We start from the raw sequence: 72089 nt of genomic DNA on the forward strand, positions 1-72089 counted from the left end.
GTCATCGGTGCTTCTGCGTGAGGCAAACTCTACAATGGCCCCCGTGCCTGACTGCCTGATATTCATACCCTTGTGTAACTGGCCCCTGGAACGTGGTTGGACTTATTGACTTGCTTCTGACAGATAAAACGTGGCAGAAGTGATGGAATGCCACCTCTGAGATTAGATTAGCTGGGATGGCACTTCTGCCTAGGTATGTATCTGCATACTTTTAATGTTGGAGTGAGAGGAGGGTATTTTTATATGGTTATGGCCTAAAATGTCAAACTGATATTATTTTTTGTGGTTATGGCCTAAAATGTCAAACTGATATTATTTTTTAATTGCTGCCTTTTTAGGCAAAACATATTAGGCAAACTGAGTTTGTTTGGGGGTGATGGAATTGTCAGATAGTCCAGTCATGGTGGTAGTTATAGGACGGTATGCATTTGTCGAAACTCAGCACTGCACACTAAAAGGAGTTGAATTTTACTGTACATAAATTATACCTTTATAATCCTTACATTAAAAAAAAAAAGATTGGATACTGATGCAGCAAGATGATGCAAGAGAAGGAGACAGATTCCCAGTGCCACAGGCAAGAATACAAGCGGACACAGAAGAAAACACATAGCAAATGGACACAGAAAGCAGACAACTGGGGGCGGGGGAAGCAGGGAAGAGGAGAGAAATGAATAAAAAATAAATCTTAAAAAAAAAAGAGGGAATTTGGCTAATAAAAAAACTGTATGTAGGGAGCTGATATGGCTCAAGGGTTGAGTACTTGCTTCCCACATGGGAGGCCCCAGGTTCAATCCCTCATACTTAAAAAAAAACTATTTATTGACCTGGAAGATTCTGCATAAAAAATTGTGAAATGGAAAAAGAAAAGCAAGCTGCAGAATAATATGGTGCTAAAAGCAATAGTAACAGCAGCTGAAGTCATGGCATATCTCATTTAACAAACAAATAGAAAAACAATCTCGGTAAGGTTAACAGTAACTACTACTGAGCACGTCAATGCGCCAACACCATTCTAAGCACTTTGCAAATATTATCTCATTTAGTTATCAGAAAAACCCTGTGAAAGAGGTGCCACATAGCCACAATCACTCATTCCAGTTTTGACTTAATACCTTGGGGCCAGATGTGTTTTGGAAGTCACAATCCTTTGATTCTTAGAAAGTAAAATGGTGTTATATTAGTTCTCTACTGTTGTGTAGCAAAGTACCTAAAACTCACTTAGGGGCTTAAAACAGCAAACAATTGGTATCTCACAATTTCTATGAGTCAGGATTGAGACTCGGTTTATCTGGGTGCCTTGGTGACAATCAGCCAGGGCTGTGGTCTGACCTGAAGGCTTGGCCCCCATTGGGGGATGAGCTCTCAAGCCTCCTCCCCTGGCTGTGCGCAGACCTCAGTTCCTTACCCTTTGGACCTTTCCACAGAGTTACCTTAGATATGGCAGTAAGCTCCCCCAAGGTAAGTGATCCCAGAGAGAGAGAGGGAGGGAGGAAGGCACCAGGAATCTGTGTCTCCTTCTGTTGCACCATCTTGCTGCGTCAGTATCCAATCTTTTTTTTTTTTTTAATGTCAGGATTATACAGGTATCATTTACATATAGTAAAATTCAACTCCTTTTTGTGTGCAGTGCTGAGTTTCGACAAATGCATACTGTCCTATAACTACCACCATGACTGGGCTATCTGACAATTCCATCACCCCCAAACAAACCCAGTTTGCCTAATATGTTTTGCCTAAAAAGGCAGCAATTAAAAAATAATATCAGTTTGACATTTTAGGCCATAACCATATAAAGATACCCTCCTCTCACTCCGACATTAAAAGAAAAATCCAGCCAAATTGGAACGACTCTTCAATTACTCTCAAGTTTTTAAACCTTTGCCAAAAGTGTTTGAGCTCAATTAAGTTAAAATATTTCAAAGGGAGCCTAGTTGTAATAATTTGTTTATAATACCAGCTTCTCTTTGATCATGAATGTTCTCTTTTGTAGAAACCCTGTAATCATTCTTTGGATAAGGAATACAAATTAACATTAAGTTGGGGAAAAAAACACAGGAAGTTAAAGAAGTACCTGAGGTGAAATGCCTTATTAATAACAGAAAGCTATGACTTTATTGAGCCAGTGGGCCAGTGGGGCAGAAACACAGAAACTCCGTGGGGGAATAGTGTGAATTGCTTAGATATTATGGATACAGTTTATTAAAAAGATAGCTTAAAAACGCGCTTAATGTCGCTCTTTCTGGTCTCAGCATGAACCCTCTCACTTCCTGCAAAAGATAAACATTGCCTTGAGAAAGTGAATTTAGCAAACGGTGGTGCAGTGTTCTTTCTTAATTTGGCTAGAAGTAATTGGGGGTGAATTTTACATCTGTGCTGGTGGGTATCCCTAGCCGGAAGAAATTCAGTGCCCTTTTCCCAATTCTTCCTTGAAAAGGCTCTTATTTGCTTTGAAGTGTAGGTATATATTTGATATAATTGTATTTAAAATTCTGGGTTTCAGGCTCCCCCTGTCCCTCTTCCTGCCTCCTCATTTTCCCGGGCTTAATTTTGTTTTCTTTTGATAAATCATTAGCATAAAAAAAGATAGCTATATTAATCAAATGCTCTTCATTTTAGTCAAAGAATATCTGGACTGCTTGAGTATTCTGCACGGAACTGAGATATTGCGTTAAGATATTGACAACGAAGTGTTGTAGAGAGAGCAGGAGATTTTGTCCTAGAACCTATGCTCTGAGGCCAACTCTAGCTCCTCAAGGCCATGGGCACTTTCGAACTTCCCTTATCTTTTCTGTAACTCAGTTTTCTTATCTTTAAAGTGGGGCTTATATTTTCTTCACAGAATTATTAGAAATGTCACAGGGTTAAAGTGCTCTGTAAACTCTGAAGTGGAGGATGGCAACCTTTTTCTGCAAAGGGCAAGACAGCAAATGTTTGAGGCTTTCTGAAGGCCGTGTAGTGTCTGTTGCAACCACTGAGCTGGGCTGTTGTAGTGCAAGAGCAGCCACGGGGAGTACGGAAATGAGTGAGAGTGCTCAGGGATGGCTCTGCTCCACAATGTTATTTACATACCAAGTGGTGGGCCAGATCTGGTCCATGGGGCTGTAGTTTACTGACCCCTATTCTAATGATTGCATTAGATTCTTTTTTTTTTTGGTTGTTGTTTTGCATTTTATTGAATATTTTTCATTCTGCGATTTCAATTGTCAGTAATTATAAGCAATATAGTTTTATTGTGATATAAGTATATTAACAGTTGTATCTTTAAACTTTGCACATATATTTAGATTTAAAAGGTTATTCTGTAAGTACATATTTATCTAGATATTTAAAAACTTTTATGAAACATGAAATGCATGTATTGAAAGTAGATTTTCTGGGCAGTACTAGGAAACTGCATGGTTAAAGAATATTTGCAGAGGGAAGAAGCTACAAACTAACTACAGGTATGCTAGATAGGATCAGCTAAGCTGTCTTCAAATATGATTTGTATGAGAAAGCCGATGCTATATTTTCCATATGCTAGAACACTTTTTTTTTTAAGATTTATTTTACTGTCTCCACTCTGTGTCCATTTGCGGTGTGCTCTTTGTGTCTGCTCACCTTCTCTTTAGGAGGCTCCAGGAACTGAATCTACCATATGAGAGAGAGGGACCCAATTGCTTGAGCCCCTCTGCTCCCTGCTTTGTTATGTCTCTCATTGTGTTTCTTCTTTGTGTCGTCTTGTTGCATCAGCTTGCCATGCCAGAGATAGATGAATGTCTTCAGTCTTCCCTTCAATTAGTATAATAATGTCTTCAAGTTTATTTGGTCTTATGATATCCACTGCCTAGTGAAGTATTTCAGATTGATCAACTCCAAGAACTTTCTTTGCATCAGCACTAGCAGCAAACCTAGACAGAATTCCAGTTCTACAACCAAGACTCAAAACAGTCTTTGAAAATGTGTGGATTTTGGTATATAAAATCTTGGTAACTTTCTGGTGGTACTTGGTCACTTAGCACTTCTTCATGTATCCCATAATGCCCATATGAAATAAACACCATCCTATCCTCTTGGAGGCCTGCAATGGCAGCAGAAGATGATGAGCAGTTTCTGACATCTGCGTTCCTCACAAAATCCTGAGCCAATTGTTTCAGTCTTTGTGGTCTTCTCGTTTTCCAGCTAATGAAGCTTCAGCAGAGAGTGCCCTGGCTTCCATGTGTTTCAATTTTTCAACAACAGACATATTTTCACTGAGTCCATTAGGGTATGGAAATGGGACTGACACCGGTTCATAAAGATCTTCTACATCAAATTGAAGTAAAAGATCATCTTCTAATGCTGGCTTCAAATATTTGTCTTTCTCCCAAGGCACTGGGATGTGTACGGAATTCATATCCTCAACTGGAGGATTCTTAAGTCTAATAAAATTTATTAGCTTAATGTATCCATAAAATTCAAGTCCATGTTTATGGACCATGCTATCAATATTAAATTGATGCTCAGACGTAGGATGTGAAAATGTTTCTTCAGCAGACGTGAATAACCCATCGCAGGGTCTGCTGCTTGTCCCGGGGGAGATCAGCAGCTCCTCATCCTCCCAGGGGGCCTCCTCATCGTGTCCGAAAGCCCTGGCAGATCCGCCTCATCCTCCACAGCACCCCTGCCGCCGGCGGCACCCGCTACTGGGGAGCACAAGGTTGTGGTGCCCGGGGAGCCTGGTGTGCCAGGCGTGGGAACTGGGTTGGGCCGCCCGTGCACACCACCGTGCTCTCTTTGGCCAGGGAACCCGGGGGAGGAGTGCGAAGGCACAGTGAGGCCAGGACTGGGGGAGGCCTGCAATGCAAGTCTTTAAATTTTTAAATTATTTTTTCACAGTACAGTTTTGTGGCATACTAATAATGGTTTAAAAGTGGTCTGTAATTACCGTTCATTTGTCTAGCTCCTCAGGTTGTTAGAGGGAAACAGGATGGTGATTATCGGTTAACAGTGTGTCATCTCAAACGGGGCTGTGGCGGGAAATACAAACCATTCAATAAATGGTATGGGGCTTTGGGCAGATAATAAGTTGAATCCATAACTCGAATTTGTACACCAAGATAAAATTCTTAATGAATTAAACATTTAAACGTAAAACAAACGAAAACCCACATAAGCACTGGAAGAAATCACAAGGTAATTGCTTTGTAATCTTGGTCTGGGGAGTAGATGTTTTTAAATTAATGTGACTAAAAATCCAGAAATCATAAAAGAAAGATTGATAAATTTAAACAAATTAATAAAAATTTGCATGATATAAATTTCCATTAGCAAAGGAAAAAGTCAAATGATAAACTGAGGAAAAATTACAATTCATACTATCAAACAAAAGGTTAACTTTCTAATATACAAAGAGCTAAAAACAGATAAGAAATTCACCAACAACCTACGATAAAAACAATTAGACGATAGGAACAGACCATTCACAGAAAAAGGAATGCTATGAGGGAAACCCAAGAGAAGAGAAACTAACAAAAGCCCTGAGCTTGTTGAGCCACGGGATTATCTGACTCAGAAACCACATACCTTCCATCGTATTGTTTTGTGAGATAAAAATGCATATTACTTGAGCCATTTCAGTCCTGTCGTTCTTTTATTTATAGCCAAAAAATTCTAATGCTACACAAGTGAATGGCCAGGATTCCCATTCTCCAGTCTCTGTAAAGTCCTCTGGAATTTAGATTCCATTTCCCCTCCAGAGAGAAGGAAGAAGTAGAGAATCTGAAGTAACTGATTTAACCCTGAGAAGACAGATTAAGCACTAATTTGAAGGACTTTTCTTAGAAAGAATTTTTGGTTATCTATCGCTGCTCAAATTACCCTGAAACTTAGCTACTTAAACAAAACAAAACAAAACAAACAAACAAAAAAAATGGGCACACATATTTATTTATCTCTCATAGTTTATTATTTATTATCTCTCATAGTTTCTGAGGGTCAGGAATTCAGGAGGGGTTTAGCTTAAAGGTCCTGGCTCAGGGATTCTCAATAGGTTGTAGTCAAGATGTCAGCCTGGGCTGCAGTCATCTGGCAACGTGACTGGGCTGTTGGCAGGAAGGCTCAGGTCCTCAAGGATGGACCCTGTCCACCTCACAACATGGCAGCTGTTTCCCTCAGAGCACGTACTTCAGGAGAAAGCAAAGCAGAAACTGCCTGCATTTTAGGACCTAGTCTCAGAAGGCACACACTGTCATTTCAGTATCCTCTAAGTTACATAGGTCAGTCCTTTTCACTGGGAGAGCAGACGACACAAGTCAGTGGGGACAAGGAAGCAAGGATGACTGGAGGCCATCTTGGAGGCTGGTTACCAAAAAATGAGTAGATTCCTTTTTCGATTTGCTCTGGGTTAAGTTCAGCTTTAGGAAATTTTAAAAAAGAAATTATATCTAGATCTGTGATTGCAAAATTTGTACAATACATTTTTCTCCATTGGCTTGTGCTAAGATCTGGGTCACAGATGGTAAGAAAGAGAATATATCTTCTAATGAAAGCCTACTATGAAAGTTCCATAAGTTTTTGTTGTGACTGGATCCATGTGCTTTGCTGGGTAAGCAAGGGATGCATTTTGGATAAATTACATATCTTTTACAAGCCTACTGCCAGGCTATCCCCTGTCTTATAAAGGTGGGCCTTAGAATCTGCAAACAAAGCCAGACCCCTTCCCCTCTCTTAACTTACCCCATCCCCATAATTTCTGACTCCATATCTGCAAATAAGTGATTGCTCAATTAGCTCCTGAAATTCCCACTTTATAGAGGCCAAGGTAATTTTGTCTTGAAAAATTTTCACCACAGGTGTTACTGTCACCCACTGCAGCTGTAGAAACATCTCAATGATGCTCTCGTGAATCCTCTAGATTTAAGCAACAAGCCGCATGGTGAACTCACAGGAAAGAATTAATTGCAAATGTGCCCCTAAGTAGCTGAGTAAATTAACTTACTATATGGGATTGTAGGTGTTAAACCAATTAAATTTTAGAGAGTGTCTGTCAAAAATAATGGTTTTAATTTTTAGAGTAGTTGATATTAGGACATTATTTCTAAAAGTAGTCAAACTGCAGGACCAATAGCCTCTTCAGATCGATTCTGTATTATGTCAAGAAAATTGTCATCAGAGCGTTAGAAGACCCTTCCTTCCTCTTGGCTGTAGCAGTTGTTCATTAATCCAACAAATATTTATTGGGGACCTACTATGTGCTAGGCAGTGTGTAGACAGAAGCATGTATACATATTATCCAAAATTGGTTTAACATAATTAGAAGATTAAGGACAAAATTTACTTTATTTTTTTAAAGATTTATTTATTTATTTAATTCCCCCCCCTCCCCTGGTTGTCTGTTCTTGGTGTCTATTTGCTGCGTCTTGTTTCTTTGTCCGCTTCTGTTGTCATCAGCGGCACGGGAAGTGTGGGCGGCGCCATTCCTGGGCAGGCTGCACTTTCTTTCGCGCTGGGTGGCTCTCCTTACAGGTTGCACTCCTTGCGCGTGGGGCTCTCCTACGCGGGGGACACCCCTGCGTGGCAGGGCACTCCTTGTGCGCATCAGCACTGCGCATGGGCCAGCTCCACACGGGTCAAGGAGGCCCGGGGTTTGAACCGCGGACCTCCCATGTGGTAGACGGACACCCTAACCACTGGGCCAAGTTCGTTTCCCAAAATTTACTTTAAAATAAGGGTATGGCAAGAGCATAAAAGAGAGTTTTAACAAAGCTATTTTGTTTTGTTTTGAACTGGCTGATGTTTGATTATCCATGGGCCATTCCTGGTAATCCTAACTTTTTAGTTAGTTTTTAGGGGAATACGTGCTTGCATACAGACAGGTAGCCATGTGCACATGTGTATAGAGTTTTCCCCAAATTACCATGAACATACATTATTCTTATATAAAGTTAGAAAAAAATACAATAATATTTACCTGTCATATCACCATATAGCCATTGCAATATTTTATTTCTATTTGTTTTTTCTATCCTGATAGAAATGCATAAAATTTAATGAAATTGGAATCAGTGAATTTTTTATTTTGTAAGCTGTTTTTAAAAATCTAGCAATATATCCACGATAATTTTCCAAGTTTCATTAAATATACTTACATTTTAAATGTTCTCATTAACCAGTTTTGTTGATTGTTGTTAGGTTTTCCACTTTTATGAGTAATACAGCAATAAACACTGTTGTAAATAAATCCTTGTATATGTTGGACACACATAAGTTCATGTCCTTAGACCATTTCCCAAAGGAAGGTATTTGTTTTCTTGGTGATGCTTTTAAATGAGGGTCACAACCTTTATCATGTCTATGAAATGCTACTAAATACTTGGAAGTTTGCTTTTTATTAACTTACGGTATTTTTGACATGTATACATTTAAATAAATGCAATGAATTAAATTAAAAGTACAAATTCAAAAAATAAAGAGAAATTAATTAAAGTTAGAAAAAGTCTCAAATTTGTTTTGTTGAATAGATTTAACTTAAAATTGTCCCCCTCTCCCAGTTGGCATACTGAATTCTTATATATGGTATAGTTGTTCCTGGGATGCTTATTAGATCCACTAATAAACTTGTCGGCTGGAATTAATCTGCATGTTCACTTATTACTCTTCTATCTAAAAGATATGTGCTTGACAGTTATTGACTTATTCTTCTAGAATGTTTTCATTGGACTCATCAGGTCTACAGGGGTAGAGATCTTCTCAAATTAGGTCAAGAAAGAGGGAATTTATTAAGAGGATAAATGTGACTTGGAGTTGGAGCTGAATGAGTCCTGGCCACTCTCATTTCTCTTGCGGGTCTCAGCAGAAATGACTGACCTTCTTCTCCTTACGGTCTGCTTGCTCACTCACAGTATTTACTTCTTCTCATCTTAATGAAGCATCCTGTGTGAGGTCGCTTTTGACCTCTCTTGGGCTGAAGAATTGGTTGTAGTAGGAGAGAAAAATGGGGAGCTCAGTCAGAAGTTTCTTATAGTTATCTAGGAATGAAATGGCAGTGGCTTTGATTGGGGCACACCGGTTAGTTGACAGGGCACAGGAGTTAGTTGAGGTTTTAATGCTGGAGCGTGGGGAAGTAAACACAGAGAAGCAGGTATGTGAGGAAGGAGAGAAGGCCCCATTACACGTGGCAGAGGCCAGGGAAGAAAGATGGGCTGTTAGCCTGATAGTTTACAGTGGCCTTGTGGAGAGAGCAGTGCAGGGGAGCCCAGAGAGAAATGAGCCCCAGGGGAGAGATGAGACTTATCCCAGCCTGTGACTGAGATTGGAAGCAGCTGGGACCATGGCACCTTAAGAGGAAGAGGAGACCTGAACCCTCACAGACGTTGGCAGCCATCTTGTTCCAACATGTGGCAACAGACTTTGGTGAGGGAAATAACTTACGCTTTATAGCCTGGTGACTGTAAGCTTCTACCCCAAATAAATACCCTTTATAAATGCCAATAGGTTTCTGGTATTTTCCATCAGCACCCCTTTGGCTGACTAATATACCCCACTTATTATTTTTTATTTTTAATTTTTGTATTTTTAAGTTGGGATTGAGGGTCATCTATTGTATTGTATTGTGTTGTATTGTCTTGTGTTGCATTACATTGTATTTCATTGGCTGACTTATCATTGTGCATCTGTTTACTGTTAACTGCTTTTGCATCTGGCCTCTTGTACACAGAAACTCATTCCCACCTTACAGCCTTTATGCTGCTATTTCTTCTTTCTGCAGGGCTGGTTCCTTCTCATCCTTCAGTTTTCTTCAGAGAGGTTGTCCTTGTCTTACTAGACATTCCCCTCCTCTCAGTTAACCTTCCTACTTAACCTGCTTTATTTTCTTTGCAGCACTTATCACTACCTGACATTATATCATGTGTTTATTTTATGTTACGTGTTTATTACCCTTTTCTTCCACCAACATTTAAATTCCATGGGAATAAGGACCATTTTTGCTTTGTTCCCTGCTGTATCCACAGCACCTAGAATAGTACCAGGCATAACAAGACTAGCTCAACAGATAATTGTTGAATGAATGAATACGTGCACTTTTCTTTAATCTGTAATTATCTTTTAATAGTACTTTAAGTAACATTTATACTTATTGCAATAATGAATGTATCAACCTGTTTTTGTTGTTTATGTTTTCTCTTTGTGGTTTTTCATTCTATATACTATTGAAATGTAAATATAAATATTTCTTTTCCTTTCTCTATTTTGTTTTCTCCTTCTTTTATTCCTTCTTTCCTTTTCTCATCTTAATTTTCTTTCTTACATTTATGTTTTAATTTCATGAATGATACTGTATAAGTCTGGTGGTTAAAAACTTGGACTAAAGTTTCAACTCTCATAGCTACCCCAAAATTGCTCAGTGATGTTGCACAATTGCTAGCTTCTCAGGGCCCTGGTTTCCTTATCTGTAAAAAAGAATAATACTATCTCCCTTGCTGTGGATTTCAAATGAAATAATGTTCATGGAATGCTTAGCACCATCACTGTTAGTAAACATTCAAATGATGGCGGCTGTTCAATTTGCTAATCGATTTGTCAGGGAATCTTCTATTTTAATTACTTTATTATTAGAGTAGTGGTTCTCAAATTGTGGTTCTGTGGAGAGCAGCCCCAGCATCACTTGGGAACTTGTTGGAAATGTAAATTCTCAGTCCCCACCCAAGATCTACCGAATCAGAAACTCTGAGAGTGGGGTCAAGAAGTCTGCGTGTTAGCAAGCCCTCTCATGCACACTAAAGTTTGGGAACCACTGGTTTAGAAAATACCTTACGTATGAGAAGATGTACTTGCCCGAATGCTCACTATCCCTGAGAGGTATGTTTCAGAGAATGTGCTTTTCTGTTATTTCACCACTTACTAGAGTGTTTGTTCTAGGAAGATTGGGTTCATTTGGATCACTGCTTCACCGTTTATGGTGTCTTCTCTCTGTTCAAGCTCAGAACAGTATTTTCTTTCTGAAGCTATCATCTGTTAGAAGTATTAAGAGATGGATTTGACCAGCCAGATAAGATTGGATGTCCCACGGCTACAGAGATTTGGGGAGGGATGACCTTCTGTTTTGTTGAGCCCTTGGAGGATAACTCTGATTTCATTTTTCAAAAAGATAGCTGAACTAATAGCATAAACAGGAAACAACAACCACAAATACCAAAACATGCTGCTTTGTATAATAATTTTTTAAAAATTTAAAAAGTAATGTCTATTCATTGTAAAAAAATATTGGAAAATATAAAAAGCCATCAAATGAAAAAAAGATCCCTAATCCTATTATAAATATTTTGCTGTATTTCTTCTAGAGCTTTGATATATTTTGAAATTTTGTAATTTTTCAAGAAGGTTTAGATTACATAAATGTTACATTAAAAATATAGGGGATTCCCATATACCTCAACCTCCCCCTCTGACACTTACCCCCTCTAACAACATCTCTCATTTGTGTGGCACTGTTGTTACAAGTTACAATATGAACAATATCAACACATACTGAAGCATTGCTACTAACCATGACCTATAGTTTATATTATAGTTTCTATTTTGCATTGCACAACTTTTTTGTTTTTTTTTTTTACTCTTTGTACCGCACATTTTTATAGGTTTTGACAAAATGTATAACGGCCTGTATCCATTATTGCGATGTCATTCAGAATAATTCCAATGTCCCAAAAATGCCTCATGTTACACTTATTCTTCCCTGTCCCTCCCCTCAGAACCCCTGGTGACCACTGCCTTTATATCAATGTTACAAGATCTTCCGTTGCTAGAATAATAAGTCTACTGTTGTTGCTTTCTCCCCTTACATTTGTTCATTCTTCAGTCCTGTGGATTTTAGAATGGTGATGCCCTCTCTATTTCTGATTGTGAGGGGGGAGCTTTGATATATTTATGAAAATAAAAATAACTTTCTGGCTCTTGGTCTGGATGGATTTAAACCAAATTTGGAGAAGGGTACATTTAGGATTACCTCCTATAAAACAAAGTCTATGTGCCATGTACAGAATTCATTTCTGAAGGATAGCTCAAAAAGTAGACAATCATCCTTTAAAACAATTGAAATGAAGGTAAAATGTGTGATTGCTGATTATGAGAGATAAAAATACTAATTTATTACGATACCGCGTCAGAGGAAACAAGTGGTTTCAAAAATGGATCCCTGATTGGCGATCTCAGTTGTATATGGTCCTGTGGCCCATGATGATTGTTTTGAAGAAATTCTTCTTCCAGAACCTGCGCTGTACAATGCTTTCAAGTGTATAGCAGCAAGAATTTCTTAATTTCATGCTGTTTACCTAACACTAGTGAGGTTTAAGAATTTACTTATATTTCTCTACCTCTGGAAATCTCCTTTCACTCTTAATTCTATATTTAGCAAGCATCTGTGTGTGTGTGTGTGTATGTGTGTGTAAAAGCCTGCATTTTTCACCTAATATTATATCATGAGCATTCTCAACATTTATTCTGTCCTGGTCAATTTGCTGAACTTTTATAGCTAATTGCTTTTCAATTGATTCTCTTGGTTTGTCTAAAAAAATACTCATATGATCTGCCAATACTTTTGTCTTATCCTTTCAAATAATTATACTTGTAATTATTTTTCTACTCTAACTTTATTAGCCAGGTTTTCTGGAAAAATATTTAATAATATTGGCAAGAAGAGGGCTTTTATTGCTGTTCTGCTTCTGGTTTTAATGGGGCTGCTTTTAGCATTTTTAAAGTAGGCTCTTGTCCCTTGATTCAAGATGGATATTTTTCATTATGTTTTGGAAGTTCACTTTTCTTTCAAGTTTATTAAGTGCTTGTTTTTAATCAGAAATTAATCTCAAATTTTATTTAATGCCTCTTCAGATTTTGATTATGAAGTTTTTTGGTTCACATTCATATTTAAAATTTATTTTGATCACCAATAATAATGCTTTGGGGAAAATAAGAACTTTTATTTTAAATATGTAAATTCATTATAAAATATTCATTGGATATTTTCTGTACTTTAGACCCTGTGGTGAGTGCCTGGGATACAATGGTGAACAAAGTAAAAGTGGTTCTTTCCTTAATGGATTTAACAATATATGGGGGAAACATAAAATAAAAACAGTGAATTTTGAAATTTGCTGCTCTGTTGCATGTGCTTTTAGGTGGTCAAAATTCTTTTTAGAAGAAGAGAGCTCTAAATTTAAAATGGAAGACAGAGGGATGATAAGATTTAACATGGAGGATCTTGCTTTTAAAGCAGTATTTTTAGGAATAAACTCAACTTATGATGGAAAAGACCTTTTTAAATCCAAATATTTTCAGAGATATATTTACGACTCTAGGACAGGCAACCCAAAATTCATGACTTCACTGATGTTTGAGGCTCACTGATTTCAATCAAGTTTTCATTCTTGTTTTGATGCTCTGGCAAACTCTGCTTATGTCCGTTGAAAGTAGACATGTCTCAGGGAAAAGGTTTTAGTTATCTTTAATGCAAATAATTTTCCATTTAGGGATGACCCTCATCTCTAGATCCTGATGAGATAGATACTGCCTGGACATTACCCATATTTCCCTCTTGTGCACTAATAAAGTCCTGATTTTGTTTGGGAAGAAAATCTGCCCAGCTAAAATACTCACATCTAAGACTTCATTACAGCTATGGATGGTCAGCTGGCCCAGTTTTGGCTAACGAGATATAAGCGGAGGTGTAGGAAGGGTTTCTGGGAAAGGTTTTATAAAAAGATGTAGACTTGGCTGGCACATTTTCTTTGGTCCTTTTACCTTTCCCCTTGCTCTCTTTCCCTTCCTGGAACACAGGCATGAGACCTGGAGGTGCAGCAGCCATTTTCTGACAAGGAGGATAAGAGCTACAATGTTAGAATGGAGAAGTGGGGAGAGGAATAAGTTATGATCCTTACTGATATCTTTATGTACCTGGAGAAGCTCAGACCTGGATTTCTTGTTACTTGAAAAATAGACCTATATGTTGCTTGGATTTTCTGTTACTTGCAATCACACACTTTTCTAATCAATACACATATACTGTGTAAAAATAAAGGAAGAAAATCCTGCTACAGGCCAGAACTGACTCCATCAGGAAACTATCCATTCACAAATGAATATTTTCACAAAATTGGCAATAAATGAGTACATATTTTCAAAGTACATATCCCTGAAACCTCCTTGTAAGATTTTGAGAGAACATTGAGAGAGAATATTGGGAAAGTGTCTGGAATAGAAAGGTCCCCAGCGATCCACACCATTATTCTAAAACAAAACCTCACCTCTAGCACTTAGTTCTTAGCCTCTTTTTAATTACTGGTCCAGGATGAAGTGGCAGTGTTAACATAATGCTTTATGAATGGAGTTCTATTGCTGATCACATAAGCAGTTCACCTATAAGTCCTAATAACCCCAGCTTCAAAGACTCATCCCACTGAAAAGGATTTTTTTTTTGCAATTCAAATGATATAAATACTCAGTGAACTGTGGACACCCCCTGCTGCTTTTAGTTTTCATCTCAGAAAAGCAAGAGACAGCATCATGTATTGCAGATTTATAAACTTATTTGTGCCAAAAGAATCTCTTCTTTGAAAAGTTTCCTGCTAATTGCTTTTTATTATTGATCCTTTAAGGAATACAAATAACTTTTAAATGTTCTCCTTCAGTGCAACTTTATTGGTGGAAGAATGTACCATCCGGGATACCACCAGGAGAATCCCTGGCCTTGGCCTTGTAGAAATCAGACCACAGTGAAACCTTCTATGAGGGGCAAAAGGCAACATTTTATGTTAGGAAAAAACTAAGGAAAAGGCTAAAAACCAACAACATGAACCATTTCTGAGTCAGCTTTGTAGATTTCTTAATTGCTATTTGTTGTCAGGAGCATAGAAACCAAGTTTCTTAATTCTATTTTCCCATGAAGAGGAAGAGACGATAGTTTTGCACAGTCACTGCCTACACATCCCTGTGGTCCATATGAATCAACAACAGTCATCTGTGATAGCGTGTGCACTGGCAAAAATGTCTCAGCTGCACATCTGTTTTAGCCAAATGAAGGACTTTCTCATAAACAAAATGTAACCATGACCATGAGAATTTCCTTATCAATTTTTTATCTTTCTGTGGGCACAGACAGGATCATTTTAAAGGGAAGGATGGGAGAGATCCAGATGTTCTCTCCCCAGAATAGTGTCTTATAAAAATGTGTTTTCAGGATGTTTAGATTGTTAGCAAATCACAGAGGAACTAAAGGTCTCTCAACTCATCACAAGGATCAGACCTTTAAAATGATACTGGGAATTTCTCAGTGCTGTTGCAAAGAAAATCATGCAATGAAAATAAAGGATTGCAGAGTAAGAAAGGGAACTCTTATTCATTGGGCATCTCCTTTATCCACACAGAAGCACTGTGAGGAAGTTAATGCATCTCTGTTTCACTGATGGCAAAATGGAGGCCCAAGGTCATGGCTAGTCCATGGCCAAGCCCGTATCCAAGAGCCACCCATGTGATTTCAGGATCCACATTCTTCCATTAGGTCATGATGGCTCAGTCTCATTGTCGACATCACAGCCTGGCTGTGAGAGCAACACACGGAATGGTAGATGGTAATACAAAACCAAGGATATGAGAATCCAGTGTGTGATTAATTGGCAAGCGAGAATTAGGAACTGTGAGTTTGTTGTGAACTAGAGTACCCGGGAAGTCCTGGGCTCTCTGCAGGATTTCGGCAGAAAGGTATGGTTCTTGTAAGTGAAAAGGGCAAGATCTGATCATTGCATTGTTAATCGATCACTTTGACTATGGAAAGTTGACTTCAGAGGACCTTGAATTTCAGGTATCTTAAGCTTCATTTGTAGTCAGCTTACTGGGGGCAGTGGATGAGCTCCTGGCCCTTAGCCCACCCCATACCTTTTTGGAGGTCCTAGCATTTATTGTCAGGGTTGTGAAGTTCTCTATGAAGCTTTACTTTTATTTTTTAATCTTCATGATAATTAAACGACATTTTGAGCATGCTATGGAAAACCATCCCTCTTCCTGGGTACTGTCTAGTAATGGCCTCACCAAGTGGAGGCTAAACTATGTTACAGCAGGCTAAATGCACCAAAATCTTTGAGTTATTTGAATTTAAAAAGTGGTAGAAATTGAGTCTGCACATAGCATCCAGTAGCATGGACATATCAGACCCAACAATATCTTCCCCTAGAGAGTGGTACCCTCTTCACGTGAGCAGATCCCATCATCCAACTTAACGACTTGAAGGCATTGCTGTAAACACCCAAGGAAGAAATCATGTGTTCCTCGGTCAGAGGCTGTGGGTGGCTGCCCACATGCTGTTGGCACTCCCTCCCTGTTCTTGTCCATGACTATGACTCCAGCCACCAGTGCCTCTGACCCTCTGCCTAAGGACCTTCTCTTGGCAGGCATGGGTCTGGGGCAGGTGGAATGTGTTGGGGAGTTAACCCTGCGAGCACACCTTCACCAATGACAGGGAAGCTGGAGGATAAACATCCCGGCCTCCTCACCTCTGGGCTGAGATGGGCCAGTCCTGCAGCACATTCCCATCCTCCCCATCGTCCCCCCAGGTCTCTGGTGGGACTGAGCCCCAGCTGCCTGCTGCAGTAGCCTGCATATGAACTTGGGCTGGTCGGCCTCCCTCCCCTCTCTATGCCACTTGCCCACACCTCTTACCACGTACCCAAATCCTTATCTCAGGTCTGCATTTACAAGCATGCAGCCCAAACAATTCCTGATCCTAAAGCATTTGAAATAAAAATTCATTTGCTGCTGATTTCAAAAACAAGACAATGCTAAGCTAACCTTTAAGTGAACAGAGTATGTTTGCAGCGTTATCAATTGATGCCTCAGTAAAACCAGCATGCAAGGATATGCTTAAGCAGACTTTTGGCTCTGCTTATCTTAAAAGAGAAAACAAAAAATTGCAATGAGTAATAAAATTCTATATAGCATGATTGTGAGAATGGTTAGTCCTTGCGTTAGGATTATTGAAGTTGAAATACAGAAACAGATTAAATATAGATACAAACCTCTGACTACGTCCTTCCTCTATTAATCCAAATATGAGTGGTTTTGTTCCAGCAAAATAACATCAACTATCACATTAAATTAGTGTTGAGAACTTAAATTTTATTGGTTTTGTCATTGTGTTTGAATATAATTTTAAAATTTGTTCTGGACTTATAGTTGTATCAAAGCTGTCAGTATATGGAGTTTATAGTTTTATGTTTATACATATTGAAATTAAATTATAATGAATTTTAAAAATTACATTGAGGGTCCATGAGAATATAAATATTTTTTTTCCTTTACAAGGGAAAGTACACATGCTTTAGGAAATACTTCTTTAGGTGATGGGAGCCAGTGAAAAATTTTGATCCGAAGGGGACTTCATGGAAATGGTGCTTCTAGACCATTGATGAAAGCTGATTGGAAGTAGAGAGGGGCAGGGCCTGGAATACAGTAGCTATACAATACTCTTTCCTGAATAAATGAATTATATGAAAGGAAACCAAGTTAGAATTCTGCTGCAGTAAAAATAAAGGAAAAAGTTCAAGGGCACTGAAATTAGAAAAACAAAGAGTTAGAGGAACTTTCTGACCCTTTATATTTGGAAAGTATATTAGTTCCAGTTGTGCCAAAGCAGGTCCACAGGGCAAGGATCTAGCAGGGAAAGACCCAGGAGAAACCAGTTAAGGAGGAGGGAGACAGACAGAAGGTAGAGGTCAGACAAAATCCTTCAGAGGGTACTGAAGCCTGATCCTACTGGGGAATTCTGGAGGGTAAGTTCTACCTCCAAGTTGATCTCCATTTGAGCCCAGGGAGCTGGGCTTTCAGACTCTTGGAGCAGCCAGTCATTGGCTAAGAAGCGGCCGCACGGGCTGTAAACTTTCAGCACTTACAGCTTTCTGTGGGCAGAGAGCAGTCTCGCCAAGAGAATAGCAGGTGCCAGCCCAGAAGCAAACACACACAGAAGCTTGGGGAGCAGCGTGCGGAAATGATTAGATGGCTCTGCGGGAACCTGTGTGGCATGCCAATCGTGTCTGCTACCGAGGATGAGGAGACAAACGTGGTTTGAGCGCTCTGACCAGTGATGTGGCACGTGGAGGTCTCCTGAACAGAGAAAGGAATTTGGGAGGGGACCTGGGAGGGAGGTGATGAGTTTGGATCATTCACAGCTGTTGGATTTTTAGGATCCATCACCCAAGCTACTGCTGTACTTTGCAGCTAGATCACAGTAACAGCTTCCTAGCTAGCCTCCAGCTTCGATTTTTGTGAGCCTTCTCTTGACTGTACACTGTAGCTGGAATGATCTTTTTAAACATTAGGTGATACTCTATTACTTGCTTGCTTGAAATCTTTTGGTGACTTCCAAGTTCACCACAAGGGTCCTGGGCCATCTGACTCCAGCTTCTCTCCAGCTCCTGCCTGGGTCACTGCCAGCCTCTTGCATTCTCTTCTAGCACGATGGCCAAGTTCATTCCTGTGTCAGGTTCTTTGTATGTGCCCTTTCCTCTGCCTCAACTGCTTTCCCTACCAGCCCCCAAATGCCTGCCTCCTTCTTTACCTGGGATACTCTCTGGGATACTCCCTCCTCAGAGAGGTTTTTTTGCCATGGTAATTAGTGCTGCTCATTGAATAGTTCTGTCTTTCCATCTTCTGGGTATTGGTAGGATGGAACATTCTGGCTCCCTTATGACTGGGTTGGCCCATAAGTCTAGTTCTGTCCAGTAACTTGAGAGCAGAAGTGACACACATTTGTTTCAGTTTGGAGTATTTAATTGCTCATGTGGGACCCTCCAGAGCTTTTTTTCTTCTGCCTCAGGAAAAACTGCAGTAGCCAAGGCAATAGCAATTGATTCCACCTGGGTCCCTGATCAGCCAGCATTTGATCAGGGAAGTGGAAACACGCAGCCCCAAGGAATAAGGAATTTATTCTAGGGACCAGAGCTCGCATAATCCTGGAGCTGGAATAACACACCTATGGAAGGTGGTTGTCCCTGTGAATGGCGCTGGCTCTGAAGTCCCTGCAGGTACAGGATGTGAAATGTGGAAGAGAAGAGATAAACTGGAAGCTCTGGTGACAGCCTGGAACCCACATCTGTCTCTCACCTTTACTGCCTCAAGGATGTGAATATCTGCAGAGGGAGCTGGCACCCTTCCGCAAGGAGCTACATGCGCATCTGGCTCAGGACCCAGAGATGCTGAAGGAGGAGATGCAGTGGATGCTTCACTTCTGCCTTCCAGGTTTCACACTCATCTCTTTGTGGCCAGTTGTAATCTGTGACTATACAGGAGAGGGAACTCTGGGAAAGGCAGGTCCGGGAAAGTCAATCTGCAGAGCACAAAACCGCCACCATCCCCAAGTGACTACAATGGGCAGAGTTTCTCCCAGAACCTATGTTGGACATGTAGCATGAAGCTACATATTAAGGGGAACTTGTTACTACAGGATAACCTCCCTAATCTATTACACCTTCTCTGACATTCTATAACATTTTAAAAAGCAGTCTATCCTCCCAAGTTGGTCTGCACTATACCAATCAGTTTCTCCCTTTCACTGCACTTCTTATTTAATTGTTTGCCTTTTTTATTTGCTACCTCCCTTGACTACTCTATGAAGTCAGGATTTGTCTGTCTTATTCACTGTTGTATCCCAGTCCCTAGAACAGTGCCTGGCTTCTAATAAGTGCTCAATCGGTATCTTTTGAATGAATCACTACGTTTATAGAGCTCTGTACATATCTCCACATATGCTGGGATGTTCTGTTTATCTACCTCCCTCAATTGATGACAAACTCTTTAAATGCTGGCGCATTTGCATGTCTCCAGGGCCTGCCATAGTTCTTGCCATATTGAAGGTCCTCATATTTGTTGAGCTTAATTTGAGGAAAGACATTAAGGGCTGGAGCTATGTATTCATGAATTATGTAAATGGAAGTGACAAAACCACAGGGATGGATGTGGCTGTCATGTTGCAGACATGGTCAGAAGGTTTAGGGCATGTTTAGAAAAAGTGCTTTAGCATCTGACTAGACACCTGCCTTTGTCACATTTGGGTGGCTGTGACTTTCTTTTTTTTCAGGGAACATGTCTTGCCACTTGATGTAGAAAGCTGAAAATGTCAGGGCTACGCCATTGCATGCTCACAATACTTTATACATAGGATGTATTTTTCTGATAAAACTAAAGTAGTTAATGACTTTAAAAACACTATTAGGTCATTCACATAATACCAAATACAGCCATAACAAAACACAAAAATAATGTCTAAGTCCAAAAGGCAGATATGATTTCACTCTCCAGATATATTTGCAGGTTTCTTATGGACTTACTGAGGTTTTGGCCATTCATTTTGCAGCTCATTTTAAGCTGATGAATACCAAATAGGCTAGTATTTAAATACCTTGAAGAGTCTTCATTACAAATCAGGAGCAATGTTCAAGTTCCTATTTGCTATAAGCTTTAAAAATGTACCTGTTCAGTTTCTCAGAGCAGTCTGCTTCTCTTTGTCTCCCCTTTATGTCTCCCATAATAGACTTCTAAAGATATCTATGCTTGTTTTTCTGATGCAACTCTATTTATTTAGTTTTCTCCAAAAGCATACCCTGTCATCACATCCATCTGTAATGGACAATTATTAAATTGCAAACCAGCATTCATTTATTTTCCCCCTTTTGATTGTAACAATCACTTGATTTTTCTCTGGAGAACCACTTTCAGTCCATGGGAGTCTGGCTTAAGGGATGGACATGGAACTCAAGCCTAGTATATTGGAACATTCCTTTCATCTGGCCGCAATGATCTGCGTAGGCATGGACGCCTGGCCTTGCTCACAGTTGTTGAGCTATATGATAAGACTTTCACTGAGACTTTTGGGAAAGACTTTCTTTTTTTCCATCAGACATGTATTAGTGAGGACAAAATCTCTGGAGCTGTTGCAGCCATCTTGCAGCCAAGAGATGAGAATTTGTCTGAGACAGGAGCTTCACAATAAAGGACTGAAGTAGAGATGGAGAGAGTGATATCAGCACATAGTACCATTGTTTGAGTCTCGATCAAGTCTTGCCTAAAGTTATTCCTATTTTTAGACCGTTCAGTAATATGAGCAAGTAACGCATTTTATTGCAGGTACTCTGGGTTGAGTTTCTGTTACTTGCAGTGAAAGAAGTCCTAAATGATACACTACTTAAGAAGTTTTTACAATGTAACCCAACATATGTATGATACAATAATCTCATCGCAGGGATGAGCACAGGTGTGAGGAAATAGAAATTGGAAAAAGTCCAGGCTTGGAGATGAAAGAAGGGAGAGAAATGATCTAGAAACTAAAGGAAGTAATAGGATCAATGAGGACAGTGATTTTCATGTTCAGCTACACATTGGAATGTCCCAGCCCCAGAGAGAGTGATTTAGTTGGTCTGGGATGCAGCTTGGGTTTCGGGATTTAAAAAATTTTCTCTAGTACTTACAATATGTGGTCAAGTTTGAGAAGTGTTTTTTTGTGTGCGTGTGCTTGTTTGAAGGCAAAAATAAGAATAAACCTGGGAAGGGAGCTGTGGAAGAAATTGTGTAACTTTAAGAAGTAGTACTAAAAAATACTGCAGGCAGGTATAATTTAGCACCATATTGGTCACTGGTAGAAAAATGAATGTATATGCCTTGTGTTTTCTAATGTTTTCATCTGTGAAATTTAATCTAAATTCTATCACTGAGCTTTGTTTTAAAAGCAACTGTTTCGTTTAAAATGATTTGACCATTCTACCATTTTGCATATTTTTCTTCCTTTAGGTGATGCACAAACTTGAGTTATGGATTTAAAAAACAAAATGAGTAAAAATCATGATCATTAGGTTGAAATTTTAATTATAAACTTAAAAATGTCTTCTTGTTTTATTTTTAAAATCTGCAATAGCTTTCTTCTCTTAAAATTAGTCTTTTGAAATTCCTACATCTAATTAGTTTCTTAATGTTTCTGAGTTTTTAAGACACTATCACATAAGCTTGTCTAAAACAAGTGACTGATTTTTGAATATAGGCCATCACATTTTATGTCTCAAAAGCTCTGCAGAGACAAAGAATTTGGTTAGGAGTAAAGAAGCAATTATTTTAAAAATATTAAAATAAATATATTCTCTGGGCAAAATATAGAAAATTAAGATCAGCAAAAAGAAATAATCTGCCTAATTTCTATTTCTTGAAGAAAAATCATGATGTAATAATATTTTCACCTTGCTTTTCTCATTAATAATAAATTAGGAATTTATTTCTAGGTTGTTTCCTATTTTATAATGATTTTACTCTTTTAAAAATCTTGTCTCCTTGTTTATGGTAGAAAATTTGGAATTGATAGAAAAGAACAAGGACTAAAATAAAAATTACCTGTACTTCCATCATACAAAGGAAAAAATATTACTGTCGAAATGTGAAGTAAAAGAGCATGTCCTTCTACAGCATTATGTTCATTTTCTCCCGTAAAATATGGTTATACAGTATGTACATACTGTTAAGAATACTACTTATATAACTTAAATTATTGTGAGCATTTTCCCAGTTAAAAATTTGTTGTCTATCAAATATTTTTTCAATTGTCTGCCAATTATAGATGGGCCATAATTTTAATTACCCAACCTTCTTAATTAAACATTTGGTTCTTTCCAACATTTTGCCATTTTCTATAATGCTGTAAATGGATGTTTGTAGCTAAGTCATTGTGCCCATCTAGTCCTATTTTCTTGGTGTACATTCTAAAAGTGGAATTGCTGAATCAAAGAATTGAAACCAGAAAATCTTAATGCACAGCTTTGGATTAGGGAAATAGGAAGACTATGAATTTATCAACATTGGAGATCATCAAAAGAGAAATGACATATTCACAGCCTCTCAACTCATATGTATTTCCCCCAGGATCATCAATTTCTTCATGGCCTTGGTTGCCTTTGTCCATCTTTTTTATTTTTTACTTTTTAATAATTTCTCTCCCCCTCCCTGCTGTTGTCTGTGTGTCCATTTGCTGTGTGTTCTTCTGCATCCATTTGCATTATCCGGCAGCACTGGGAAACTGTGTCTCTTTTTTGTTGTCATCTTGCTGCATCAGCTCTTCATGTGTGTGGCACCATTCCTGGGCGGGCTGCGCTTTTACATGTGGGGTGGCTCTCCTTGTGGGGTGTACTCCTTGCAGATGGGGCACCCTTATGTGGGGGCACCCCTCCGTGGTATGGCGCACCATGTGTGTGGCAGCACTGCATGTGGGCCAGCTTACCACACAGGTCAGGAGGTCCTGGGTATCAAACCCTGAACCCTCCATATGGCAGATGGATGCTATATTAGTTGAGCCAGGTCTGCTTCCTGCCATTGTCCATCTCACAGACCCCAAATTGAAGATGGAACTCTCCTGGGCTCTGAGCCTCATCAAATTACTTTATTTTCCTCAATTATACCATGTGTATGTTTATCCTTCTATGCCACTTTGTTCCTTCTTTGTTCCTTTGTTTGGAGAGATGGCCTCTTTACCCTTCTCCAGCCTTTTCATCTGTCATATATTGTCTGTTCTGTGAAGCCCACACCAGAGTTAGTCAATGCCTCCTTTGTCTTCCCACAGTCCTTGCATCTTATTGTTAGCAGAGCTCTTTGCCTTCTACTTTATGTCTTCATTCATGTCCATCACTTCTGCAAAGTGAGGAGCATATCCTATTCTTCATGTATCCCCTGTGCCCATTAGTGATCAAGACTCTACTTCCAACTGTGATGTTCAACTCCAGGAATTATAAACCCTGGTAAGAAATACATTTTATGTCATGACCTACTACATATTATCATAATACACAGAGTTGAAGTATAAGTTTCATATAACAAAATACACTATGACAGAATGCCATATACTCTGATATTTTCTATTCTTTTCTATCCTCTTTCTCATGAAAAATGTTCTGGTCACAGCCCACCAAATGATTAACCTAGTAATGAGTCATGATTCTCAGTTTGCAAAACTCTACTTAGCATAAGTTTAAGAACTCTTTGTTGAATTGCAAAACATTGCTTTACTTTGAAGCAAGTCTCAGACATCATGCAATTTCATCCATACTTTAGTACGTATTTCTAAAATATTAGAACTTTTTATATTTTTACACCTAACAAATATAATTTTCACACTTAAAATATATGATTTCTTGATAACATACTTGATAAATATGCAGTCAGTGTTAAAATTTCCACAACTGACTCATAAATGTGTTTTTAAAATTGTATCAGGTTAGAATTTCTGTGAAGACTTTCAAAATGTATTAGTCATTTCTCTCTTCTTATTCCCCCCTCATCACAGTATTTTAAGTCTTGTAATGTGAGTTTGTTGCATTATTTTAGAATATTGAATTCTGTTAGAGAAGACAAGAAAATAAATGGGATTTATTGAATTTATAAGAAATTTTAAGCATAGATGGTAAGCAACCTAGTGACTTATAAGGTATAGGTGATACAAGATATAATAAGAATAAATAATGAATAAGAAAGAATCTCATGAAACATAGTTGGAATGTGGAGAGCCAGTTGGTAACCTGTAAGAACAATAAGAAAATAAATGAAATATTTGATGAAACAAGCAAAAGTGTTAATTAAAGATAGAAAGAGAAGGAAGACCAAATCATAACATTTGATCATGCTAGCTTGGGGCTGATCGCTAAGTCATCCTTAAATCAGCCTCCAATGAAGATACATTGTATGGTCCCGTTCTGTCCTCAAGGAGCTCTACCCAGGAAATGCAGCTAAAACCCATAGCTATTCAGCAGGCTAGTTGGCTGGCTACAACTGTGGTTGGGCATCTTTGCCCTGAGTCTCTCTGGTGGAACAAATATAGGGCATTGGCCCAGGGGAGCCTTCTGTCTGTGGGCCACCTTGCTCAAACCTCAATTCTGGTCCTTGTTACCACACCACAGGGTGGGGATGCAGCCGAGAGAGATGGAGTGTATGAACATTTTCCAACATTCTGATGATATGGTCCCTTCATCTACTTTCACCCTATCTTTTATGTGTTAACCTTTCCCTTGCTTCTTGTTATTTCTCTCAAACTTATGAAACTCTGATTCGAGCGCCTTCATTTGGTCTGTGAACCATTTTGTTCTGTGATGTCTGGGTTAGCTTGCCTGGCTCTGTTCTTGGAGGTTATAACATTGTGCCAAGTAATTCCCCATATCTTTGATGCAACTTAATTTTAAGATGCTGCTTGTTGGAATAGACTCGGAGAGAGTGTAAACTGCAATGTAAACTATAATCCATGCTGTGTGGCAGTGATCAAAAATGTATTCATCAAATGCAACAAATGTACCACACTAATGAAAGAAGTTGTTGATGTGGGAAAAGTGGGGGGTGAGGGGAGTGGGGCATTTGAGAACCTCCTGTATTTTTTAAATGTAGCATTTTGTATAATCTATGTATCTTTTAAAAATAAATAAAAGTACTTGAAAAAAAAGATGCTGCTTGTAATTCCTTTTTTTAAAAAATAATTTTTAGTTTTAAAGAAGCTTTAGAGTATATATATATATATATATATGTTACATCAAAAATATAGGGAATTTAAAAAAGATAATTAAAAAAGAAAATTAAAAAAATATATATAGGGGATTCCCATATATACCACCCTCTCCCCTACCACATTTTCCCTCAACAACATCTTTCATTAGTGTTGTACATTTGTTAAAATTGATGAACATATACTGAGGCATTGCTATTGACCATGGATATAGTTTGCACTTTGCATCGCACAATTTTACAGGTTTTGACAAAATTTATAATGGCCTGTATTTGTCATTGCAATGTCAATCAGAACAATTCTAATGTTCCAAAAATGCCCCATGTTACACCTATTCTTCCCTCTCCCTCCCCTCAGGACCTCTGGTGATGACTGCCTTTATATCAATGTTACAAGATCTTCCATTGCTAGAATAACAATAAGTCTACTTTAGTCCATATTTGCATTTCCCCTTTATGTTTGGTCATTCTGCAATGTTGGGTATTTTGGGATGGTGATGCCCACTCTGTTTCTGATTGAGAGAGGGTTTAGATCCCATGGGGGCAGATGGATGGAACTATCTTGCTTGCAGTTATAGATACTCTATGTTTTTTGGGCATTGCCCATCATCATCCTTCTCTTTGTTGTCCTGGGCGAGATTGATGAACTGGGGAGTAGGTGTTGGCTGCAACTCTGCTGAGATTCAGGGCTCAACCTACATATAAACAGATGGAAGATTTAAATCTCTGGGACATATATTTAATGAGTATACTATTAATTATAGGTTCAAATAAAAGGGACAGAAGAGCCATGTTTAGGGAAATTATAAACGAGTCTAACTCTCTTACATTGGAGAGCATATATTCCAAAGTAAGGCCCACTGATAGGGTGCAGAATTCCTGAATTGTTTGCCCTGCCTGTAGGTCTAAATGTCTCTAGAGCCCTCGGGAATCCCACTGTTTGAACCACTGTTTACTGTGGCAGTCAAGGAGATCCTGCTGAGACGTGCATAAGCATAACCTCTGTAATGACCTCCTGACTCACTTTGAAATGTCTTAGCCATGAAAATTCATTGGTATTTAATATTTCCCCCTTTTGGTAAAGGTCTTTTTCCAAATACATTGCTAGTTGGCACTTGGTAGTAATCCCTCAGTGCCAGGGAGGCTCATCCCCAGTAACTCCTTGAAGCCACCTAATGCTGGACACTTTTGTTGCTGACTTAATCTCCACTCCCACCTCTACTTTCCTTCTAATAGAATCTTTATTTTGTTCAGATAGCCCTACCTTCTCCACACAATCAGTTGCCTCAAGGGAGACCATTCTCACCCAAGTTCTTCTGTGAGCCTGATTGGTATGAGGTGTTTCCATTCAAATCCCCCTTGCCAGTGATTGGCTCAGGTGTGACCACTTGATATAATTCTAGCCAATGAGTTGTGAATGGGAAGTCTGCTAGGGTAGGGGATTTTCTGGGACAGGGTTCCCCAAACTTAGGAGGAGATGTGCCAAAGCAAAAGGAAATCTCTTCTTCCACTTCATGTTGGGCCAGGAAGTAACTAGTGGAATTGTTACAGCCGTCTTGCCAATCAACAGCCCCATGAGGATGCAGAGGAGAGAGAAGGTCAGATACTGTCTTCTGACTCAATTCACTCCAAGGCCATATTACCTCTTTTTTTTTTTAGTATGTATTTTCTTTTTTTTAAATTAGAGATTTTGGGTGTTTACAGAACAACCATGCATAAAATACAGATGCCCATATACTGTTCTATTAATCACATCCTGCGTTGGTGTGGTACATTACATTTGTTACAATTGATAAAAGTATATATTTTTAAATGTATTTTTAATTATAGTTCATGGTTTAACTTAGGGTCCATATTACCTCTTATTTTTGTTAAAAGTTTCTTCAATTTTGAAACTAGCTTCAGTTTTTATTTGTTGAGAGCTGAAAGTATCTAACTGAGACCCTCCCAAAGATTATGGCTTCCATGTTTTAAACTGGTCATTTTTAAACATGTAATTGAAGACTACCTGCATTGGAATCATCTGGGGAGCTTTTTCAGAACATATTCCAAGGATGCATTTCAAACTGACCGGAGCAGAACTTCAGTGGGGACCCCTGGGTTCTTGCATTCTCATCCCACTGAGGCATCAGAAGTAACAGTAGTAAACCTGATGAGATTGTTCAGAAAAACTCTACAATACTTGTAAATAAAGAAGGTGCATGACTCCATGTCCTTTCAGGGTACATGTTGCATAGATGTATTTAATTAGTAGAATGTTTTTGTGTTTAGTTTGTCCTTTGCTATTAGATCAGAACCCAGATACTTTGAAGTTACAAGTTAACTTGCAGGTTCCTGTCAGGGGGAGACTAGCATCAAACAGTTACAGTTTAATGACCCTTTAGGACATTGCTAGTTTTGAAATCTCTTACCAAATCCATCTCAGCATTCCTTTGACCAACTTGCTCTGTAAAATCCACATTCCTTGAATTCTCCTCTGAACTACCCATGCCATAATATTAGTTCCTTCATTAATTAGTGAATTGAGTAAGACCTTGACATGTGTCCATTTTATATTAGTATGGATGGGAGCCATGATTTTATATTTTTGAAGCTTACACTTTAACAGGATTCTTAGTCCTCGTGTTCATTCCCTGCCCCCCAGGGAGGGGTGGCCTCATTCTTTCCTCATTAGCAATAACTGTTGCTTATTTAGAAACCTACAGACAAAAGGTAAGGAAAGGACTCAGTTTTTCCCTTTGTCCTATAGGGGCTACTTGCGTGCTTCTAAAATAAGCATGATTGAGACTATTGTTTTTAACCTTTGGCCACCTTCCTTGGTGATTGTAAGTGGTGTTTCTCCAATGTACTTAGGTGCTGAGCTAATTTCCTGTTTTGCCCACCAGAGGATGGTTCTATTCTCTGCAATACAGTTAGAGCACCCAGGGCAGCGTGACCAAGGTTTGCAATTAGTGACCATTTTCAATATAATTTCCAGCAGTTTACATATTAAATTGGAGCAAGTTTCTTTGGGGGCAGGTGAGTGTAGTGGAGAGTGTTGAACCAAGCAGACAGGGGTTTGAATCTCAACCCCGTTGGTTTGTATCATTGCATGACCTTAGACAAGTTCACTGAAGTCAGTTTTCTGATGTGTAAAGGGGGAGAACAGTCTCCTCACAGCACAGTTTTTAAGCAAGAGGGAAGAAGTTGAATGAAGCTCAGAACTCACCTCAGGCTGAGAGCTCTGAGGGGCTGAGTTCAGGTTCTGCTACATATAGGTTTGTGACTCAGATGAGTTACCTAACTTCCTCGAGCATCGTTTTCCTTATTTGAAAAAAAAACCTACCTTGTAGAATTACAGTGAATATTAAAGGAATTCTCCTCAACACCAGCACCGCGTTCATATTTTCCCCCTATCTCCTTACCGTCCTGTGTGCTCGTCATGTATTTAGGTGTCACATTTACTGCTATTTGCCTAGTATTTTCATTTGATTAGTTTCATTAAACAAATATTTTCTGATTGTCTTCTTACCCAGGCTCTGTTGAGGTACTGGGGCTATAGTAGGGAGCAAAGCAGACAAAATTCCCTGCCCTCAAGGAGCTCAGATCTCAAGTTTAATTTAAAAAGACACAACTTTCACTGCTGTCATTTGAAAACCAATATCACTTGCCATAAATAGATGGTGACTCTAAAAATGAAAACGGTGAAAACAAATCAGTGTTGGCATCCCAAATTCTAGGTAGATGTGTTTGCCTTTTCTTTGTTTAAAGAAGAGATGAGCAAGGGGTAGAGGTGTTTGCCTCATACTAGTAGCACACTGAGGCTTTCTTCTTGATGGAATTGGTAAGAATCCATAAGGAACCGGAAAGGGATACCTTTTCTCACTGTGGGATTCAATGTCATTTAATTCTATTGTCCAAGATCACCTAAAATCTCTTTACCACCAGGCACTCAGGTTCACGCTGTGGGGTCACCTACCAGATGTGCATAAAGCGCCTAGCATGATTCTTGGCACAGAGAAAATGCTAGTGGACAGTCGTTTTGGACCTTCATATAATAGAGCACTTTCCTGTATGCACATGTATAGATAGGAAAGGTCTGTGCAGCCTCCGCACAGCTATTAATTACTCCTCGATTTCCTGTATGTTTTCACGAGGCTGCTATTTTTGATTCCATCTTAGTCTGTGCCTCTCGAGCTCCAAGGGCTCCTGGGCCTCTTGTCTTTGTATCATTTGGCTCCTAGTACTAAAAGCCACATCCTGTTATGTTTGGTTGCTAGGTGGAGAAATGTTATCATGGGCTTCAGCAATAATTTATCCACAGAGCTCAAGGAGCTGTCATGTTCTCCTGACAGTGAGCTGCAGCACTTTATCAGCGTGCCTGTAAATCAGCTGTGTGTGGGTGCGGATGCCAGCACTGTTTGATCTCTCTCAGACACTGTAATAATCTGCTTTTGTCTGATTGATTCCTTCACATCACCAAGCACACCGCGGCAGGGAACGGAGGGCCCTCTCTTTATCTCGCTGGTCATCTGCTGGAGGCCAACAGGGCAGAAAATGCTCTCCGGGCTGAGATGTAAGAGTTTTTGGAATTGGGGCCTTTCCATCATATCCTCGAGCTGGTTTCGTTCAATAAATCAATGATAGCAGAATTGAATGCCCCATAAATACCTCAAACCATATCTCTTACAAGAATGTAAGAGTAATTCATAGAAACAGGAAAGGTAACTTTGTGGGGAAGAATTACGACCCCTACAAGCCACAGACACGCAGGTCTTTTACTGCCCGTGTTGGGCTCTCACCCCTTGAACTTTGGGGGAAGGGATCCACTGCGGGCTGGTGTTCGCTTCCAGAAAGTGCCGGGCCTGAAGCTTGAGCAGAGCGGATCCCGCTGGGGCCGAGTGCGGCTTTTCCTTCAAAAATCAAGGTTTTCTCAGTTGTCCGTTGGGTCCCGTAACATGTGCTCAAACTGCCTGTCAAAGGATGCATCAGGCCATCGCGACGGGGCGAAACCAGCGCTGTCGTCCGGCAGGCTGGGAGGGTGGCAAGCCGGGCTGCCCTTGGGTGAGGGCTGGCGACCCTTCTGCTGCTTGAAATGTCTCCCGACCAGGCGAGCCTGTCCCCCATTTGCTTGGCTCCTAATTGCTGACAGGAAGTTTGGGGCACATTTTGATGTCCCCAGCCCACAAGAGTCAGGCTGAAATCCCTGAGCTGATGACTGCCTTGAGCGTGGCGGCTGCTTGCTGAGCTGCGACCCGGGGGCAGTCACAGATGTCCAGCCTGCCCTGGCTGAAAGCAGAGGTCAAGCTCTATTGTCGATGTGATTGACTAAATCCCGCCGGAGAGGAGGATTTTGTTGTAGCATCCCCCTCTTGGATGGCAACAAGATGAAATTACAGAGAGAAGCCTTTCAACCCAGGAAATGAATGTAGCTCTGCGGGGAAAAAAAGAAAGAAAGAAAAGAAAAGAAGGACAGCGTGCATTGGCCGTTTGGTAAAATGACATATAGTTAATTATTATTTTCATAATGGTAGACAGTACTATTAATAACTAATTATTCCACTCCTTTTGCATGGTTGGTCACAGGTTAGTTGCCTGATACACATTCTTAAAAGCAGTATAATAATATATATAACCTTTGCGGTTAGGGCAGGAGTAGGTAAACCATAGCCGGTGAAGCAAATCCACGCCACCACCTTATTTGTCATTAAAATTTTATTGGAACACAGCCATACTTGTTCCTCTACATATTGTCCTTAGATGCCTTTTGCTATGACTGAAGAATTGAGTAGTTGCAACAGAGCCCACATGGCCGGCAAAGTAAAAAAATACTTACTCTCTGGCCCTTTACAGAAAATGTTTGCCTACTCCTTGGTTAGAGTTTTGGTCCAGGCACCAGACTGCCCGTTCAAATCCTGGCTTTACTATTTACCAGATTTTTTTGACCTTGGACAAGTTACATAAGCACTCTGATACTTGATTTCTTTATCTGTAGAATGGGGACAATAATAATATTTACTTTATGGGCAGATGGGAGGATTTAGTGAGATGGTGTGTGGAAAGCACCTAGCACATAGTAGTTCCTCAGTAAATGTTAGCCAGCATCAGTGCTCTTATTTTCTGAAATCCTTACCACATCCTTATAAAGTAGGTGGTGCTGCCATTTTTACAAATGAGAAAAGTGAGATCACGGGAGTATAAAAAATAAGTATGCCTGGAAGTGGTCAGCCTGGGATCTGACTTCATAATTGCTCTTTCTGAAATATCAGTAGTTTTCAAACACTTCTTAATTCATCCAGTCCCCTCCCCCCATTTTACAAAATAAAGTATTATGTGTAACTTCAATATTAGAGCGGATCAAATGACAGAGAATAGTTTTACTTATTTAGAACTTCATATTGATGACATTTCTAGAAAGTTAATCAGTGGGAACATGAAAGCAGATGTTTTAATTCATAGTTTTGCTACTGGAAGTTACAGAGTCTAGTCTTATAGCAACCTCACAATCCAAATTATTTTGCTATTTTTATTTTGACTGAAAGGCAAAGGAAAATCCAGAGTCCTACAGGTAAGTAGTTACAAATAAACTTTTTTTTTCTTTTATACAGATGCCCTGCACTATAATAACCTTTTTAATTGAACTGATTTGGAGGCTAGAAAGAAGATCAGCAGAAAATTTTTTGTTTTAAAGCTAACTTGCTAATAATAATTTGGCCTATGTTTCTTACCCACCAAAATAAAGCTGTTTTTTGTGTGTTTTTGCAAAATGTGAAAATGTCTGCACAGACCAAAATTGGAATTTGTGTTTGGAATGATATGATTTAAAATACAGGCTGAAAAAAAAAAAAAACAAAAAACTTTAGGTGATATCTGTAAAAGGTCTGTACCAGAATTACTGGTATTACACAACGCCAATTTCGTGGTTCTGTAGAATACATTGTCATTGGAGGAAGCTGAGTGAAGGGACCATAGGAATTCCCTGTAATATTCTTATAGCTTCATGTGAATCTTAAATTATTTCAAATTCAAAAGTTATAATTAAAAAAATACATACCGGCTGCAGGGCATGTCTGAAATTTACTTTGGGGGAGCACCTCATTGAATTAGGGAGTCATTGTCCAGGACAGCTGAAATTTAGGTTCAACAATTGATCCATACGTCTGGCCATCAGGAGATATCTGCCACATATAGTAGACTTTTGTGAATGGAAGGAAAACCAGTGGTTTCAAATGGGAGCCCCAGACTAAAAATCAAATAGACCGATGGTCTGATGAGCACTTTAGCCAGAACATGTAATAACATTCCTGCGGATTTGTTACCTGTCCCCTTGCACCACCATGAGCAGATGCATCTGACCTTCACCTGGCATTTAATTGTGGATGTTCTGCATCTGCTGGCAGTGTACTTACTTGTAGGAATTTATGGGAGTGGACATGTGCAGCCCAGAATTTTTGAAAAAGACCAGGGCAGAGTTACAAGCTTCCCAAACAATGATGCATTTACAAGTACTTCAGATATGTTCCCTGAGTTTGTTAGAAGATTTATTCCAAGGTCTGCACAAAATCCAGTTAATCTAGCCGCTCGAGTTAGGGTGATGGTGGCCTCTATGGGGTTACAGGATGATCTACAGCACATTTGAGAGTGCATGCTTGCTCTTTACAATTTTAAGAGGACTTAGACATAGTTTAAACAAATTGAAGACTAAGTCTCCTAGGTGAAACCCTTCACTATTGGAGACCAGGTTTTGAATTGAACTGTTCTATACTCAACACAGGGTTTTGCAAGCTTTCTCTGGAAAGGGCCAGAGTGTAATTTTAGGCTTGCAGGCTGTACAGTCTTTGCTGCACCTATTGAACTCTGCTGTTGTAGCAAGAAAGCAGCAGCCATGGACAGTCGGCAGTCTGTAAACAAATGGGCGTAGCTATGTTCCAATAAAACTTTATTCACAAAAAGGTGGCAGGGCATGGGCCTGTAGTTTGCCAGTCCTTCTTAATAAGGCTCACATGTAGACTCATTCTTGGTACTTTGTGGGTATTACTTTATTACTCCTAACAAGGATCCTAGGTGATAGGTGTGTTGATATGATTATCCCATTTTTTCAGGTGAGGAAGACAACTTAAGGGACAAGGAGCTAAGGAACTTACCCAAGGTCATATGACCAATAAGTGGAAGAAATAGAACTTGAATCCTGTTTGTCTCGCTCCAGAGCCAGTACATTTAGCCAGTACTTTATCCTGCCTCCTTAGTCTTAGTGCAAATAATACTGTTCTTTATAAGAAAGCCATTTTAGCTTTTAAATTTCTTTCGTGTACCTATAAAGACTCCTTTATAGAAGACAGTATCTTTAATTTCTCCTAGTGTCCCTAGATGGATCAGTAATCAAAGACGAACTCTGTCTTTGTGGATTGTTTGGGGTCACTTTCCAGTGAATGGGTACTTGAGTGGCCCCAAGTCCTTGCCACTAGAAGTCTGATCTACTAACAATAGGGCAGCTTCCCGGGTGTGCAGCCCACATAGAGTCACAAGTGTCCTATGCTCAGAAAGGGGCTATATGCTTGGGGTTTAATGCTCTGGGGTTGCCCTCTTGAAATTCTTAATTTTATCTTTAAATTTCCTTTCTTAAGTGAAACCAGATGGGGCACCACTTGTGCCGGGGCTTGGAGCCTCAGCTCATGTTCCAATTTGCCTCCTGCGGCCCGTCTGCTTCCCTGGATGAGTTCTCAGCTGCCCACTTGCTGGGACCGTCCAGGGACCCCTGCTGCCCACCACCCCTGGAAGGGCCTCCCCACTGGGGAACTCATCCAACAGTGTCCCTGTGCCTGAGGGAACCCAACGGTAAAAAGCAAATTAAAACAAAACACGATGGGGAAGCAGATGTGGCTCAACCAGTTGGATACCTGCCTACCACATGGGAGGTCCTGGGTTCTGGTCTCGGTGCCTCCTAAAGAAGACCAGCAGACGGAGCCTCCAGCTGCAATGAGCTAGATGCCAGAAGCCAGCAGATGCCGCAGCCTCAGGGACCGGATGTGGCTCAGGCCTGTTGGGCACTCCCCTCTTGTGGGAGGTCCCGGGTTCTGTTCCCAGTGCCTCCTGACTTCAGAGAGCAAACAATGAGCAGACAGATGAGAGAATTATCTGGGGGAGGGAGAGGGGATAAATAAAGAAAAATAAATAAATCTTTTAAAAGAACACTATGACAGATAGACTGCAAAAGAAAAGAAAAAAAATTTTTTTTTTTCCAACAAGGGGCAGCAAGCAGCCTCATTTTGTACTGAGCCCCACAAATTATGTAGCTGGTCCTGCTGGCTATCAACAGTAGCACCCCCTGGGAGCCTGCTAGAAATGCAGAATCTCAGGCCCCATGCCAGGACCACAGAGTCAGAATCTGTATTTAACAAGATCCCCAGGTGATTCAGAAGCACATTCAATTCTGAGATGCATTGCCCTGTTGGAGGCTTCCAAATGCTTGCTTGGGAGAAAGCTTAAAGAGTATCCCAGGTGATTCTGAGGCTCAGGCGGTTCTGGGATCCGTTCCCCCAGATGGGTGTTTCCCAGCCTTCCTTGAGCAGCCCACTCACCTGGGGCAAGTTTTAACAGTGTAAGTTTCCAGGCTTCCTCCTGATTTCAGACTATCTGAAGGAGGGCTTTGGGAAAACAGTGTTTTAACCAGCACTCCAGATGACCTTCTTATCAGGTATGTTTGGGAAACTCAGCTCTCAGTGTATAAATTATATCCCAGGCTCTAAAAGGCTCCCCAGGCCGCTAACTTGTGTCCATATCTGTCACTTACCTGCAGGCCCTGGCTTAACCTTGCTTGTACTTTATAAACATTTGAACTAGAGCTGCTTCATCTCAAGCCTCTGTGTATTTCCAGGTAGCAGTTAAAAGCCATTCCAGTGGGCTACGATGAAAAGGAGACCCCATCTGTTTGGGAGTTTTGACACCCAAGTCTGGTATCATAAAGATGACGAGATAAACACAACCACCAGGCCCCCTGAGGGCTATGTCTTTGGACAGCTGTGGTGGGCACTGGAAAGGGTGAGGGGAAGAGAAGAGAAGGCCTCCATCCACTGCCGTTCCCCTGTGCGCACAGCTTGTTCTCTAAGACTTCGGGTCACTACATGCATTGTTCGGTTGTTCAGGAAGGTCACAAAGTATTGGGTGATGTCAGGAATGAGTCAGGAAAACACAGGACCTATCCTTTGTACAAAACCTTGTTCCTGGCCATTTGGATCGGGGCCACTGGACTTCACGCCTGTCCTGCACCCCAGGGCGGGTACGAAGGGACGGAAGGAAGCAGAGTCCTGACAGGAAACATGTCCTTTTTTGTGGGAGATGGAGTGTGTAGTCAGTACCCCAAGTCAGCCTAAAGTACCTAGAACTTTCCTGTCCCATTCACAGACTGTGAAACAACCATAGCCAAAACATACAGAAGTGGTGACGGTAGCACATTGTGACTGTAATTAACAGCAGTGGATTATATATTTGAATGTGGTTAAAAGGGGAAATTTGAGAATGTGTATATTTTACTAGAATAAAACCAACCAACCAGCCAACTGATAGGACTGTACAACAAACAGTGAATCCTAATGTAAACCATAGGCTAGTGAATAATGCAATTATTATGGTATACAATAATACAATATCCTGTCATCAGTTGTAAGAAATGTACCCCACTAATGCAAGGTGTTGATAATAGCAGGGGTGGGGGTGGTATGGGAAACCTATTTTCTGCTTGATTTTTCTGTAAAGCTACAACTTCTCTGCTAAAAAAAAATGTGGGTTTATATATATAAAGAGAGAGAGAGAGAATTGAAGCAGGAGTGCAAACTACTCCAAAGCTTCCAGGGCCAGGTCAAGGGTGGGAGGCCAGAGGCTGTGGGACAACTGGTGAGCCCTTCTTTCTCCTCTAGGGGACAGCTATGTGGGGTGTGGGTCCAGCGGTCCCTTGGCTTCTGATTTTTTGAGAGAATCCCCAAACCTGGGTTTTCAAGGTAATTGTATTTATTTTAAAATGATGGCAATGAATTTTGAATGTAAGGCAAATTAAAAACCTTATTCAGGTCAAACCAAACTTATTTATTGGCCACATTGGGCCTAGAGGAACAGTTTTTACTCTTTCCAGTTAGATCACAAGGAGAACCATCTAAGCAACCTAACATATTGGGGCTATTGTCGGTGAAAGAAAACTGATAGATACGAGGACTGTGTGTCAAACTCCTTTGTTCATAAGAAATTGGGGTTTAAGTATGCTTGTCTTGTTGGCCTTGTTCTCATTCTCACACCCACACATTTACTAGTACACGCATACGTTTATGTCCATGTATTTTTATGTGCATGTATTTTTATGCATGTGTGCATATATCTGTACGTATAAGTAAAAGTATTATACAGTTAGCATACACCATTATGGCTTCACCATGTGTGTAAATGTGCTCTGATCTGTGCTGATTGGTCAATGCAGAGCCCATTAAAATTAGTGTATACAGACATAGCATAGTTACATATGTTAATGAGAAAATGTTCTGTATAATGTTACATTACATAATACTACATTATGTCACATCATATATTTTGACATGTTAAGTCCTGCCAAGTGGCACTGAGCCACCAAACCAGCTCTGTACCACCTACTTCCGATATTTTGGGTACACAATCAATGTCCCTATGGTTTAAGGCTTTGCTGTTCACAGGGCGGTCTTAGGGTTTGCTGCATTGCATCACCTGGGAGCGTGTTAGAAAGGTAGACTCTCAGGCCCCAGCCCAGACCTACTGAATCTGAAGTAGCGTTTTACAAGTTCTGCAGGTGATTCATTTGCACATTAAGGCTTGACGGGAACTTGTTTACATAAACTAAACCTTGGCATTTTTATTTTATATTTTTAAGTTTCAAGATCTTGGGGGCTTTTCCCATGCAATTCCTTTTACTGGAAACCCTTTCCCTGTCATTCTTCACCTTGTGCTAGAGGCCAAGGATCCACACTATAGATGTCACTGCTGTCCACAAAGGCTTTTATATCTAGTGCGTCTCCACTTGAAGGAGAATACTCTTTTTTATACTTAGGCAAGTTTTGTTGCCTCATGTATTATTTATCTATTGCTGTATCACAGATTATTCCAAAACTGAGCAGCTTCAGACAACACACATTTATTTTCTCACTGTTTCTATGGGTCATGAATCTGGGCGTGGCTGAACTGGGTTCTCTCTTCACAGTCTGTCATGATGCCAGGCCATGGTCTTAGGTGAAGGACTGGTCGGATCTGCTCTGAGCTTACACACGTGGTCGTTGGCAGGATTCCGTTCCTCAAGGCTGTTGAAATGAGGCCTCATTTCCTCTCTGACCTTTGGTCAGAGGCTGCCCTCAGTACTGCTCCCCAAGGCAGCCAAACAACATGGCGGCTGGCTACATCGAAGTGAGTAGGAGAGGGCGTCAGCAGGCAAGATGGGAGTTAGAGTCTTTTGTAATCTAATCATGGAAGTGAGATTGTGTTTTCCTTTGTTAAAGCAAGTTACTCCAGGGGAGGACGTTGCCCACAGCTATCAGTTCCAGAAGGCAGGGTGGTTGAGAACATCTGCAAAGCTGCCCCTCACACTTCTGTAGGTCTCAGTTTCCCTACTCATAAAAATAGGAGAAATAAAAGAACCCATGCCACAGGGATCAAATTAAACGTATGATTGAATGCTGTAGTTTCTCAGAAAGTCCTTCCAATAGTGCCTGGCACACAGAAAGTGCTCAAATATGTTAGTTGTGGTGCCATCTTTAGTTATGCTCTTTCTTTTTTTAAGATTTATTTTTTATTTATTTCTCTCCTCTTCCCTCCCCCGCCCCCCGTTGTCTACTCTTGTGTCCATTCGCTGTTTATTCTTCTATGTCCACTTGCATTCTTGTCAGCAGCACCAGGAATCTGTGTCTCTTTTTGTTGGATCAGCTCTCAGTTGTGCGATGCCACTCCTGGGCAGGCTGCACTTTTTTTTCCCTTTATTTTCTTTTAAGTGTTACATTCAAAAAATATGAGGTCCCCATATACTCCCCACTCCACCCACCCCACCCCTCCCCCATCAACAAACTCTTCCATCATTGTGGCACATCCACTGCACCTGGCGAATACATTCTGGAGAACTGCCGCAGCACATGGACAGTGGGCCACATTGTAGTCCACACTCTCCCCAAGTCCACCCAACGGGCCACAACCAGGTTGCACCTTTTTCATGTGAGGCAGCTCTCCTTACAGGGCACAGTCCTTGAGTGTGGGGCTCCGGTACGCAGGGGACACCCCTGTATGGCAGGGCACTCCTTGCATGCATCAGCACTGCATGTGGACCAGCTCACCACACGGGTCAGGAGGCCCTGGGTTTGAACCCTGGACCTCCCATGTGGTAGGTGGATATTCTATCCATTGAGCCAATTCTGCTTCCCTAGTTATGCTTTTTTTAGCACCTTGCTCATTATTGTTGCTCATAACAATAATATGAATAAATGATATAAATAACTCCATAGAGGTCTGTGTCAGCTACTATGTCAAATATTTTACGTAAAATTTCTAATCCCAATAACAGTGGTGTGAGGTGGGTGTTAATTTATTAATCTTATTCTTTTTACAAATTTAGAAACCAGTGTGCAAAAAACCCACAACTTTTCAGAGTATTTCCCAAACTTAAACTGCTTATAAATGGCTCTTAGGATTCAAGTCCATGGCTTTGGTCTCCAGAGTGAGGGCTTTTTTTCCAGGACTATGTGCCTTCGTTTGTTAATCTGGACCACTTCCCTCCCTTCTTGCAGTTTCCATTCCTATCTCGGCATCCCTGACATGGGCAGCCAGGTCATTGCAAAAGCTCAAGCAGGTAAATAATGGACCTGCTAAATTTTAAGGTATGAGGCATTGTGTAGATTTCTTCTTAAATGTGTAAGTTTGTTCATTTTCTCACCTCAAGTTTAGGGGGCAGCAATTTGTCTTTGTCCTCAGTGAGCTTCCAGTCTTATGGCCATACTGTCCCTGTCTGCTGTGCTTTCTGTGGCTGAGACAGCTTCTTGTGCCTCGACCTTCATTGTTCCCTGGATCCTTTACTAACCCTATCTGGGGACACGGCTAGCCAGCTAAAGACAACATCTCCCAGGTTCCTATGAACTGGGTGCTGGACAATGGAATGTGAGCAGAAGTGATAACCATATCATTCAGGTAGGACTACTTTCTCCTAGTCTTCTTCTACTTCCCTCTGAATGGTGGGAGATGGTTCCACCAACTTGACTCATGAGATAAAAGTTTGTGTTGAGGAAGACGAGTCACAAGGTGGAAGGGACCTGTTTTCCTGATACCATGGAGCTGCTCTATCAAACATGGGTGTGAGCACTTGGGCCATTTCATGGGACAAAACATCTCTTTAAATCATTATTTTATTTTTGTCTTTTTTATAGCAATCAAATGAGTTCCCTAATGTTTTAGTTTTCTGGCTGCTGAAAAAAAAAACACCATACAATGGATTGGTTTAAATAAGGGGAATTTATTGGCTATGGTTTTGAGGCTAGACGTTCAAAATCAAGACATCAGCAAGGTGATGCTTTCTCCCTGAAGACTGTGGCACTCTGGGGCTGGCTGCTGGTGCTGCTTGGTCTTTGGCTTTTCCCTCCCACGGCAAGGCATGTGGCAGCATTTTCTCTTTTCTCTTCTGGGCTCCATTGACTTCCAGCTTCTGACTGCTCCCCATGGCTTCTTTATTCTTCCAACTTTCACTCTGCTTAGAAAGGATTCCAGTAATCTGGATTAAAGCTCAACCTGATTCAATTTGTGCCACGCCTTAAGATCTTGGAGAGATTGTATTTACAACAGGTCTGCACCCACTAGAATGTGGACCAAGACCAAGAACATGTCCAAAGTGGGGTATACAATCCGTCCACCACACCTACCTAATATAGTACCTAAATGCCATGCCCAGAAAAGTCGTGTGTATTCATTTTGTTAGTGCATTCTAACCAAATCATATCATTTAATGTATACAATATGTTCAGCACAGTTTATAACAAATGACAGCTAATTTTTTTAAACCATCACTAGTAAGAATAAAATAAATATGGGTCAAGGGAGATTTCTATGTCACATTTAAAGAGCTTTGGGATAAGGTTCAGAAGACCCACAAGATTGCAAATGTTTTAGTGGCAAATATAATGCTTTACTTAAGTTTGTGTCGAAGTGCTGGGTAAATGTAGGTATGTATGATGGTTAGGCTATTGTGTCAACTTGGCCAGGTAATTGTGCCCAGTTGTTTTAGTCAAGAAAGCACTGGGCTAACTGTAATACAAGGGCATTTATAGACTTTAGTCATCCTTGACTTTACTGCAGTGGTAAATCATAGATAGCTGATTATAGTTATATCAATCAGGGCGATTGCCATTGGCAATGAGTGACACCTTATCCAATCAGTTGAATGCCTTAAAAGGGGAAGTGATTCCAGCATTGTGTGAGAATTTCCCAGCTCATCTTTGGACAGCCAATGTCTCCCAGAACTTGTCAAGAACCTTCATTGGACTTTCATTGGAGCCCCTAGTTGCAGCCTGCCTGCACGTATCCCCATGGTTAAGTGAGAGTCTCTTATAAAATCACATACTTTTGACAGATATCTCTTGTTGATTCTGTTTCCCTAGAGAACCCTGATGAATACAGTGTGCAATGAATGCTGCTAAATGAAAGCATGAAATAAAAACCTGCGTTTGGGTCTAGCTGGCTGTGTGACTTTTGCTTTAACCTCTCTGGGCCTTAATCTGTATCATTGTTTTTGACCTAAAAGCATGTGGTTTCTAAGAGCCAAAGCTAACTGTAGGTGATTCGCTGAGCTTCGATGAAATTGCCTAAGTCTTGGTGACTTTTCTCATCTGGGTACCTAATATGTAAAGGATTAAGTGTACTGTATCTGGGCTTAGACTGCCTGAATTTCATTATCGGCTTTGGCTACCTGTGTGACCTCTCTGATCTGCTTTCTCATTTGTAAAATGACAACAGTATGTAGATGGAATATCTATTTTACCTGCCTCACATTCCCTGTGTCCTTTGGCTACTAATAGTCTGTTTTCTCTAGGAACTGCCCTACCCTCCTCACCTCTCCAATCCAATCAGCAGTCATCATAGGGTATATGACCTTGACCCGACCACCCAATTATCGCATTCCTCCTGGACTCAGAGACTAGTTCAGGGGTGTGTGCACAAACCCAACCCAAGCCAGTAAAATGCAACTTTGGACATTTTATCTCAATGCTGCAAAGAAAAGAGATATTATCCTGTTAAACCTAAAGTGGGTGGAGTATAATCCAAGAACAACTGGGGAGTACTGGGTGCAGAGATTACTACCGTGGATTGACCCTGGCTAAGAAGGAAGCCCTTCTTAGAAAAACAGCTGATGGACAGACACTTTTATTCTAGACTCCACCCGCCATACCAGAAGCGAGATGTACTCAAGACCTTTCAGTTATGTGAGCCAGTATGCCCTTTCTTCTTAAGAATCATTTTTGAAGCATTTCCTCAGGTGTTCTTTCTTTTTACTAAGTCAGTCCCTTGAATCTGAAAAAAAACATTCTTCCTGATATAGTATAGTTCCTACTGTTGGGGTTGTTGGGAAAAAAATAAATGAGATTATCCACATGAGACCCTTAGCCTAGGGTTGGACACATAGCAAGTGCCTGAGTAATGCTGACTCTCATTTTTATTACTAGAAAGACAGAATGCAGACTCATGCTATTTTCCAGTTATTGAAACTCACTTTACAAGGGTCTATGAGGATCCCAGAAGACATGGATTTGTAGACCCACCACCATCAGGTCACACACTTGTCTTATTGGTGGTGTATTAGTCAGTTCTCCAGGGAAACAGAATCAACAGGGGATATCTGTAACTAGTATGAGCTCTTTTACATTAAAAGGTCCCCAGATACCCCTCACCCCACTCCTGCCATAACCACAACCTCCTCCATCATCATGGGACATTCATTGCACTTGGTGAATACATCTCTGAGCACTGCTGCACCACAAGGTCAATGGTCCACATTATAATTTACACTCTTCCCCAGTCCACCCAGTGGGCCATGGGAGGACATACAATGTCCAGTAACTGTCCCTGCAGTACCACCCAGGACAACTTCAAGTCCTGAAAATGCCCCCACATCACATCTCTTCTTCCCACTCCCTATCCTCAGCAGCTACCATGGCCAGTTTCTCCATCTCAGTGCTACATTTACTTCCATTACTAATCACATTAGTTCCAGAATAGAGTATCAGTAAGTCCACTCTAATCCTTACTCTATTCCTCCATTCTGTGGACCCTGGGATGGTTATGTCCACTCCACCTCTATATCGAGAGGGTGCTTAGATTCCACTTGGATGATGGATGCAATTCTCTTGTTCACATTTGTAGGCACTCTTGGCTCTCTGGTGTGGTAGTTGACCTTCTTCACCTACCTGTTAGCTGGCTGGGGTAAGTCCAATAAACCAGAGGGACGGAGTTGCAAGTCTGTTGAGGCTCAGGGCCTGGCTATCACATGGACAGTCCAGAGATTCAGGTCTCCTGAGTATACACTAAACCCCAGTGCCAACCACAGGTCTGGTAAAAGTGACAGGAGAGGCTTAGTGAGCAAAGATCATGTCTGAGTCCAACTCCATCACACTCAGGAACACAAACTCCAAAGTAGGGCCAACTGACATGGCACTGAACTCCAAATGCCTTGACCATAGAACCTGTGGGTCTCTGTAACTCTCAGAAGAACCAATACCTGGGGTTATATCTACTTCAGCTGTCTCTGGGACTCTGCTGAGGTGTGCATAAGGGCGACCCCTCTGATGACCTCCCAGCTCTTTTATGGAGAGTATGAGATCTTATAAGAGTCTCTCATGTGACTATGGGGGTGCACAAGTCCAGATTCTACAGGCAGGCTGCAAACCAGGGGCTCCAATGAAAGTCCAGTGAAGGTCCTTGTTGAGTTTCTGAGAGACGTTGGAAAATTCTCTCTGAATGCTGAAATCACTTCCCCTTTTAAGGCATTCAGCTGATTGTATAAAATGTCACTCATTGTTGATTGTAGATGTAAGCAGCCATCTATGCTGTAAACTCACTGATGACTAAAGCCCATAAACGTCCTTGTGTTATAATTAGCCCAGTGCTTGCGTGACCAAACAATTGGGCACAATTTTCTGGCCGAGTTGACACATTAGCCTAACCATCACAGGTGGGTACTTGTTTTCCAGGAATTGAGGCATGGGGGACACAGATGAACAAGGTATGGCCCTTTTCCTAAGGCTGTAATGAAGTGGTTAACAGCATAGATTTTGGAGCCATAATAACCTAGCTCCAAATACCCTCTCCATCACTCATTAGCTGTGTGACTTTAGGCTAGGGATTCACATCTGGGTCTCTATTTCCTCATTTGTTAAATGAAAAGAGATATTCACGCTAATGGTATACCTAGTGTCTGGTATCTAGTAAGTATTCGATGAGTGGAGGCTACCAGAACATTTTATATCATATCATATCATATAATATTACTTAGTGTTATTAGTTATAAATATTAATTATAAATCATGAATTTGCAAACTTGATTGGGGCAGGAGTCCTTATCTGTCTTTTGTAGTGCTTGGCACAGAGTAAAGCATGATTAGAATTTGTTGTGTTTTTCTTTATCAAATCCTTCTTGACTCAACTACTAGAAATCACCTCCAGATTGGGCTCTCTGAATCCAGCCTGGCTCCCCATTTAACTCATTCTCTATTAATTCAACACACTGAAGAACCTATAAGCCAGTCAGGGAAGTCACTTTGGTGGGCTCAGAGTCTAGTCAAACAAACACAGCTGATAAACTAATGATTATATACTCTAATATCAGGAAGTGGTGCATAATCTGGAGAAACAAAGCAAGGCAAAGGGTAGAAAAGGGCAGTGAGTGTTTTCTTAGACTGTATCTTCAGAGAAGATCTGTGTCAGGAGGTGGCAGAGCAGAAATGTGATGAAGTGAGGGGTGAATGAAGTCATGCAGCTCTCTGGGGAGTGGGGATGAGGATGGAGAGGGGGCAGCATGTGCCAAGTCCTTGAAGCTGGATCATGCTTGGTTTGTTCAAGAAACAGCGAGGGGCCTGTGTAACTGAGCAGTGTGCGAGGTTGGAGAGAAGAGGTTACAAGGGCCAGCTCATCCAGGGCCTAGGCAATTTTCCATTGCCTGGACATTTAAAAATCCTATATTTGATTGTCACATCAAGGATTAAAACTCTTCTGTGACCCTTAATTTCTCTTTGAATAAAGGACTTTCATGGATTTGGAGCCTCTATGTAGCTTTTACCAGTATCCATTTCTCTTTGCTTCAGTACTGCTGATCTTTCAGGTCTTATGAAACCCTAAATTCTGTGCTGCTTCAGGGCCTTTGCACATGCCATTCCTATTTTTTCTAGCATTCCTTTCTCTCCCTTTAGTCAGCCAACACTTACTCATCTGGTAATTTGTCCAGGGGGTCTTCCCTGATCCCTGTTCTAAGATTAAGTCAGCTTCTGTTGTGGTACAATCTCAAGGACTTTGTTAAATTGATGGCTATCTTGATTTAATGCCTATCCTATCTGAGTGTTTGTAAGGTTCCCAAGAGCAGGCTTCCTGTCCTCAGCTCTTGCGAAAGTCCTAGCAAAGCACACTCAATTGACATTCATTTATTGATGGGTATTCTGAGGCAAGCCCCACTCGCACCTATCTGCACCCACCTACACCCTCCTGCATCCACCTTTGCTCACCTGCACGCACCTTTGCTCACTGCACCCATCCACACTCGCTTGTACACACACGCTGATAACATACTGTCATGTCAGTTGTGTGTTCCATACAAGTTGGGACTTGAGGAATTCAGGAGGAGGAGAGAGGGTTCCTGGGGAAGAGTAAAAGTAGCATCCGGGAAAGCTCCGGGTAGTGGTCTGCCTGGAGCTGCACTGGGGGGCCAAGATGAGCTGGGTCTCTTGGTTCAGGGGCGATCCTTGTAAGTATAGGTGAGAGTCTAAACAAGAGAAAAGAGGAGCATTTGTCTAAAGAAATGCAACCTCATCGTACGGAACTGGGAGACAGAAGCTGTAGGCCTGTCAGAGCCATCCTCTGGAGTCAGCCTGGGGTGGTGTCATCGCAGTGTTTTCTAACCCCTTACAAAGCTGCCTTGCCGAAGAACTGACCTTTTAGTTTACACCTGAGTGACACTGGCTGCAGCATTTCCCGTAATGAGAAGGTGGATGGAGAGAGAATGTCTTAAACCCTTCCCATCATGTTTAATGAGAGATGAGTTTTTTGCTACAGTTTCTTAAGGAAACGCTTCAAAAATGACTTTTAAAACAGAAAGGGAAGCCTTATCACTTCACGTTCTCCTGTGGCTTTCCACCCCCTGAGCTGGGAGGAGGCAGGAGGTATGGTTGCTTGACAAGAGGAAGTTTCTGCACCCACCCCCAGCACGCGTTTGTCTTCCGGCTGAAATGATCCCCCCTCCCCCAGGCTCACCAACTTTTGCATTCTTTCCATCTGCTCCGAGAAATGCTTTACCATGACATCACTGCCTGGTTGTCATCATCTGTCCATCTTTGGGGAAACAGCAGAGTGAGGTTTAGAAAGAAATATGTCTGAAAGACGTGTGTACTAAATGGTCCCGGAAGCACACAAATATATTGAGATTAAAAAAAAAATCATGGGATATTTGACCTTTGGGAGATGTGGTCAATTTTCATCTAAAAGGAGACCATCATGTGAGATGATCTAAAGTTCTGTTTTGACCAGAAAAACTCACCCTTACCTGGATTTCGTTAAAGTTAAGAATAAAGGTGTGTTTTTTTTCTATTTCTTTTAAATTTCTTTCCTTTTTCCCTGGGTCTGTTCCCCATTAACCTCATAAGCACTTCATAAATCTTGCATCTGGGTAATATAACACTGTACAGTACTTTTCAACCAGAACATTTTGTTTTCCTGACTTTTCTGGCACGGAATCTCAGTGGCAGGGTTGTGAGAGGTGGAAAGCTGCTGAGCCCGGCGTGGGGCAGAGCCCGGCGTGGGGCAGAGCCCGCCAGGACCCTTCCGAGCTCCTGGGGCCTCCCAGGTGAGCTCTCTCATGGACTGTGGTAGTCAGTCACACTGACAGACCTTGGATTCTGGCTTCTTGCTTTCCTAAATTCTCTGAGTCCTGTGAAATAAATTTGGGGCTTTTTTTTTTTTTTTTGAGACCCGGTTCTTCTTTCCTTAAAACCTCCAAGTCTCTTATTTCCTCCCACTCCTCCCTACTTCCCCATGTACCCAAAGTTTAGCTGATTGGTACCTTATTAATGTTTATTTTACCAGAGAATGAATTGAGCTTCAAATTTGGCTCTGAGCTTCTTGGTAGCCAAAGAGAAAAGGGTGTGGATAGTGCCATGGGTTTCATGATTCCCATTACCCGAAAAATCCAAAGGATTGTAAATTCTCAGGGAATGCAGAGCATTTCATAAGCCTGAATTCTGAAAGGCATCTCACACTAGGCAATCACACAGAGGCGTGGAGGAATAGAAGAGTTAAACCACCACGGTAATGATCTTCATGGGACAGTTGCTTGAAGCATAGCTCAAAACAAGCCAAGGACATAAAATTGGAACAACTCAGGGGAATTCCATAAAGGTACCATGGCCCAGGACAAGGCATATAGGGCTAGAGAATAAATAGGAGAATCTGCTATGGAGCATAGAGTAATGAGTGTCATGTCACTTCTATAGAAATTGTCCCTTATGGTGGCCAACAAGAGACATAATGAAAACCATCTGTCGAGATGGGAGAAAATGTAGATGGACTTGCTAAGCTCTCACCTGGGAACACTGAGCTCACATTTGATTCATAGGGACACATTTGACCTCTTGGGTAGATTAATGGCTTAGTTGACAGGGACGGCTTAATTTAAGAGTCGTATTATGGTGGTTTCTCAGGCAGAGTATTGCATGTCTGGCTGTGATTGAGACTCTTTCCCTCTCAAACAGGGCCCAGAGCTTTTAATGTGCCTTGGACAGAATGTTAAACACCTTGTCATGGCTCAGTCTTCTTAATCATTACTAATGATGATAATAAAAATAATGACAATGTTCAAGCAGAGGCGAACAAAGACAGAACAATGACTTGTAGAGTTGAGCGAGGTATCGTGGAAAGAAAGCCCAGGCTGGAGATCTGCGGTCTACTTCTGGCTTCAGTCCAATAATGACATGTAATCCAGGAAATTCCTTTATGTCTTCAGGTTTTCTTAATTTGCAAATGAGGCTGTTGCAGTGATTCTCAAAGTGTCATCCCCTGACCCAGCAGCATCAGCATTGCCTGGGAATTAATTAAAAATGCAAATTATTGGGCCCCATCCAGACCTACCGAATCAGAAACTGACTTTGGTCTCAAGCAGTCTGTTTGTAAACTTTTATTCTGGTAACATATATAGAACATAAAAGTCCCCCATTTATCCATATTCAGATATATAGTTCAGAGGTGTTAATTACTCTTACAATGTTGGGCCAGCATCACTGCTATTGATTACCAAAACTTTTCCATCACCTCAAACAGAAATTTTTTTTTCTGCACTATTTATACATTAATGCCCCCCATTTCCTAACTCTACCCTAACCCCTGGTAATTTTTATTCTAGTTTCTGACTCTACGGATTTATTTATTCTAATTATTTCATATCAGTGAGATCATACATTATTTGTCTTTTTGTTTCTGGTTAACTTCACTCAACAAAATGTTTTCAAGTTTTATATATGTTGTCTCATGTATCAGAATTTCCTTTTTATGGCTGAATAATATTTCATTATGTGTATATACCATATTATGTCTATACATTCATCTATTAATGGACACTTATGTTGCTTCTATATTTAGGCAATTGTGCATAATGCTACTATGAACATGGGTGTGCAAATATCTGTTCAAGTCCCTGCTTTCAAATCGCTTGGGTATATAGTTAGACGTGGGATTGCTGAGTCATACAGAATTTTGCTCTTTTCCAGGGTTGAATAACATTCCTTTGTATGTATATATCACATTTTGTTTCTCTCTTCATCTATGGATGGACACTCTTAGCAGTCTGCTTTTAATCAAGTCCTCAAGGAATGCCTGATGTATGCTAAAGTTTGAGAACTACTTGGTTATTGGATTATGTCTTCTTCCAGGTAGGTTGGATTGGTATTAAAAATGGCCTCAATTCTCCTTTCTTCTTTGTATCCACACCTTTTGTAAGCTTCTCCCATTAAAAGGTTGGTCACATCAATTTCTTCAACTTTTGAATATTTGCTGTCTTTGTGTCTTGCTTTGTCTAAGAGTGGGAGAAGTGATAGGGTGCTAGTTCCAAGCCTAGGCTCCAAGAAACCTTTCAGTGAGCCTCCTAGCTCCCCTCAATTCCCCAGAACCCTGCCACATCCATAAGAACAAGCCTGGACTAGTTTTCTAGAGGATGAGAGTCTATATGGAGTAGAATATGTCATCCCCCAAAGAAGCACTCCTAGACCAGTCAGCCTGCAGCCAACCTGCCAGCTGACTCAGATGCCTGAGTAAGCTCAGCTGAGCTCAGCTGGGCCTGGCCCAGGCCAGACGGCATGTTAAGCCAGTCTAGAGATGTGTGAGCTAAAATCCATGGGGATTGTTTGGACCCACAAGGTTTTGTGGTTGTTATATAGCATTATCGTGGTAAAGGATAACCAATAAAAGACGGATATCCTACATGTTCTGCAAGTCTAACAGTTTTGACCTTAAACTAGTGTAGCAAGCCCCAAATCACTGATGGCAAATTTAGTTGTGAAACTAACATAACTTTATTTTTCCTTGACTAAATTTGTTTCCTCTCCTCAATCCCCATTTGCAGCAGGAGTTGGAAAAATAATAGTTATTTCTTTTTTTTTTTAAAGATTTATTTCGTATTTATTTCTTTTCCCTTCCTCCCCCCTGCCCCCAGTTGTCTGTTCTCTGTATCCATTCGCTGTGTGTTCTTCTGTGACCGCTTCTATCCTTATCAGTGGCACTGGGAATCTGTGTTTCTTTTTGTTGTATCATCTTGTGTCAGCTCTCCATGTGTGCGGTGCCATCCTTGGGCAGGCTGCACTTTCTTTCACGCTGGGCAGCTCTCCTTACAGGGCACACTCCTTGTGCGTGGGGCTCCCCTATGCAGGGGACACCCCTGCATGGCACGGCACTCCTTGCGTGCATTAGCACTGCACATGGGTCACCTCTACGTGGGTCAGGGAGGCCCTGGGTTTGAACCACGGACCTCCCATGTGGTAGGCGGACACTCTATCCATTGGGCCAAGTCCACTTCCCTTATTTAATTCTTAATCCCTGGTAATCAAGGTCAAAACGTTTGATAGATGTTACTTCTGTTCACCACTACTTCCATTTTCTGAGTCATAGGGTGGTGACACTTTCCTACTTTCTTGAAGTTAGATGTGACCACGTAGCTGCTTTTGGCCAATGGAATATGAGCAGAAGTGGTTCATGTCAGGGTGGAAGCATTTAAAAGTTGGTATGCAACTTCCTCTACCTCTTCCTCTTCCTCTACCTTTCAATTGTGGAAGTATGTGGTGATATGTAAATGCCACAATATTGAAGTGGCCTCAGATATTGAGCCACCACATGAAGGACATGTGCTCCAAAGAGTTGTCTGGATCTGAAGCTGGATTCACATATGCAAGAAATATACCTTAGTCTCAAGCCATTAAGATTTGGGATCATGTGTTACCACACCATAACCCAATTTATCCTGACTGATACATAAAATTTTCTCCATCAATTAAGGGCCTCCCTTGCTTCAAGCTCTTTCTCCCTGGCAATGCATGTGTATTTAAGAGTGACTTTGCAGGACTATAGAGTCAGTGGAAGGTTGGCATTGGGACAGCTCATTGACTTTAATCTCCATCATTTATCCAGACAGTCAGTGGATGAAATAACTAATATTGCCACTTGGTCTCTGGTTGTATAGTTCGGATGCATTGCTCTTGCGTTCCTCTTATCCTGACATGGATGGTGGTTTCACCTGCTCACTTTCTTGGTCACATTTACATTATTCCTGGCCATAAAGGGGCAGAATGTTCTGGGCACATTAAAATGAATAAGCATACTGGGAATTTCTGCAGGCCCATCTGATACTAAGACTTCTTGCCGTCAGTGATTTGGGGCTTGCTACACTAGTTTAAGGTCAAAACTGTTAGACTTGCGGAATTGTAGGATATCCATCTTTTATTGGTTATCCTTTACCACGATAATGCTATATAACAACCACAAAACCCTGTGGGTCCATTGCCCTGCTCCATTGCTCTCGTACCAGGCTAGACTGAGAACATCTCAACAAAGCTGGCCACCTCCTTGTGCTCTACCCAGGGAGCAAGGCCCAGCACCTTCTCCTTTGGGTTACATTGAAATTTGGGGGGATTTCTATCATTCCTCTCCCTTCCCCATTTGGGGGCTAAGATGGTATATATCTGTGCATGTGACTTTTATTTATTTATTTTTTTAGGAGGTACTGGGGATTGAACCTAGGACCTAGTACATGGGAAGCAGGCGCTCAACCACTTGAGCTACATCCTCTCCCTAAGTGTGACTTTTTTTTAGTACGTCTGTGTCTATGCAGACCTAGGACTTGGGGCCCCTTTCCAGGGTCCTATATCTAAATCTATTGCTTCCCCTTTGCTTTGTCTCCTCCCCTATTCTCTTTTTGGGTAGGAAACACTTGGCTTACCTAATCGTACGGTCTTTTTAAAAAACTTCTTTTTAACTTATTTTTCCCTTGACTTTGGCTTTTGAAATTCAAGTGCTGAAACTTTGACACTGTAGTCCTTCAGTTCAACTACGATAGACCTAGCTGGGGGCAAGATATGCCAATCTCTACTTTAAATGGAGAAGAGCCATGAGATGGAAATAAATTACTGGGAATTAAACACACTTCATTTAACATATCAAAATATTTATCCTGACATTAGAATGCAGAAGCTTGCCTAATAGGATTTCTTCTTCTATTACCAACCAATGAGATTGTGAACCCACCTTGAAAGAATTTAGCTTTTATAGTGAGAAGTCAACAGTTTTTGGCTTGTAAGGTAATTTCAGGGTCCAGAAAGAGTGCAGAAAGCCAATGTGAAAATTAAAGTAGTTCATCTGGACTTAGTGTTTGAAATGTGCTGAAAATAGAGTATTTCAATAGAAGAGCAAGACAGATATTACACAAACATTGCGAATGCTCCAAAGCAATGTAAGGGCATTTTGACTATGGAAATGAATTTGCAATTGATATAAAGAAGGATGGGTAGAGAATGAACTATAGCATTTGTCTGAAACCTCCTAAGGGTGGTATCTGAATATTGGTTTCCCCAATTTCATCGGTTGTATATCACTGTATGAAGAATGTGTCTTCAAGTTCAAGGAGAGTCTAGGAGCTATTTTAAAGAGAAAAAAGTTTACTTGTCAAGGAGGGTTTTTTCCTTTTGAGCATTCGGGATTCATATGTTGACTGACATTAGGGTGTTTAACATCTGAGTTCTTGTTTTCCCTCCTGGGTCTTCCTTTTCCATTGCCGTTTAGCACTCCCTTCCAGACCCTCGTGTCTTCTTTCTTTCTCTCTCAAGGTTGTTTTCTTTTCTTTTCCATTCTGTTCTCATTTTCTTCTTCATCAAAAAGTACCTCAAAGAAAAGTAAAGGAAAATATATTGAAAAGATAAAGGACAGTTGGGGAAGGGCAGGGTAGACCAAGCAGAGAGTAATAACCAGCAACGTTTGTAACAGGTAACCCATGGTCCATATTGAGCTATTGTAGTAGTTCTCAAGAGGAGGTGATTTTGTCCCCTATGGAACATTTTGCAATGTCCAGGGATATTTTTAGTTGTCACAACTGGCAGGTGGGGTGAGGGGAGGGCTACTTGTCTGTACTGGGTTGAAAGCTGGGATGCCACTACACATCCTACAATCCACAGGACAACATTCCACTTCCCCCACCAAAAATAATGATCCAGTTCAAAATGTCAGTAGTGCCAAGATTGAGAATCCCTGAGTCATGGTCTGTTTGTTCTGATGTGCCTAGGTTTTTTTTTGTTTTTGTTTGTTTGTTTGTTTAGATTTGAACGTATTGCCAATGTTTCACAAATGGAGCAGAAAATAGAGCCTCTTTTTTTTTTTTTTTTCCAAATCAGAGGACCTGGTAGCACTGAGCCCACCTCTGCAATGGGTAAGTAGAAACCATCCTCTTTAGAGAGGGCATGCGCTCCTCATTGCCCCATTTCTGGTTGTATAAAACAGCTCACTTTACCCATTAATTGAATGGTAAGCTCCTCATGATCTGATTTTCTCCTATAGAAAATTGATTTTGCAACTATTTAGTCCTAGGGTTGGCAAACTGTGACCTCTGGGCTGAATCTGACCTGTCACCTGTTTTTGTAAATAAAGTTTTATTGGTACACAGCCACAACCATTGTTTACATATTGTGTGTGGCTGTTTTAGTTCTACAACAGCAGAGTTGAATAGTTGTGACTGAGAGTGAATGTCCTGCAAAGCTGAAAATATTTATTCTCTGGCCCTTTGCAGATAAAGCTTTTCAGCCTCTGACTTAGGCTATCAAGTTCATCTCTTGTCAATGCTCAGCCTTCCTGTCTGCATAACTGTCATTAGACCAGATAGGAAAGGAAAATGTGTTCAATTACACAAAGCAATGTAAATTTCAATTAGGGACCAGGCTCAGTCAATATATTCATATACTGATCATTGTCATAAAAGCATAGGCTCCTCAACTGAAACAGGGTTAGAGTTCCAAATAGAATCAATAACACTGACTAAAGTTGTGCCAACTATAGCCCCTGCTGTAGGTGACCGGCACGTTCACTCCCATTGCGGTTGACTTAGCGCGAGACTTTGTGTGTCATAAGCAAAATGCCACCTGCTCTGTGGGCCTACTTAGATCGTCTTTCTTAGAAATGAGAAAGATGAAATGAATTTCTTGATATGCTCAGTTTATTGCTTAGCAACTAAATTTAAAAAAGCATTTAAGCTATGCTTTGTTCACTTATTCATTAATTTAGTGTAAGAGTCAGCACACGGTTTCCATCAAGGACCAGACAGTAAATATTTTTGACTTTGTGGGCCTTATGGTTACAACTATTCCACTCTGCCAGTGTAGAATAACAGCAGCTGTAGACTGCATGTAAACAAATGGCGTTTCTGTGTTCCAATAAAACTTTATTGATAAAAATAGGCAGAGGGCTAGATTTGGTTCATGGGCCATAGTTTGCAAACCATGGTGCTATCTTGGGCATGATTGGAGGGGTGGGCAGCAGAGCTAGAGGGTGATGGAAAATGGTATTTTCTGGTGGTTTCTCATTTTCAGTCTTTCCTTTCTGTTTCCAAGTGTTCTGTTTTTCTTCATTCCTCCAGTGGCTCAGGGACTATGTTGAAAGAGTTGCTGGAGGGAGGGAGATGAATAGGCAAATTCTATTTTGGATAATGCTGATCGTTCCGGAGGAGGAGAGTACTGCCTCTGCTGGGGTGGAGTGGGTGTGGGAGAGACAGAAACACCTGGCTGCTCCTGAAACAGAAATAGTTACCCTTTCTGCTAGGGGTGGGAAGAACTGGTGCCTGCTCAGAAGCTAAGGTGGCTCTTTGCTTTCTCTCATCTTTAAATGCCTTCTCTTGGTCTTTTGCGGTTCCGTAAAGGCAGCCCATTCCCTACAGGATATATATCCTTGTGCAAAAGCTAAATAATGGCTAACCCTAACAAGGTGATTTTCATTCATCACAGGCTTTCAAAGTTTTTGTTTGATTTATTTTCTTCTGATTGTAACAGTAATATTTATTTCTTGTCAAATTTTGGCAACTACTGAAAAAGTATAAATAGTGCTGATAACATACCATTTGTTGTGTGTGTCTTTTAGTCAACGCTGTGCAAAGCATTGTGTGTGTGTATGTTACACACACATCCACACCCACGTCCACCCACACATATACATAATTTTAGACTCATGACAAATCTTTGAGGCAGTTGGTTTCAGGCAGAGAGAAGTTAAAATGACCTGTCCGAAGTATATACTGGAGTCAGAATTCAAGCCCAGGGTTGTGTGATTCCAAAGCCCACACTGTTTTTCTCAGGATGCACACTACTTTGAAGAAGACAGAAAAAACAATCACCTGTCGTTGTCCTCAGGGAAAACTGCTGTCATCTATTGCCGTATTTTCTTCCAGTGATTTCTTTCTTTCCTTTGGTTTTTAAAAGCATAGTTAAGATCATGCTCCAAATGTAATGTTATTTTTTTTCAGTTTACATTATAATTAACTATATTTGAAAACCTCTTTTTAAGCATCCTTTTAATAAGCGTATAATACTTCTTCACATAGGAGGACTGTAATCTGTGGACCCAACTCCCCTCGGTTGAACATTTCAGTTATATGCTAGTTTTTCACTGTTTTCAGTAAAATAGACACCTTTAAGTATCAAACTTTACCCCCCAAAACTTCAAAAATATGAAAATCTTTCAAGAAATATGGAAGTGAAGGTAATTCTGCAAAAGAGGAGACTATTGAGTGTAGTGTGAGATGAGTGAGACACTTGCCTTGGAAACAACATTTAAGGGTGCACCCCCCAAAAAACTTTAGTTACCAATTAAAACAATATTTTAGTGCACTATTTAGAAAAAATCAAAATGAATGCAGTATTTGGGGATGGTTAATTCTTTGTAGTAGGAAGTTGTCCTGAGCCTTCTAGGATGTTTCGCAGTATTCCTGGCCTCTACCTAGGAGACACCTGTAGCTTACCCTGCTCCATTTGTGACAATTCAGAATGTCCCCAGACACTGTTGAATGGTCCCTAGTGGGCAAAATCTGCCCCCCCCCTTCCCTTTGAGAACCACTGAACTGGAAATATCACCATGAGGATCAATTAGGCCACAGAGGCGGCAAACTCAGACGCTTTAAGGCACAGGTAGTTACTTCATTGTGTGAAAGAAATTGGTAAAATAGCGAGTAGGAGGCTTAGAGCTATGTAGTTTAGGTCCCACCTAAAGTGCTCAGATTCAATTACAAAAATTTTTGCCCAAATAAAACCCTTCTGTGTGCAGAATTTGGACTAACGGAATTCAGTTTGAAACTCTGGAAATGGAGAAATGAGCTTAGTCATTATTTGGTTTATGACACCAGTGATTATTTGGTTCATTTCTGTTTGTGCCCAGCTAAATTGAAAGCAGCAAGGCATCTCCCACGTTTTGGATTTCTCTCTTTCCCTACTCATCCCAGTTCCCTGACCCTGAAAAGTGCCCTATAGACTAGTACGTCTGAACCCGGAGTGATTTTGCTTTCTTCCCAAAGAGACACTTGGCAATGTCTGAGGACGCTTTTGGTTGTCACAACTGGGGTGCTACTGGCATCTAGTGGGTAGTGGCCAGGGATGCTGCTAAGCATCCTGTATTGCACAGGACAGTCCTCAAAACAAAGAATGATCTGGCTCCAAATGTCCTTGGTACCCAGGGTGAGAAACTTGGCTAAGGACAGTAGGTTTAAATATATTGCTCACTTAGTCCAGGAGAAGAACTTTCCTACACCCCTGGAGTGCCTGTGGGTTAATAGGACTCGTTTTGAATCTGTATCTGGGTAAGTGTCAGCATGCAGATTCTGCAGAGGAACTTTTTTTTCTCTTTCCTTTCTTTTCTGTTTTGCACTTGTGCCCAGAAATAGCAAAACCAGCAATTCCATTAGGGTGTAGGTTCTTATATAACCTTTCCCTTCTCTCTTTGGGGTTTGGCTATTTTACAGAAGTTCACGTGGGTCTGAGGTTCTCATCTGACCCTAATCTCTGATAAATATCGTCAGATAAAGAACTTCTCCTGCCCTATCTGGACACAGAGTAAGGAAATTTAACAACTCTGGGAAGAAGAGGAGGCGAGGGGCAGAGTGGGGAGAAAAATAGACCCAACTCCGTTTCAATAGGCAGCCCCGCGTCATCTCAGCATTATTATCAAAACATCATTTCGATTATTTGTGTGATTACAAATGTGGAGTGGCCTTGTAGAACCTGGGAAGTAGCTGATGCAACCCTTTTCTTCCCCCAACTTTTACCTTCTGTTCCTTTTGAAATATTATTTGGCTCCACTCTCCCCCCTTCCCCCCCATCCCCCCCACTCCCAATACTCTCTCTCTCTCACATGTGTGCGTGTGACCACGATTGTAGTTTCAGTAAATAAAACGGCTGCTTGATAATGTGGAACGGCCAAGCGCTTAACTCTGCCCTTGGAGATCCTTTACATCAAACCAGAGATCAAAAAGTGGTGCAGATAAAATTTGTCATCAGGGATTTCCTACAAAAGAATTACAGTGGAGAAATGGCCTGATCGATACTATGGATTTTCACTGCAGGGGCCGGTGGTCCAATTGCTGAGAGACACTCACACAGATAAAAGGGCACGGCTGCCACTCCGTCACAGACTGCTGACTCAGCACAACGCTTGTCAGGTATTTATAGGCCAGAGTGATACAGAATTATCACCTTGCAGTGCCCGGCTCGTGTTCCTTCTGAGATTGCCTTCCTTTATGGGATTGCTAAATGCAGGTGAATGGAAAAATGATGGCTAACAGCTGTCAAAATGCAACAGAATGAAGTACTTAAATCTTTTTTTATCCATTAAAAGGGTAACAACCATACATATATCATGGCACAGACGTTGTAATGATATTTGGGGGCCAGTAAACTAGGGGGCAATAAACAATGTAGGTTCTGATCAAAACGGCAGAGGGAATAGACTTGGGGGAGAAGGTAGGTCTTCCCTGAAACCGTAGAATTACTTTAATGGTTGAACGTTATCTAATGGAAGGAAAACAAAATTGCATTTGTGTCCCAGCCTTTGGTAGACCAGCTTTCCCCTTAGGTTGGCATTTAGAAGTCACTGAACTATTCCTTAAAACACTTCCTGAGCTCACTGCGTCCCTAGATTACTGAAGTTTATTTATGCCAGCTTAATTAAAATGTGCAGAATAATGATAAATTATTTGTAAGATCCTCTGTAGATATTCGGGCTACAGCGCACACATTCTCTTGTTTAGCTTCCCGCCTCTGTCTCCTGGGGTTGCTCTGCTGACACACCTTGGACAGAACTTTGGCGTGGAGGAGAAGATATACACTTTCTCTCCCACGGAATGGAGACAAGTTCTATCAGCCAGGCACCCCAGCTTTGGAGTTCCTTCGCCATTATTTACACAGATAAATTTAGGGATTGCCACAACTCCCAAATAATGTTTCCTCATGGAGCCCTTTTGGAAAATATCTTGCCAATGCATCTAGACCAATGTATGCAGTATTTGTCTTACTTTTCCTTTAGTGAGAACCAGATGTTAGGATGAGTCAAAACATTTGTGGGTGCCTCCTAGAACCTTAGCATGTTCGAAAATATGTGGCATCTTTTGTCATGTTATCCTTTCCCTACTGTATTTTTTTTTTGAAGTTCATAACTGTACATTTTTTTTAATTGACTTTGTAATAATATTACATTAAAAATATATATGTGAGGTCCCATTCATCCCCACCCCCCCACCCCACCTCTCTCCCCCCCCCAGCAACACTCCCTCCCATCATCATGACACATCCATTGGATTTGGTAAGTACATCTTTGGGCACCTCTGCACCTCATAGTCAATGGTCCACATCATGGCCCATACTCTCCCCCATTCCATCCAGTGGGCCCTGTGAGGATATACAATGTCCGGTGATTGCCTCTGAAGCACCATCCAGGGCAGCTCCATGTCCCAAAGATGCCGCCACCTCTCATCTCTTCCTGCCTTTCCCCATACCCATCAGCCACCATGTCCACTTTTCCCAATCCAATGCCACCTCTTCTATGTGGACATTGGATTGGTTGTGTCCATTGCACCTCTATGTCAAGAGGAGGCTCAGATTCCACATGGATGCTGGATGCAATCCTCCCACTTTCAGTTGTAATCACTCTAGGCTCCATGGTGTGGTGGTTGTCCTTCTTCAACTCCATCTTAGCTGAGTGTGGTAAGTCCAATAAAACAGATTGTAGGTGCTGGAGTCTGTTGAGGCTCAGGACCTGGCTATCACATTGTCAGTCCAGAGATTCAAATCCCCTAAATATATCTTAAACCCCAACATTAACTGCACCTCCAGCACATTAGCCTGAAAGTCTTATGGAGGGAGATCCCATCTGAGTCCAGATTCATCACACATAAACACCATTTCCAAAGAGGGGCCATCTGACCTGGTAGTTAACCCCATCGGCCATGACCATAACTCCCAAGGGTCTCTTTAGCCCTCAAAGGAACCAATATCTGGGGGTTATATCTGCTTTATCTGTCTCTCTGACTCTGCTCAGTTGTGCATAAGGGCAATCCTTCTGCCAGCCTCCAGACTCTTTTTTAGAAACTCGTAGCCATATAAACTTATTTCTCCTTTCCATTTCCCCCTTACTTTAGGTCAAACAGCATTTTAAAGTCATGTTATTTTATGTAGACAGGGATATTCTGCTGATCCGCATTGAACCTTCCTTATAAGGTCATTTTCCAGTTGCATCATCAGTTGGTAGTTGATAGTGGTCCCTCGGTGCCAGGGAGGCTCATCCCCGGGTGTCATGTCCCATGCTGGGGGGAATGCATTGCATTTACATGCTGAGTTTGGCTTCGAGACTGGCCACATTTGAGTAACATGAAGGCTGACAGGAGGAAATTCCCAGGCACAATGTTGCTCTAGGCCTTGTTCTTATTTTAGGCTTATCAGCTCACAAGCATATTTATTTAAATTTTTGGTGAGCCATTTTTGGTGAGCTTGAGCATGAAAAGAACAGTTTCCTTGTTCTCTCCAATATTGAAAAAGTACTGAAAAGTGATATGAAAGTGAACAAAATATATAGAACCTCATCAATAACTAGGTATATTGACATTAATTAATTCTTTATTTCTTGAACTCCTGCGGTGAGACAGCCCTGGTGTAAGAAGCCGAAGAAAAACAGCCAGTGAAACAGGCTTTCAAGGGTGAGCTTCTGGCAAGAAGGACAGGGAGAGATATTTATTTGAATACATACTTTGTGCCAACCACTGGGTTTATGTTATGATGACATAGCAAATACAAAATGCTAGGCATACTCCTTAGGATTATAATTACTCATGGGGTCCACCGTGCCTATTTTCCAGATGAGGAAACTGAGGTAACAGAGGTTGAACAACTTGCCCAAGGTCACCTGGCCAGGGAGTAGAAGAGCCAGGGTTGACCAGGCTGCCTGACTTCAGGGTGCAGACTCCTAACTGCAGAACTCCGCAGCCTCTCACAGTTTGGGAGCGTTCTCGTTTCACCTTTACAAAAGCCCCATGAAGTATACATTCCTCTTGAACATACAAGAAAACTCAAGCTCAGAAAAGTTGAGCTCTTAGCCAGCCAGTTAGTCAAAGAGCTGGGATCTGAGTCCAGGTATGCCTACCTCCAAATACCCAGCTAGTTTTCGCATATCATGCAGTCTTTCCACAGTGGACCTACCAAGGAAGCAAGGTTCTGCAGAAAACAAAATGCAGAAAGTGTAAGCCATAAATGTGCATTCCGGGAAAAAGAATTTAATTTCAGGAAGCATGTCATCGCCTGGAAGGAACATTAAAAAGACTTTTGTACCCAAATCGTCCCTGGCCAGTATTGGGTAGGACTCAAAAATGTAACCCACACCTTCCGGGATTGTCCACGGGGAAATCATCTTTGTGCTTGTTTGAACTGCCTTATGCTGGTAGAAATCATTGCCGCTATCATCACAGCATTGTTGTATGGAAGTTTACTGTCACTGGCAATAAACATAGATGAAAGGAGGGGGGAATAAGAAAACAAAAGGGAAAAATAGAAGCAAAAAATGCACCGGAGTGAAAAAAATATCCATAAACTAGTTGTTTTTGTCTCTCTAGTTGCTCTGATGTGCACAAAGGAAATAGACGGAATAAAATCACATCTCAGGAACACCAACATAAATTCCCCCTTGCTTTGACAAGTACGTAATTTTCTTCAGAGATGCTCTTCACGTCTGGAGAGTTATGAGGCAATTTCATTCCCATCTGACAAATTTACAAAGAAACATTAGAGAGAAGGGATTAGGAAAGCGAGAAATCTTTATAGACTTTTTCCTCAGGCTGTATTTCCCTTCCATCTTTTGGCTCTTCCTTGAGGACCCTGCATGAGCGGCTCCTGCGGTGTGAACCCCATAACAGAGGCACTTAGGAGAGAAGCAAAACACAAAACGTGCTTTCAATCAACTAATTGTATTTACATTATTGGGGGATGGGAGGTGGGGTTGGGGACGAGGAAAGAAGATCCTTGTTGGCAAATATCTCTGATATGGGTTCAGCACGGCATGCTATTTGTTAAATTGGACTTTGTCAAAGGAATGGGGTGGGGGAGGGAAAGAGAGAAGGGGGCGGGAAGAGAATGAGAGTGGGAGAGAATCAAACCGAATGTGATAGAGAAATGCATAGCTGGCTGATAACAATAAAGGATGACTAACAGCAAAGTATACATTTGGTTTTCTCCCGGCATCACAGGTTCTAACAGGAATGAAGGTTTTTCTCCCTTTAAAAAATCTCCATGGTTAAGTTCATTGCGTTGCTTTTTAATTTATTATTAATTTCTATTAGAGAAGTTGTGGATTTACAGAACCACCATGCATGAAAGACAGCGTTTAAAATGACCAGCCGTTCTCTTGGCCTGTCCTGGAGTGAGCACTTAAAGTACCATGGCCTGGGCAAACTGGGGCAGTCAGCCACCCCCGGACTGTTTATTGTAATTTTCAGATAAGGTACTTGAGTTTTGGGCAGTTGTTAACTCTCTTAAGTATTTGCAAGCTGGAATTGTTCACTTTTCGGCTCTGTTAGCTAGCAAAATCAGCATGTGCAAGCACACACACTTACATGCATATGCACTTGGATGATTTTGAGATTCTAGTAGGAGTCTTCGATTAAGGTCACTGTGAGGGCTTAGAATTTTGATGGAAAAATCATAATAGTGCTCAGAAGTTCAGGAAGCATATTCCTTTCCTGGAGTTGAGATTAAACATAATATAATGCAGATGCTGTCAGATACAGAGCCCAGATGACAAATGTTTTATAACTGGGACTTCGGGAATGGAGAAAAGCAAGAGATACATAGCTTCCAAAGCCTTAGTTGAGAGCCACAGAGCACTCATAATACTGGATGTATAATTTGGCAGGAGAAAGGTGAGATATTTGTGCATGTATTAGTCTTGTATATTTCTCAGAGCGTCCAACTGGATTTATGGGTGGCCATGTTTATAAGTTGGTGGTCATTAAAAGAGTGAAACTGGACCTCATTTATGTAATTAATTTCAGCTTTCTGGTCTTAAAGTTTTCCTGTTTATAGCTGCTTGTCAGGTCATTTGCATTTTTAAAAAATTCTTTTTGGAGCTATTTATTATTTTTCTGTATTATTATAAGAAAATCTTTATTGTGTATCTTCTTAAAATAGCATGAGTCATTCTGGAATAGGATATTCGAAACCTTCAGGAGGAACTTGAGACCAAACATTTTTTCTGCCTGAAAAATCCAGAGATCTTGCACTTTGTGGTTTAACATCCCAAACCCAAATGTTGAAGTTTAATTTGGATTTGACCTCTCTTGAAACTCTTGCAATCAAATTGTCCCCTGCTGAAAGGACAGCAGGACTGCCTGCTGAACATGAAGAATGGGGCTGCTTTGAACTGCAAATGGTTCTTTACGCCTAAATTCAAATAAACAATCAGCAGGGACAGGGACGCTCATTTCATATAAATAGAGGTTTGGTGCTGAGGAATTAGAAAGTTGTGAGTTATTTGAACTTCTTGACCTCTGCAAAACCTGCCCCTGTACTTGACTGAGGACAGTCTATCCCATTAGAACTGATGGGGCGTGTAGATGGCTTTTTGCTTACAAGCAAGCTTAAGTACAGTGTTGCCAAGGAATTAGATGAATCATGATGAGAGATATAAAATTTTAAAATATCCCCTGGTGGGGAAATTTTTTTTTCTTTTTATTTCTGCATTTGAATCTTTTAAATACTGTAACTTTTTGGGGGAAGTTATTGAGACATAAAAGGAATATTTGAACTGCTTTGGAGTTTATGAGAACCACTGTATAATACATTATCTTGAAAGCCTTTATAGTACACAGTTACAAACTTCCAGGAAATCTATTAAAATGCAGCATTAATTAACATAAACTTTTTATAGTGTTACTAATATTCTGCAAACAATTAATAGTTTGAAAGCCCTTTTTACAGGCATTTCTTGCTGCCTATACACTGTGATCACAGTGAATTATTGAAAACACTAAAGGAATAGAAAGAAATGAATTTACACTGATTGTTCTGGATGGGAAACTCACCTCAATGGCTGTCTTTAATGTGAACAACTGTAAAGATGAGATACTTGCTAATTTGCTTTGCATCCTATCTGTGAGCTCATGCAACAGGCCAAAAGGAGAATGTCAATGTTTTGATATTTATTCTCCCAAATGCTGATAAATAACATCTTTGAAATAACTTGAGAAATCAAAGGGATTTCTTTGAGTCCTATGAGATGCGGTTGGGCTGTGTCCTCTCACGAAACTTTACAGTCTCACCAGTGAGTGAGTCCATGCTGCAAACCACATTTTGACACTTATAGATGTGTCAAGCAGTTACAGAAATTGAAGCAGTGTTTTTATTTTTTGATGTCTGGTTCCTGGTTGTACTGGAAAACTTCCCAAACCCAGATCTTGACCTTTTTCAGAGAGAGGTTTTTCATTTGCTTTGGATCCCAAAGGAGGGGGGCGGGGGGCAGGCATTTCAATCTCTATGCCCAAAGGGCACAACTGTCTCCATTCAGGAGCGAAATGAAGATGAGCTGGCCCTAGATTATCCAGCCGCAATTATGTCCCAACTCTCCATATCGAAATGCGTCTGCTCTAACATGAATTAGGCAGCATTTCTTTGCCTTCTCTTTGTTTGCAGTATCTGTCTAAATGCTAGAGTTAGGATTCTGGACAAAGGTCTTTTGTTGTACAAGGTCTCTGGTATCATTTGGGTAGGCCTGATGATTTTCTATTTTGATATGTACTTTAAACTACATTCTCACTTCACTCTGCTTTTTTTTTCTTTTTTTTTTAAAAAGAATGTATTTCCTTGGTCTCTTCCCCTTGGATGCAGAATCCTTCACAAGTTTCTTGCCATACTGCTTTTCCTTCTTCCCAAAGTGTCACCTGATTCTCAATCCATATGGTACTAAGATTCTACCATGATAGTCATAAAAACATTATTATGCATATACATAATTCCCCACATGTATTTCCTCTCTAAGTCTTTCATTTATCAACTCAACAAATATTTATTAAGGTATTTATTAGTGTCTGGCGGGAGTGCTGATGAACATGACAGATGAGCTCTCTTCTAGAGTTTATCTTCTAGAGGAGGCAGCCATACAATGGGCACTTAGATAAATAAACCATAGGGTGATAAGTTTATGGAAGAAATAAAGCAATGAAATGATAGATGTGACCCATAGGAACTTGGGTAGGGAGGTCATGGGTATCGTGGGCTGGACTCTGAGTGAAGAGAAGAGGCCTGGGATGCAGAGCATGAGTGTTCCAGACAAAGGGAGCGGCAGGTGCAAAAGTCCTGTGGAAATGAGCTTGGTGGGTTTTAGCAAGAGTAATCCAGCCAATTTGGCTGGAGCAGTGGAAACAAGGATGCCGGGGAGGTGGGAAATGAATAGTATCTATGATAGTAACAGCTACCATTGCTTGATGTAAGCACTTAAAATCCATTACCTCCATACCTTGTAAAGCCCTTGAAGGAAGGGAATTATTATCACCATTTAGCTGGTGATTAAATAGAAGTTTAGAGAGATAACTTAACCTGTCCAAGGTCACAAGGGAGTAAGTGTTAGACCTGGGATTCAAATGTAGATCTTCCAAAGTGCACATTTTTTTTTTACTACTTTTTCTTTTTTTTTTTTTAAAGATTTGTTTGTTTATTTCTCTCCCCTCCCCACCCCTGCCCCAGTGGTCTGTTCTCTGTGTCTATTTGCTGCGTGCTCTTCTTTGTCCGCTTCTGTTGTTTTCAGTGGCACAGGAATCTGTGTTTCTTTTTGTTGCATCATCTTGTTGTGTCAGCTCTCCGTGTGTGCGGCACCATTCCTGGGCAGGCTGAACTTTCTTTCGCACTGGGTGGCTCATCTTAAGGGGTGGACTCCTTGCGCGTGGGACTCCTCTATGCAGGGACACCCCTGTGTGGCATGGCACTCCTTGCGCGCATCAACACTGCACATGGACCAGCTCCACACGGGTCAAGGAGGGCTGGGGTTTGAACCGCGGACCTCCCATGGGGTAGACGGACACCCTAACCACTGGGCCAAGTCCTCTTCCCCTACTTTTTCTTTTAACAAATATATATTGAATACCTATTATTGTCTGGCACTTTGGTGGGAACAGAGGATAAAGTAGTAAGCAAAATAAAATTCTCATCCTCATGGAGCTAACCTTCCAGTGGAATGGAATCAGAAAAGAAATAATGAGATAGCTTGGCAGATTGTGGGAAATGCTATGGAGGAAGATGAACCAGGGAAAAGAAGACTGGGGTGGAGGTGTGGGAGTAGGGTTACTCTTTTACATGATTTTCAGGGAAGGTCTCATTGAAAAGGGGCTATTTGAGTCAAGACCTGAAGGAAGTGATCCAAGGGGTTGCTGTGAAGAGCGGTCGCAGTAGAACTAGAAGCAAATGGAGGAATGCTAAAGTGGGCATGCTCCAGCCATTTTGGAAGCATGGCAAGGAGGGCAGCGTGGCTAAGTTCAAGTGGACTCAGGGAGGGGAGGAGACTTTGTGGACTGTGGGAGGACTTTGTCTTTTACTCTGAGTGTGATGAGAAGTCATGGGAAGATGGCAAAGGACAAAGGGGAAGGATATAACTTAAGGCTTATCATGATTGATCTGGACTGAGTTAAAACTATGTGGTTGAGGGGCTAGAGCAGAAGCAGGGAAAGCAGGAGGTTGCAATCATTCAGGCCAGAGATGATGGCAACCGGTGTCAGATCTGATGAGGTCAGGCAAGGGAGGGAGCAAGGAGGGCTCAGCTTCATGATCTGGTGAAGGTTTGGCTGTGAGTTGTGAGAGAGAGAGAAGTCAAGAACTGCAATGTTTATGCCCTGAGCCATGAGAAGGAGGGAGTTATCATTTATGGAAACAAGGTGGAGGGAGGCATAATTTTAGGGAAAATGAACTTGGTATTGGTCTTCCCTTTCTATCCTATTTCTCTATTTTGTCATGTATACCTATAATTTCTACCAAATGGATCAGCTGGTATGCAGACAATATTTGAGCAGATGAGTATCAATATTCCTCCTGCTCATTCAAAAAAATGTAGTTGGGAAACCACACCAGTGCTTTAGTCTGCTTTGCTGCAAAACCAACAACCCCCAAATTCCAGTGGCTTACAACAAAACCGTTTTTTGTTTTTTTTTAAAATTTAAATCGTAGGTGGCCTGTGAGTTGTTTATGGCCCAGGTCAGCTCTGCTCCACGTACCACCTCATGCTGGAACTTCTGCCTGAACATGTCTGCTTATATTCCATCGGTCAAAGCAAGAGGCCAAGCTCAATGTTGATGAGTAGGGAAGTGCACACCTCCCACAAAGGGCACTCTCCCTCACTAGTTAGAGCCTGGTCATCATCCTGACCAGTTACAAACAAATAGACTAGGTCCAGAATCACCTGCCACTGCTTCCAAAAAAGCGAGGCCAGATCCCTGAACCCCACTGAGAAATAATCATTTCTTGTGTCCCTAAGCATGTCTACACTGGAGCAGTTTTCACCTGGTGGTGAGCCTCTTTGCCCATTTATTTCTCCCATTGCAGTCTTGACCTCCCTGGTGATGGGCCCTGCCTTTCCCCAACATTATGCTGTCAGTGCCTGGCTCAGTTCTGCACAAGTCAGTCTATTTTTGTGTGACTGGTTCAGACGCTTGGTGTCTAACTTACAGAGTTCATTCTTTTTAGTATAGAATATGGATGAATGGAGAAAAAGAAGGAAAAAGTCCAGATGTAGCTACTTGAAATGCCTATGGGGCGAGGCAGATATTATCCATGTGCACCTCAGTTGGGTTTAAGACAAATGGGAGTGGTGGGACATTTAGGGCATTTAGCCAAAGTGAACAATACATGTCCCTCAAAAATAAATTTACAAAGTTTTTTTTTTAAACTGTGCTAGCGTAATTAAACCACTCCAACATCAGATTCTCCCTGGGACTTGCCATTTTGAGAATCTCTGGTAATAGAGCTTGGAAGATTTGGGCATGTCAAAGGAAATGCCAAAGGGCATGTCTTTATTTTTATAGAATAATATTATGTGTGGCACCTATTCTTACCCCTTCCACTAGGTAGTTCTCTGGTGAAAATATGAATCTGTCTATATGAAACTGGGACAAGAACTAGCTAGAAGGAATGCCTTTATTACTTTTGCCAAAGATAACTCTTGAGATTTTGTTTTTAATTCTCTTCCATCTTTATGTACAGACAACCAGCCATAACTTCCGGAAAAGAGACTGGCACAATCTCCTTTCTGTTTGGGTCATGGTAGGAAGTGGAGAGCAAGAGGGAAAGGAGAGACCTGCATGCCAAACCCTGTGAGCACCGGCCTGGCATCCTGAGGTGGTGAGGTTGGGCTTGCCGAAATGTTTCTAAGTCATGGAGCCCATGCTTCTCCAGCCTGGAGGGTTGCTTTTTGACTTCACTGAGGGCATCCCAGGCCAGAGCTAGAAAATCCTATGCTCAGCAGATCATCCCTTGCCAGCTGTGAGCCAGCCTCTCACTCATTCTCACTGATGGCTCCAGGGCTCTGAGCAGGAGCATCCTGTCTCCAGGGGCTTCTGTGGGGCAGCCTGAGTGTTGTCCAGCCACAATGTGCAAGAATTGAGTTAGATCAAATTCAGTGGCCCCTGGTGAATTCAGCCTGCACAGCAATTTAAAAAATTATGTAAAAATATATACATCATATATATTTAAAGTTAATTATATAGGTGCCAATATTTAAAAATCAGGAGATTTTATGTGAAAAGTAGAATTTCCAGCTTCTTTTGAAATTCAGAAGCTCTGTCCATCCTGGGTGGCATCTGCCTGGCTGCAGTTGGCTGAAGAACATCTGCCTGTTTTGTTCAGAGCACGAGCTCTCAGGTTCATCTCAGGCCCTACCTGGCCCTCCCCACTTCTTTCTCTCACCTGTCTGGTCCATCTGGGCAGCTGAGAGTTGGCTCCTGATCTATATATTTACATAGAATACTGGAGGCTATAATGTAGGTTGCTGTAAATGCCTCAGCTATCATCTTTAATTTAAAGAGCAGCCTGCCCTTTAGATAATCAACTTCAGCTTTTTAAAACCAGAATTGTTAATTATTCAGGCAGTATTTTCTCTGCTTTAGACTTGATAAAGTCACTGTTAAAGGATGTGATTATTTATTGGGTTAATCTAAAAGAAAGTATCCTTTCTCTTTTTTTCCCTTTTGCTATTCTCTTTCCTCGCACCCTCCCCTGCCAACCAATCCAACATGCAAGAAAACCTTCAGGTGTTTAAAGAGGTTGGAAAATATTCCAGGAAATGCTGAAAGTTTGCCATGTTGTCAGAGGATAAAAGCACAGTGCTCAATCCAAAGGCTTTGTGTAGATTTTTTTTTTCATTTCAAGCTCCAAGTTAAATTTTTTGGATGATGATCTTCTCTACATTTTAATGAGAAGCTTTTGCTAAGGATTTTTTTCTTTTTTAAACAAAGGCACAACAGTTTAAACCCTTTGCACAATAGCAAAGAATATTGAAGTGACATGCCGGTTTTGTTTTTTGAAAAAAGCCCAACGTGCAAATAATCAGCAGGAGCAAGAATATTGTGCAAGTAAATATGGAATATTACATTCACCAGCGATGAGTGTGCCTATTAACTATGCAAACCATGCAGTATCATATGGATTTTTTTGCATCATTTTATAGGTATGTGTGTGAGTAAGAATGAATATATAATAAACCTTTACAAGTTAAATCATTTTTCCCATTAGTTTTTGTGGTAATTACCAAGGTGTTTATTGTAATTTCTGATTGATCTTCAATTGGCACTGCCTCATAACACTTTATCTTTAAAATTCTCTGCCTTTAGCCATCTTAGTTATGTAGTGAATGATTTATCTATAAACCTTCAGCATACTCGAGAGTTCAATATTTAAAGGGATCCGTTTGTAAAATGAAGAATGCATCTATAAGGCAAGTAACACTGGTTGTTTCTGCGTTTTGGTAGACCCTGATGTCCTCCTCCTTCACAGCAATTCCACTATGCATAATTATATATTCATTTCTTGTCTGTCTCCCCGCTAGACTGTCATTTCCATGAGGGCAGTAATCATACTGTTTGTTTGTTTTTTCTAACCATCTACCTAGCATCTAGCACAGTACCTGGATATAGTAGTAGGTACGAGGCAACAAAACATGTTGAATGGATAAACACAAGAAAGAAAGAATGACTCCAACACCTTTCTAGTCCTCTTTGCCTGCTCAGGACCACATGTACAGCAGATCCTCAGGAACTCTTTGAGGAATGAAAGAACTATTTTACTTCCTTTTACAGACTCAATACAGAGGAGTTACTTCTTGTAATATGAAACATTCACCATTTTCCCTGGCATGTGTTGGTTAAATCCAACGTCTGAAAAGCAAGTTTGTGGCATATTTCCTTGGGTTTGTAATTTGGGTTGCTTGGTGCTTGCTGCTAATTAACCAGTTGGTAATGTGTGTTTGTCTTTTTGTCTGACTCTGAGCTTGTCAGGAATCAATGACAAGCCCAGCAAAACTGGGGGGCACTCTGATAATTAAGGTTTGGAGGGCTTCTTACCGACTCCGACATGTACCAATCGTTTTCTCTGCCTCGACTGATGGGTAGCGGACAGATGACAAAACAGTGGCCTTCTCTCATATACACAGCAGCAGGACACTTTCCCACCTTTTAATGGCTGAGCGAATTTCATCCCAAGCAATTCTGACAAAATGAAAGTGTATTGTCAAAGTTGCTTGTGAAGATGGCTGTGCTTAGCAAAGGAGAAAAGTCTTGATACAGTCAGAATCGCCACACATACACACACACACCTCTTTTTTTTCTTAGTATTTAAATGCAAGAAGTAAAGGACATAAAACTATTTGCATATTTAGATGGTATAAGGAGAAGTGGCTTAGTTTTCTATATATATATATTTATATTTTTTTGTTCCTGTGACATTCACACTTACTGATTAAAATTAGGGCAGTTGAGCCTGTGTCTTTTTTTTAAGATTTATTTTATTAATTTCTCTCCCCTTCCCCAGGTCTCTTGTGTCCATTTGCTGTGTGTTCTTCTTTGTCCGCTGCATTTGCTGCTGCACCAGGAATCTGTGTCTCTTTTTGTTGCATCATCTTGCTGCATCAACTCTCCATGTGTGCGGAGTCACTCCTGGGTGGGCTGCACTGTTTTCATGCGGGGTGGCTCTCCTTGCAGGGCGCACTCCTCGTGCATGGGGCTCCCCTATGCAGGGGACACCTCTGGGTGGCATGGCACTCCTTGCGTGCATCAGCACTGCACGTGGGCCAGCTCAACACACGGGCCAAGAGGCCCTGGGTTCAAACACCGGACCTCCTATATGGTAGGTGGACACTCTAGCAGTTGAGCCACATCCGCTTCCCAAGGCTGTGTCTTATCCTTTGAGGAACAAGAGAGATAGAAGGGTGTTTTAGTAGTTTCTTTGAAAATAAGACCCTAATGTGCAGGCTCCATGTCTGTGAAGCGAAATCATCAAATAGTTGTAAGTCATGTGATGAGGGCTCTATACTTACCTGTATATGTTTATCTTATGCTTCCTTGCATCTTCTCAGTCCTATGAGGTCTGGGACCAGCAGCATCAGCAGAATCACAATCTGTATTTTAACATGATCCTGGGTGATTCATATACATGTGAAAGTTTGGGAAGCACATGTCTAAGCCCTTTTGTTCTCAGTCTTCACTTTATTCTTATTCAATTAAATTCCAGTGAGACTGAGTCCTGGGCATGGTTCTAACAAACAAATAAGCAAACAAACATGCCCCCAAATTCCTGGGTGATTCTGATGAGCAAGATTGAGAACCACTGACCTGAGATCAATAAATGACATCAGCACTTCGAGGGTTCTAAGCAGTGGGAACTACATGTGGGAAGCTTCAAAGAGCATGAAATCAAATGGTGTATTTCATGACTTGACAAGAAAAGGAAACCACTTTCTTTTCTTTTATCATATGGATCATCTTTTTATATATGGATCATTTATGATAAAAATAATCATAACAACATCAGTTTTTATCCCTACACATTTTATATGCATTTGTATCAATCTGAGGTCATTAAGAACAGCTGATAGTTGATATAAGCACCCATGAAATCTCAGCTGCTTAACAAAAGGAAACATTTTTTCTTTCCTGTTTATGTCACAGCCCAATGTGGGTAGCTCTGTTTGAACTCATTGAGGAATTCATGCTCTTTCCATCCTCAAAATATGGCTTTAGATTTGCCTTAGCTTTTTTTAGCTGGTAAAGGGAGAAAGAAGGCCCATGGAAAAGCACCCCATTCTCATCTTCAGCGTAGAAGTGACAAACTGCTTTCACTTACACTCCATTGGTAAGGACTAGCCATGGCCACACTTAGATTCCAGGGACCTGGGAAATGTAGTTCAGCTGTGTGCCCTAGAAGAGGAAAAGAATTCTGTGATCACTGAGCCAGTCTCAACGAGACAGCGTTGTCTCGTTACATCCTTAGCAAATGCAGATGGAGTAGGCATTATGATCCCCATTCTGGAGATGGAGAAAATGAGGCATACAGCTAATTGACCATACTCAATGGCCAGGAAGTGGTGGAGCCAGGAACAAATTAAAGCTTTATTGATAAAGCTGGAGGCACAGGTGCGATTGTCCAGGAGTAGGCACCAGGATAGAGTTTGGAATGAACAGCTGTCAAGGGCAGAGGGAGGATGCGAGACTGGAGAGAGGCAGAAGTCAGACTGTGCTATAGTTCTACAAAGGCTCAGTCAACCCAAAGGCAGCTCTGGAGCAAGTATTGCCTGTCGGCATCCTGCCCTGGGTGAAAAAGGCAGGGACTTTACACCTACATCCTGCTTAGTCACTGCTCATGGGTTGACCTGGGAAAGGGGTGACCTTGGAGAGGTGGCTTCTGCACCTGCAGCCCCTTGGGCTGCTGACAGGTGGCAGTCTGCTGACCACACTTCTAGCAGCTGGGCAGCAATTCCTTTCTTGAAGTGCTGTCTTGGCAATGCAGCTCCCAGTCCACTACAGGTGGTGGAAAGGCAACTAGAATCCTGCATAAGGAAGTAGGCTCTGGAGTTGGGCTGCCTAGCTTTGATTTGGATTTACTACTCCCTGGCGGTGTGACCTTGGCCGGTTATGGTCTTCCCTGTGGGTCAGTCTTCTTATCCATCATGAGGTATTAATTATACCTACTTGACAAGGGTTTGAGACTATGGTTAGAAATTTAAAGCACATAGTGGGTGCTTACTGGAAGTTAGTTAATTAGCATTCACGTTAGTATAAAATATTACAT

General features: G+C 41.1%; 1 pseudogene; it reads right to left on the reverse strand.

Moving 5' to 3' along the window:
* Positions 1-3697: 3697 nt before the first annotated feature.
* Positions 3698-28007, reverse strand: LOC101446078 (protein arginine N-methyltransferase 3-like; annotated as a pseudogene).
* Positions 28008-72089: the final 44082 nt, after the last annotated feature.

The sequence above is a fragment of the Dasypus novemcinctus genome, chromosome 24 (genome assembly GCF_030445035.2).
Source record: "Dasypus novemcinctus isolate mDasNov1 chromosome 24, mDasNov1.1.hap2, whole genome shotgun sequence".
Taxonomy (NCBI): Eukaryota; Metazoa; Chordata; class Mammalia; order Cingulata; family Dasypodidae; genus Dasypus; species Dasypus novemcinctus.